The sequence below is a fragment of the Miniopterus schreibersii genome (assembly GCF_964146895.1).
Source record: "Miniopterus schreibersii genome assembly, chromosome: 13".
In the NCBI taxonomy this organism is placed as follows: Eukaryota; Metazoa; Chordata; class Mammalia; order Chiroptera; family Miniopteridae; genus Miniopterus; species Miniopterus schreibersii.
Window position 1 is genome coordinate 17,377,072 of NC_138113.1, and position 72,089 is coordinate 17,449,160.

Genomic DNA, 72,089 nt, shown 5'->3' on the forward strand with positions numbered 1-72,089 from the left:
AGACAGGTGGTTGTACAAAGGCCCCGGTGAGTAAATCTAAAGCACCTGTGAAAACTCAAAGTCAATATTTTCTTTAAAGTAAAGAAAAAGAGAACATACACAATTGTGGGTCATTTAACTCAGCTGCCATAGCAGAGATCACCTGGCTATCAATGGCTGGCTTCTTTAGCCGCTCTGGGTGTCCTTAGGGCCACTAAGTTGGGCAGTGACCTCTGCCAACTTATCATCAAGATATCCCAGTATTTTGAACAAAATTGTTATGTTTCTATTCCCACCTGGAGGAAAACAGTGGTGATATTGCTTACGTGTTTGAAATGCTAGCTGTGTTCCTGGCACCAAGCTAAATGTTTTATATGGATTATCTTGGTTCATCCTCACAACAACCCCATGAAGTAACTACTGTTACTTTCATGCAAGGATCATAAAACGGTGGCTTAGAGAGGAGAGTTAATTTGCCCACAGTCATATAGTTTGTGATTGATTCAACCCATGGCTATTCTGACTTCAAAGTCCATGCTACATTGTCTTTATCAGTTGAGTGAAACTCATCTAAGTGTTTTCTTTTTCTTTCCTGGGTGTTTCAATCATTTATCAACAATGATTTATCATTTCTTACAGTTCTGTGGGCAGTTATCCTGCTCTCAGTGGTATTAGTCATATTCAATGACATCTCAGTTCTCCCCCACATGGCCTCTTTGGTACGTGGTTTCTTGTCTTCCAGGTGCCTTTCTCTAGCAGGATAGCCTGGGCTTTCTCACAACATTGCAGCTTGAGCTTAAACACTCCAAGAGGAAGCTCTCTCAGGAAACAAACCTGACTGTGTAAGTGCTTATCTAGTCTCTGCTTGTATCATACTTGCTAATGCCCCATTGGCCAAATAAAGTCACATGATTAACATCAGCTTTCGTGTGGGCGGAGCCTTCACATGGGGACCGATAGGAGAGCTGTGTTCATTGGGGAAGCCACAGTGCAACAGCCCCCACACCAGTAGCAATAGTCATAGTAACAGTGTCTGTCACTGAGCACTGACTGGTGTGCTAGCCAATGTGACTTCTCTTTAATCATCGTAATAACACAACCTTTTGGCTCGGAACCTTTATCTTCATTTTATAGGAGAAGTAACTCAGGCCCAGAAACTCTAAGTAACTTGATGAGAAAACAAGAGCGAATCCAAACACTGGTCATTCTGTTTCTAAGGTCCCAACATAAGAGAGAGTGTGATGTGTGGGGAGTGGGGGAGGAAAGAATGTACTGTTAATGTAACAGCAGGCCGTGGAATTCGGAAGGAAAATGAAAGGTCCTAGGCGGTGGTCTTCATGATGGGCACTGTAGCGTGTTTGGGGCCTTCTTGTCTCAAGACTGACTTTCTTGCATTGGCAGTCATCCTTTCCACTCTGGCATTTCAAATGCAGAACACAGTCAGTAAACAAGATTGGGTATAATTACGCTCATCAAAATGTGGAAGACTATAACGCAACTTTTCTTTTAATCAGTCTATTGTTTTAATCCTTGGCAAAAAAAAAAAAAAAAATCCAGCCTTTCCTTTGGCTGTGTTTTCTACAAGTTCTTCCCCTAAACCATTTGGGAAGCAGAGAGTTGGAGAAAGAATGAGAGTGGAGGGAGCTATAATACCCGACAATAATGCAGATTTCAAAACATAGCTTAGATTTTTGGAAAATCCCTTCATGAGCATGAAAAGTGCAACGACTTATGCTCAGATGCTTTTGCCAGCTGAAAACCACCATGACACTTGAGCACAGTTGCAAATGTTCTCTCTCTCCCACCAGCACCCAGGCTGTGTTCCAGGCGATGAACACAGTGTTTGGCCTGTCTCAGGGCTGGGAATGTATGAAGCGTGGGCATTGTTGGGTGAGCTTGGAAGGGCAGTACTTAAAAGCAAGGGAATCATGTGGAAAGATTAACGGAAACATATTAAAATATGATACCTCCAAAAATAATTTCTTGCAAGCAGTAAGAATTAATGCATTGTGAAACAAACAGAGCTTTCACTATTAACCTCAGGGAAGAAAAAAAAATGGGGGTGGTTGGCTCAGTGGAAAATATCGGCCGTGATTTTTTTTTTTTGGCCTTTTTTGTGCTACACGGCACTAATTGATTGAAGGGGTTGGTTGTGGGGGGGCGAGGAGCAGAGTGGGAGGGATAAATGAGACCATGTGATTTTTGGTATATTGGCAGGGGCTATTTTATTTTCACTCCTGTGTCTGACTGGTTACTTCACTATTGTTTTGGTGTTAGAGGTAATTTTTAATTTTAAGTGGATTGCCTGTTTTTTTTAAATGCAGACACTTGGAGGAAAAGCTGACTAATGGGCCTGCAAAATCACTGGGGTGGGTGTTGACAGATCTGACTGGCATTTGCATGGCATTTCCCAGTGTCCTCTCCCCCCACCCTGCACCCTAATGGCAGTTGTTTAATGGTACAAAGGTCCTGGAAAATAGCATTTCTTTCAAAGTGAAACCCATAGAGAAAGGAGTCATTTTATCTTAGCAAATAACAAATTCTTACAGGAGCTTGTAATCGCTGTCAACTCTTCCCCTCCACCCCCCAAAAATAGACCTTGTGGTGTGAAATGAGGACAGCAAATGATTCATATGTAAGTGAGTTTATAATTCATTTTAGAAATAAAGCTGAACTCATAAAGTAGAGTCCAGGAAAAATAAGAAAGAATGAATAGCCTTAAGGGCACATCAGACTACTTAGGCCAAAATAAAAATATTTGGTATAACTTAAAATAAGTCTATATTTACTTTGTGAAAGGTTATGTGCAATTAAAGTTTCCTCTGTCTGTTGAACAGTCACTTGAAAGTAGTTTTGCAACATTCATATAGTGACTTCCAATTTATGGAGGGATTGTGTGCCTTGGACCCATCAATGGTTCTGTGAAGAAGGATTCTCATGTAACATTGTTGACAGATAACAAAACAGGCCAACGATTTTGACACTTTCCTAAGGTCACATGAATCATAAGTGACAGAACCAGGACTTGAACTTTCCATTAAGTTGTTCTGTATCTCACTGTACAAGGCTCTGTAATTATGGTAGCCAAGGGCCCTCTCACCTATAATCGGGGTGGTGGAAAGAGTTCTGAATATAGAATTAGGAGAGCTAGCTAGATTAGAGTATCTCCTGATATTACTTTGCTGAATGACTTGAAACGCATCACTAAAACTCTCCATGCCTCAATTTTATTGTCTGTAAATTGGGGCAGGGGGGTGGATTTATCTACAAGGTTGTTGTGAATGCAAAAATTCTTTGAAGATGGTGAAGTTCTCTACAAAGATACACTGTTATTTATTAGGCACAGACTAGATATCCAGCAATAGGCCAGGAGCTATGAGAAATCCAGAAGGTTTTTTTATAGTCTGTTCTAACATCCTGTCCTTCTTTCTTTCCCATCCATTCTAGAAGCTCCATGCCCTAGTCACAGTGAACTTTTTAGTTTTCCTATATATAACATACTTCTTCCTATCTCTATGCCTTTACATATTTTGGTCTTCCTGTCTGGAATGCCCTTTGCCTAAGAACTCTTAGGCATCCTACAGAGGCCTTTTCCAACTCTCCTGGGTAGAGTTAATTTTTCCTTTTTTGGATTCCCATACTGTGTTCACACCTCTGTTATAGCACTTCCCATAGCGTATTGGAATCCATCTGTTTATGTATCTACTTCTGCCCCTTCCTAAGCCATGAGCTCCTCAAGGGAAGCTGCTGCCACCTGTATGAAGCCTGTGTGCCTGGCACATAGGAAACACCCAAAGGCTTGGTTGCTGAATGAGTAGACATATAAGAATTACTGTTCTAACTGACAGGTACATCACCACTTAATTTAGGAGCAAGACAAAGACATGGAAGACTGGCAAGGTATGAGCCATTCATACATTGAGATGAAAAGGTGATCATTGAAAGCTAAAGTAACTAGGGAAGCAAGTGTATAGAATTAGTTAATGATAGGAATTGAGTGGGGAAAACATTAAATCCACCAGCATTATTTTAGGAGGGAATCCTATTGCTTTTGGAAGCCCTGCTGTGATAAACGCTAGAAACTGCTAGGTATTCAAGGGATCTTCTTGGGGTAGAACTGTTTGGTAAGAGGAAGGGGGTTTGTCTAGTGTCCCGGGGAGATAAGGGATGAGGCAGAGCATTAAGGATGCTGCTCGAAGGCCACAGGCCCAACCAAACCTAATGAAGTTGCCTAAATCCTGAAGAGCTTAAACTGAATAGATGTGTTTTTGGTTGGTTTGTTTTTTAATGGAAGCAACAGATAGACTTAAACCAGAGACGTTCTATGTGAATACTGGAACAGGGAGGCAGAGAGAGAAGCGAGGCACAGGCGCTCCTAGAAGGGATGAAGAGAACCCTTCTGAGGGTCCCAAGAGTTAAATTTAGGGTTTGGGCTAGATTTAACCAAATCTCTAAGGAATGGAGCTGGGGGCAGAGGGAGGGGGAAGCTGACATGTAGATGACAATATCAAAAAGATTGTTTCTACAGAGCAAAGAACTGCCATGAGTCTTAAGGAATCAATGTTAGAGCAAAATAACACATCAATCCTCTTTCTAGACATCCCTGTAGCCACTGACCCTTAGACCTATAGCCCATAAATGTCAGCCCACTGACCATGTTAGTAATAGAGGAAAAGTTCTCCTGTGTCTCTGGATAAGTGAGGAAAAACAGCATTGATGTGAGATCTTCATAATACTAAATTCATTAAAGAACTATTATTTTGAAATTATGTTCTTATACATCGTTTTGTTATAAATGTCCTTTCTTTTATGAATTGATGGTTTCTTTTTGACATCCTTACATGGCAAAATTAAAATGTGTCAATTTTATGTCCATCTCCTAAATTTCTTGGAAATTTCACTGGTCTGTAACATTCAAAAGTCTAGGAGCTGTCTCTTAATGTGACCCACAGTATCATTTTAATTAGCTGATTTGTCTTGAATGAAATGGAAGGAAGGAGACTAATTTCAGCTCCTCAGTCCACTATTGCTGGTCTTGGTTGATGTTTAAGGCAGTGCCTTTTTTATTCCCATCATCTACTGCCTCTTCAAATTAAAATTTGTGAGTGGTAGAACTGCCCCAGGGCCCCTCTTAAGACTATGTGCATATGGACAGGGTTTGGTTCTGTAATCAATATGCTATTCAGCAAAGTATATCTTGCACCTAGTATAAACAATACCTTGCATTGTGTTATTACAAAGCAGTGTTTATGTCATGATTACATATTTTCCCTTACATATTATGAAATGCACAATTATTATGCTGTACAGTAATTGACCACAAATGGCACGCATTTCATGTACATGGCTGCATTTCCTGTGACTTTCTGTATCAGGGCCAGCTTCCTGGGCATGCAACCTGTGTAGTCCCACCAGACCCCATGCTCAGGAGGGCCCGCACTTGGTTTAATGCTCTGCAGTTGCTGTCTTGAAATTGTTAATAGTTTTTAAACAAAGGGTTCCACATTTTCCCTTTCCACTGAACCCTTCAAATTATGTTGCTGGTCCCTTTTTATATCCAACTGCTCTTGTAAGGATTCAGGTCAAGCTGGGAGATAGAAATAGAGGTACTAGGAAGAGATTTGTTTTCCGCAGCTCCCTGGATTTTTCTGCCTGCTCAAGAGCTCTGCCTCCAATCCAACCATGAGAGCTTCTTCTATTACTTATAAGATCTTGGCCCTTTTATTCCATGGGAGGAAGGAGAAAGAGTTAGCTTTTCAGAAAATAACTGGTTTAAGTTAGCACAGAGTAAAGGAAGGGAGCTGTGAATGTGTGTTAATAGGAATGATTGCTGGGGGGGGGGGTGCGGAAGCAAGATGGAGGGGATCAGTGGGGAAAAAAGGGGGGATATCTGTAGTACTTTTAACAATAAAGATTATTATTATTATTTTTTTTTTTTAAAGGAAGGATTGCTGATGGAGAGGATGGGAAAACAGGAAAGATGCATTTGAAGATTTGAAAGCATGGGGCAATTTGAGAAGTCAGTGGGAGCTCCTGAGCCCCTTGTACAAAGTACAAGGAGGCCTGGGGAAGGAAGGGTGCCCAAGGAAATCCTTCTCCATATTTATCTCCCTCTGGCACAGGCCTCTGCCTTATTCTAGAGGCTGGGCTTAGTTGACTTTAAGTCCTACTGAGGATACCTAGGGGAGAGATGGGAAGAAGATTCTGGGCTGTCTGATTTTTTGCAGAAAGATTAAGGCCCCAAATATCTCCTTATGGACTAACATTCCATCTGACAGAAAGCATTTAGATTAATGCAGGCCAATCATCTTGGAAGGGTAAGGGTTAGGGCAGGGGACTCCTCTTCAGTCCCTTCTTTGGCATAAGCCTTGTGCTGGAGGTGCCTATAGCAGGAGGTGAGCTCTTCTGGGAGAAGAGCAGAGAGGATAATTCTCACTGGTAGGTGGCCAAGGAACAGCCTTCAGGGGGAACAGAAGTACTTAATGGGGTAAATTGCTGCTGTGAGATATGCAGCATAACCTACCTAACTCTCCCCCACTAGTCTAGAACACCTTCAGTAGATGTAATGTTGCTTGTTATGGTTTTGTGTTAGTGGATTTCTTTGGGGAACTAAAAAAAATGCCAAGTTCTAAATTCAAGTTGATTCAACATGAAAATATAGATTGTACGCTTGGGCTCAGGAACCAGAGACTAAAGGGACAGTGAGCAACTGGCCTCTGGATAGTGTGGCCTCTGTAAGAATTTCAGTTCTGCTGTTATCTTCCTGCTGAGAATGTGGGTATGTGGCCCTGAACTGTGGTGGGGATGGTGGGCATACTTGTAAGCAGAGTGAAGCCTGTGCAAGCTGTGAACCTGTCAGCTTTGGGGATCAGTCATCCTTGCCCAACTTTTTATAAAATTTTTGTACTTGTTAGGATGATATTTTGTTTAACTCATATAGTGGACTTCAAATATCATTGGAAATAATACTTTTGTTACTGGACAGCTGCCGATGTCTGAGGGGTCTTGGCTCTTCCCTCAGCTCTTGTCACATTCCCAAGAAAAACTTCAGATGAGTGACAGAAAGCAGTGTTGAAGCAAACAAGGGAATTTATTAAGAATACACTTGGCACAAAGCACAAGTGGGCAACTCAGCTAGTCTGAGTGCACTGCCTGGTGGGGGTTCAAGGGTTTTATGCTTTCCCCTCTATAGGTTTCAAGGTTCCCCTTTTACATTGTTGCCACTCTTCCAAGAATTTATGAGAATATCTGGCAATTTCATTTTGGCTGGTCCCCAGATGGCTGACTTCTTTGTTTAGTGGATGAGATAAACTCCCCCCCCCCTTTCCCTCCTTCCCCTCCTCCTATCCTAGCAGCTATTTATCCTGCCACATTCCCCCATCAGGTGATACCATCCAAATGCTTTTGGGTTTTTTTTGTTATTTGTCCCCCAGACTTCATCTGTCCTTGGGATTAGCTGGCACAAATGGCACTAATTGGGTCTTTATTTTCTATTTTCCCAGGAAAGGGTGATTTAAGCTACATATTTTCTGGTTAGGCAGGAGAGGTATAAACCATTTACCCTCAAATAGCCTTGGTTGGGGAAGATAAGTTCTTATGATTCACAGGCTGGCTGCAAGCTGCCCAAACTGTTTGGCCTTGTTTAATTTTCTTGTCTCAGTTTCCCCATTCCACTTGCCCAGGAATTTCCCTAGCTTCTTACTATCCTACCACACTTTTGTCATTAGTTATGTTGCCTTTTAAGTTTTTCCAGGTTTCTTCTATTTTCTCTCCTTCTCTCTCTCTTTCTCCTTTTTTTCTTTTTATTCCTGCACACTACATATAAGTACACTTAAGTTTTACTGATGCCATAAGGTTAACCTAAGACAGTGTATGTTGCCAGGCACAGGTCAGAATACTGGGTAGGCATGCAACAAAGAGATATTTTGGCAGAAATAGAGCTTAGGAAGCCAATATATACTTTTTTACCATAAGTTACAGTAAATATTTACAAATTCAGTCTCATGTGGGTATTCAGATTTTGAGCGAAAGCAATCTCATGCAGAGATATTTACTTTGAATATGTTCTCCGGTTTTCAGTAGCCATGACTAATTCCCCTTTTCACAGAGAGTAGAGAGCAAGTTGGCTCTGATTCTAGCAACACACACATACACACGCACACACACTCAAAAACACAAAACAATTTACAATGCACATGCCGGTAGCGGGCATACAGTCAGAATGCTGGGGTAAGAAAACAAATGCAAACCCTAAAATCATAGTGTAATAAATGAACTAAGTGTTGTTGCTGAAGGGGCTGAATCACTGTTCCACTGACTCTTACTCTGACTTTTGCTGGGAAGGCAAAGACTCAGTAAACTGAGTCTGATATAGTGAATGAACTGAATCAAGTAAAGACATTCATTGAGGATCATTGTCGATGGCCTGAGAGATGTGAGGATCATATGGAAGATCCTTACTTTCAAGGAACTTATATCTGTAAATAAACCACATCAACAATGCAAAGTTAAGTAACCATGAAAGATGTGAATGACCCTTGAAGGTAACAACAGAAGAGAGGCAGAGATGGTAGCTTTATAAATGGAATGTATAGAATTGTCTCAGAGAGGTAAAAGACCCTTTGAGGCTGACAGAAAAGGGAAATCTCTCTGGAGGAGGTAGATTCGAGTATTAAAAGGGGGCATTCCAGGCAGGAGAAGGCATGAGCAGAATTACGGAGGTGGTGAGAGATCCATGTGCATGAGAGTGAGATGAGTAAGCCAATCTGGCTGAAATGAAGTTTCAGGATGATGAATAATTGGAGATAGCACTGGAAATAGCTAGTGTGTTGGATTCCAGAAGGCCTTGACCCTTGGGGACAGGAGAGTCACCACACACCATAAGAGACTTGTTCTGACAAGGTAACCATCTCTGAATCCACCTTTGCCTCCGAGCCCTCTTGGCCTTTCCCTTTCTGCTTTCACCTTGCAGCCAAGGGTCCATTCCCACTGGATAGACCTGCCCTTCCTGGCTCCATTGATCCAAGTCTGACACAAGTCTAGGCCTGGCAGGTAAGTGTGCAAGGCCATGTGAGGACTTCTTGAAACTCATTACTATTCCAACTTGGACAGAGCCAGTTTTGAAAGTGGGGTGGCGAAGTCTTCTTGCCTCAGGATGTGTGGAAACACCATCTGCATGCACAATGGAAACACAGATGGCTTCTCCTATTCACTGCTCCCAGAACCCACTCACCTGGCCTCTGACCCAAGAACCTGAGAAGTAGGTGTAAGATTGGGCATTTGCTTAAAGGGCAAGGATTGCATAAAGTTTCATCTACAACCCTGAGCAAGCCTTAAGGAACACAGACCTGATAATGCATTATTATAAGAAAATGAAAAGCCCAGACTTTGTGGTGGTGCCTTCTGAGCTGCGTAATTCTGGAGAGAATGAAGCAGGAGATTGATTATACAAACTGCAGACTAAACATTTAAACCCTGTGTGGGGGGCCGGCTGACAAGCAGAGGTAATTAATAGGCAGTTACAACGTGGAAGATTCTGGAAAATAGAGTTTTGTCGTCTGAAATTCACAGTCTCTGACAGAAGAATATTAGTAAGATGAATGTAGTTGGCTCAAGGAAAATTGAGAGGAAAGGCATTCTCAAATCACTTTTGGGAAAACTCCTGGTGGTGTTGGGTTCCCTCTGTCCCCTTATGAAAGAGTGTATTCCTTGAGTGTTACAGTTGGCGAGCATATGGGTAAAGGAGATGTCACAAGCAACTGCTACAGCTGTACAAGCAAGCCACTGGGAAGATTAGACACTTGTTAGTTTTTGTAAAGTTAGGTGTCTGGTCTCTGTTTCTTTGCCTTCCAAAGGCACTTCCTGGCGGAGAGTTACAACAGTGCCTCAGAGAAAACCCCAGGTCGGCAGCGTCTGCTCCAGAGCTTGGCAGACTGCAGCTGGCCAGGAGCATGGCTTGCTAATTTTCTGGGTCACGCGTGGCGGTGGTGGTGATGGGCTTCAGCCAAACAGGACCCTCTAATTCTGCTCCCTTTCTCCTGCCCCAGAGGCCCTGATTATTAGAAGGTGTCACGGGGATTCTTGCCTTCCTTTGGGTCAAAGGAAAAAGGGAGGGAGCATAATGAATTTTTTGGAGAGCCAGGAGTCCAGTATCCAGAGCTGGTTTTTAGAACACTGTGAAGCTGAACTTAGATGACCCTCAACTTCTTTTTCTTCTATATTCTTTTGGGGCTCTTCCTCAGCACCAACCTAATCCTCACTGCTGACAGATCCCTTTGTTCTAGTCCCTAAATATCTAATTTAATCTTCCTTTAGAATACCATCAATGTCTTCTTTCCTTCCTGTAGGAGCCCTCCTTCCAAAATGATCCCAATCCCCACCTCTTCAGAATGTCCACATATGTTATCTTGTGCATTCCTGTGAAGCAGATAATCTTATTATTTCAATTTTATAAAAGAGGAAACTGAGGCTCAAAAAACTTAAGTAACCTACTTAAGTAAATAGTCCAGGCAGGGCTTGAACCCAGATCTCTGGCTCCAAGAGGCCTTGTTCATTGCCTCACACTCCGCTGCTTGAACAGCAGATGAAAATATTTGGGTAGCTGATTCTTCTCACTTTTTTAGAACAACTAATAGGCTAATCTTGAAAAAGCAACAATCTGCTAAGGCAATGCAATGGACTAAATTGTGTGTCTCCACCAAATTTATATGTTGAAGCCCTAACCAACGTAATGGCATTTGGAGGTGGGGCCTTTGAGAGAGAGTTTCAGATGAGGCCATGAGGGTGGAGCTCTCCTGATGGGATTAGTGCCCTTCTACAAAGGGACACCAGACAGCTTATTCTCTGTCTCTCTCCTCACTGTGAGAAGGCAAGCCAGGAAGAGTTCTCATGAGAATCTAACAATACTGGCACCCTGATCTCAGACTTCCAGCCCCCAAAACTATGAGAAAATAAATTTCTGTTGTTTAAGCTACGCAGTCTACAGTATTTTGTTATGGTTACCCAAGCTGTGTAATACAGGAGAATACAGAGAGAACTGGGATCATTGTGCCAGTGTGTAACCATATCTATTTACTTACCAAATGCCCGTATGATGAATCCCAAGAAACCAGGGAAGAACTAGGAAAACACCAAAAAGCAAAAACTGAACCAGGAAAGTCTGTTGCTCCTTTTTTACTACGTTTTCCTAAAATTATGTTTTAGTACAAAACCTAGAGTACAAGCCTATAAGATAGTCCATAATTTCTCTTAACCCAATAATATCAGCTTGAAGTTTTCCTCCTGCCCCAACCCACCCAAGTTGGACACAATATTCCCAACTGTATTAGTTATAAAAAAATAAATGCAGCCTTGTCTGGGTAGCTCAGTTGGTTGGAGCATCATCCTGTTCACCAAAAGGTTGTGGGTTTGATTTCCGGTCAGGGCAAATACCTAGGTAAATGGGTTCAATCCCTGGTCAGGGTGCATAGGTGAGGCATCTGATTGATGTTTCTCTCTCACATTGATGTTTTTCTCTCTCCTTCTTCCTCTCTCTCTAAAACCAATTTTTAAAAAACATATCTTTGGGCAAAGATTAAAAAAAGAAAGAAATGTAAAACTCTGCTCAGTCATTTTAAGTCAGTGTCTTCTTGACTTAGTTGGTTCCATCTGTTGTTCTGGATGAAAGAAGTACCCTTGAATGAGCTTTAGTCTTTGGAAGTTACTTTCTATGATATCAAAGCTACACATCTGGTGAGTGGCAGGCAGTAAAGTTTCTCTTGGGATAAGCCAAGTGGGATGATTCGAATCACCCAAGGGTGATGTCATAGTCCAAGATCAACAGAAATGTGCTTAGGCAAAGGAGGAATTCATTATCTCTCATAACCAAACCATAAGAGAATTTTGGGAGGTTTTTGGGGGTAATGCTGATGAAAACTCAATCATCACAAGCCTCTGTCTCCCTACCCCTGGCCTCTGCTGTTCTCTACTCAGTTCCCTTCTAGCTAACAAACGTCCTCCCAACAGCTGGAAATAAGACCAGCAGAAGCAACCAACCTTCACAGCTCACACCTGGGGTCTAGTGCTCACCCCCAAGACCAGTTGACATTGATGGTAGCAGTTTTAAACTACATGAATGGAATGGGGGAAGGGATTATCTCCCAAAGTTAAGAAAAACTATTCAGAAAAGGATTGCAGGAAAGGACAGCGTAGATTCCAAATAAACAATACCATAAATGGTTATGGGAATCACAATGGATGATGACAGAGCTGATTATTTATGCATTACATATATTCTTAAAATGTAGGTTCCAAAGAAAAAATTGATTTGCAGCATCCAAAATTCCCACTATTTTCTTAATATTACTAAAATAGAATTATGAATGAATGGAAACTTTCATCTTAAATACATAGTAAAGCTACACTTAACTGATGCCAGCTCCTTCTGACTCATACATTTCAAAGACAGTTTCAGATGAAAATTAACTCTAAAAGGGTTTTGAAAAATAATAATGAGGAAAAATTGAAGTAATGAAACATTAATTCACCCATTATTTCCCCTCAAGTATGTATACTGTAACTGCAAAATAACAATACCAAGAATTTTAAAAAGTGGCAGGCACACTAGAACCTTAAACCAACCATTTTAAAATGTAGTCATTTTGTTGGTATAATAATAATAGCTAATAGTTATTGAATATTTACTAAGTACAGGTAACTATTATAAAGCTTTTATTGGCATTTTCTGAATTAATACTCAAACAAGTTGTTGGCAAACTAATAAGGCCTGTGGCCAAATCCAGCCCACCATCTGCTTTTGTATGGAGTTTTATTGGAACACAGCAACGCCCATTCATTTATGCATTGTCTATAGCTACTTTCACACCACAGAATTAACTAGTTGCAACAGAGACTGTATGAACTGCCTAAAGAATTTATCATCTGTTCTTTGATACAAAAAGTTAGCTGATCCCTGCAAAACAATCCTATGAAATAAGTACATACTCATCTGTGCTTGATCCCAAGGTTACATAGTGGTATTGTCAGGGCGGTGAGTCAAACCTAAGTCTGTCTGAATATAAAGTCTATAATCTTTTTAGATATTTTCACAGTGGGGAACACAGACCATATGGCTTCAAATCAGACTCCACCACTTAGAAGCTGCATCTGGGACATTTTGCTTAACTGCCCCATGTCTCAGATTTCTCCACAACTCTTCCAGTTAGTAACTAATGTTGCTGGTCATCCTTGACATCAGTATAACCTTTGGACTCGAGGGTGCCTGTCCCAGGCCCTACATCTCAGGGCCTCCCACATTTTGGAGTACTTTCCTCAACATTTTCAAAGTTCCCTCAGGTACCTGGGAACAACTGGGGTGGCAGTCTTATCTGGGCGGAGTCCCAGGACCAATATCCTTGGGGACCCTGGTTCCCATTTCTCTCCTTTGGGGTGCTCTATGATTTCTACTCTTCTCTACCAGTGGGGTCAACCAGATGCCCTAAAGCACTCCAGGACTCATATCTATGAGATCATTCTGGGGCCTTTGGTCTGGCCTTGATTCCAGGAGGGTAGCCTGACAAGCAATTGCTCCCCAGTATAGCCCAGTCATTCCTTGTTGAGATTTCATGAGATTGAGCTACCGTTCAAGTGCAGACATACTGATTTTGATGACCCTCAGGTAGAAAACACAAGTTCTGGGCTCTGGAGTACCCATGGCCCACTGCCAACCCTTGGTCCATGTGCCGGCTATCACCCCTCCACATTCCATTACATGGCAGCCTCTGGTCTGTAGTGCCCCAGGGCAGCAAAAGTGGCACCATACATCTTTTACCCTGCTCACCATCTGTCACTGGCACCAGGATGGTCAATCTCCCTCCCTAAGCAGCCCTTCTCCTCAGAGAGCTTCTGAGCAGGGCCCTGTGAATGCCAGGCTGATGCCCTTCCCGACTGAGGCACTGTCCAGGGGCCTGTCTAGTGTTGGCGTTGAACCCCATGTTTAGCCATGCTGGTGAGAGACGGACATTCCTTGCATGATGGGACCTCTCTTGTTTGTTAACTCTTCTTTCCCTGATGGGGTTTGTGGAAGGCAGAGGTGCTGTCAGTGCTGAAAGAAATCACATTATAGGAGTTCAGTGACTACCTGAAGGAGTTCTAGAGAAGATATGATCGGAAAATGTGCTGTTCTATGTTTATTCTAGAAAATTTCAAACAGTGCCTTTCACATAATCAGAAAGTGAATTAACATTCGCATTACCCTCCATGCTCTGGGTAGGGCTTGCCCTTGTGATCATCTCCGAAACCACTGAGAGACTCATTGGAAGTTGGGATTCATGGTGGCAGGATGGGTAATGAGGCATCGAGAGTGATTGTATAACCAGCCTTAAATAAATAGTGTAGGTAAAAGCAGAGGCAAGGTTTATGTTGTTTCAATATACACATGTTCTGAAGAACCGCTGCGTTGTGAGTGTTAAGTACAACGTTGTTACCCTTTCTCCCAGTGGGAAAGGTGAAATTGGCACATCTAACAGCAAAGAACACAGAAGGTTCTGGCACTTGCACGGGAAACGATGGTGCCTAGACACTATGAATGATCTTCACCTACACTGACTGACAATGAACAAATGTGAAAATTCCTCTTCTCTACCCATTATTCTAAATCTTCATTGATAAATCATTTTTTCTCATGCAGACCCATGAATTTTGTAAAACATTTAAAAAATAAAATTGTTTATATAGTCAGGGACCCTGTGAAAACTATTTGCTCAGTACACACCCTAGGGACAGTGCTACTTGTGGTCGACTTGTTTTCTTTCCTATTAAGTTACTCTTACTTTCACTTGTAGCTTCTCCTCTCTTTTCTCAGGTTTGTGCTTTCTGTATGATTTCCACTCATTTAGGTTGCTCTTTCTTTGTTGTCTCCTTTTGAAAAATCAATGTACGCTTTGTAATATTGTGTACTACTCAACCGCTTTTCAAGCAGATGACTTACATGCTTTCTCTCTGTCTCTGATCACCTGTCTGTCTTAGTCCGTCAGGCATTCTTTTTTCTCTCTCTCCCTCTCACACACGGCTATGCCTGCACACACACAACTATGGACATAAAGCCTTAATATACAGGCAGCATGTTCACATAGAATTTGTTCCTTGCTTTGGGAACTATGAAACTCATGAAATAAAGAGAGCCCCACACTTAACATAGAAAAGAGAGTCCAGAACCCCTCACTGTCATTCTCAGATCTGGCATCTGGACAATCAGGTCAGAGTATGCTGAGAATGCCAAGATGCCCAAGATGGCACAAGTGGAAATTCTTTTCGATGCCCTGTTGGGTGCACTCCTGTCTGTGGTTAGAACTTGGCTCTTTAAACCTTTACTTGTCTGTGGATCAAGTGTCCTGTGACTGGTGACAGCTGCAGTGTTGGATGAGATAATGGGGTGCTATGTGCAACTCATGGCTATGTGTCTATATTTTTACCATAGAAAGCTAGTAAACTAAAATCACATTTAAAACTATTTGGATAGCCTAAAATGCAATTTTTGCTTTCAACCAGGAGCCAATATAGTCAGTTTTTATGTGTTGTTCCTCTTTGTTATTGTGAATAATTTATATGTTATTATTCTTGGTACTATTTGGCTATCCTAGAAGTGGTCAATGTCCCCATTTAGGACATAAAATCAGTTACTGCCAACATGCTGCCTTATTGTGTGTTCATGCAGCAGCGGGGTAGGGCATTTGAAACACATTTGATTTAGCTCATTTAGATAATGTATGGTGAAGGTGACAGGCTTGGGTGTTGTTGTTTTTTTGCCAACTTGTACATTAGTGTCTCTTAAGTGGCAGATTAAAAATTTCATAAAACACTAACGCTGATTAAAAGTGTTTGTTTAGGCTTGTTCAGAACTCTAAGTGCTTACAGGCTCCAAAGCACATTCCTGTCCTTTATTAAACCAACGACATTTTAAAAGCTGTAATGGCTCTGTCTTATTTAGCAAACAATAATAAGTTCCTACAGGGTTATATTCCTTTAAAAGGTAAAGCATAAAAATGTGTAAACATGGAAGGCAATCCGGATCCATGGAAATATTTGCAAGTATATGCATGAATATATTTCAAAAGCTTTTGTCCTATTAGTCAAATATTCTTTCAGTTCATTGGAGACATGCATAGCAGCTCACTTTTTTCCCCTCAAAAATGCTTTTTCAGAATTATGGCATCTCTTGCACCCAGTCAAGACTCCTGAGATGTTGTAACTTCTTGGTGCCTTAATATGTGTAGACTAATAAAAAAATTCTTCTTTGGTGAGTATTAATCTTAGTGTCTACTCTTAATCCATTGATTCCTTCATCATCCCCTTCATTCAACAACAGCTCTGTGCCTGGCTGGGAGTCGGGTCTGAGGACTGTGCTGTCACATCAGGAGGATCGATGTGGTTATGACACCATGGGACAGCTGCTGTGCAAAGTGTGATGGGGCCCAAAAGGAGATAACAACTGATTCTAACACAGGCTTCGCAGGGGAGGCAGCAGTTGGCTTGGAGCAGAGAAGCTCCTGCAAGACTTAGAAGGAACTGAGACAGGTGTAAACTACCTTGTGAAGGTTGAGAGCGGGCCAGGGCTTTGAGGCAGGGCTCTGGGTTTCAGTGGGAGGGACTGGAACACATTCTCTGCCCTGTGTTCTCTGGTAGGTGATGACACTGACAGACTGTTTTAGCCATGATGGTCAGTCACAGTTCTGCCCCTCCTGTCCGATTGAAGACTTTGGTTATTTAGATCTTTCTCAACTCTCTAGATGGCTCCTGGGACCCCAGGCTCCCTGTCCTGGGCGCATTTCCTGTCCACTGTCACAAGCAAAGGGTTTGCCCTGCCCCTGCTGCAGCCACCACGACTGCCATGTGGCAGTTGGGCCTCATCTGGTATGACACTTGGTATCCTCTCTTGGGCTACACTTTCTCCTTCACCTGTTTGTATTACATTCGTGTTGCATGACTCTGGGTCCTATAAAGAGCTCAGGGTGGTCCCATAAATAGTTAGGGGGCCAGTGAGATGACAAGTAGCCTAGGGTGGGACTTCCCACAATGCAATGGTTGGACATCAAATGCCTAACAAGGACCTTGTGGCATTGAACCCTCAGCCCCTGGGGCAGGTGGGTGGGGCCCGTGTCAGCCATAACAGATCTTTCATTTCCCCAGCTGCCCTTCAAGTATCTCCCTTTCCTTTGGCTGGGCGTCGCCTTTAAACCCTGACTGTCCCTTCACCAATCACCTTCCGGAAGGACATTTACAAGGCCCCTCACAGCACTCAGGGTCTCAGTGAACCCTCTGGCCTCTTCTTTGATTTGCCCTCTGCATACTGGGAAGGCTGATTTCACTGTGCCCGGCATTGGTGTGGGAAGGGACACTTCTGAGGCAAAAAGCAACCGAAGAATATCTTCTGAGCCACAGCCAAAGGCCCCCTGCAGTCTTCTCCGCTTTCTTTTTGTTGTTATCTGGATGACAGGGCTAATCTGGCCCCTGCCCACATCAAATGCTGTCTGGGGCTGGAAACAAGCCTCTAAACATGTTTTAAATTTTTTATTTCCCTCCATCTCCCCCAAGTTTGCCCACCATGGTCACACTTGACTTGAGTTACATCAGCAACAATCAGTTGTGAGTGACAGTGACAAGTCAGCCTGCAGGTAGCCAGCTTCGCTCCCACGGGCTAAGGTATCACGCCTGTGTCTGATTAGACACTGTGTTACCCAGTTGGAACACGAAGCACATGAAAGCAGCTCTCTCTCCTCAGCTTGTAGGGGACGCTTTTTGGAAATGCTACTGTGGGCCTGGACTTTGCTCCAGCTGATCTCCTGCCTGGAATGTCCTCTCCTTCCTCACCACCAGCGAGGGTGCCCCTGAACTAGTGTAAACTCCTAGTCTAAGAGTGGAGACTGAGGTCCAGGGGGGTGGGGTCATCCTGGTCTTATCTCCTTGAAGAGCCTAACTCTTCAAGGGGGTCTTCTTTATTCACTTTCTCTGTTAGCCTGCTTGAGCTGCCATAATAAACACTACAGACTGGATGGCTTCAACAGAAACTGATTTTCTCGGTTCTGAAGGCCGTGGACTGGCTTCTCCTGAGGCTCTCTCCTTGCCTTGCACATGACACCTTCTTGCTGTGTGCTCATGGCCTTTTCTCTGTGAATGTGCAGAGAGAAAGACAGAGATCCTTCTCTTTCTCTTCTTTTAAGGCCACTAATCCTACTGGATTAGGGCCTACTCTTATGACCTGACCTTATTTAACCTTAATTCTCTAAAGGCCCTGTCTCCAGATACAGTCACACTGGGGGTTAAGGCTTAAACATATGAATGTAAGGAGAACATCATTCAATCTACAGCATTTTCCATCCTTAAAATATTCCATTTTCCTGCTTTCTCTCCAATGCTTAGGTATTGCATTAGTTCCCTATGGCTATTTTAACAAATTACTACAAATTTGGTGGCTTAAAAAGAACAGAATTTATCTTCTCACAGTTCTAAGGCCAGAAGCCCCCAGTCAGCATCACTGGCTGCAGTCAGGCTGTCGGCAAGACGGCGCTCCGTCCAGAAGCTCTGGGCTCTCAGGGAGGATCTGCTCCTATCTCCTCCAGCTCGACTTGCGGCCACATCACACCAACCTCTGCCTCTGCAGTTTATTTCCTCCTCTTGCGTGTGTCAAATTTCCCTTTACCTCTCTCATAAGGACAACTGCGATTGCATTTAGGGACCACCCAGATAATCCAGGATAACTCCCCATCTCAAGAACCTTAACCATATCTGTAAAGATCCTTTTTTTCAAATAAGGTAACGTTCTTCGGTTCCACGGACAGGGCCTGATATCTTTAGGGACCATTATACAGCCTACGACAGGTTTATATGCTCTCATACAGTGTTATAATAGTGATGTCAACCTTTGAGAGAGCCCTTGTTGGAAGCAAGAGACGCAGAGGTGTCTTTCTTGGGCATATCCAGGTAGGATCCGACCCTCCAAACCATTCTCCAGACAGCTGGCTCCTTTCCCTCCTGTGACCTTCTCCTAGGAACTGCAGGGAGGGCTGAGGGCTGGGAAGCTGAGTCGCCTCCCTGGGGAGGAGACACTCGCACTGTCAGTGGACAGGAAGAAAGGAAAGTATCCTCTATGCAACCCCATTTTGTGGCTGGTTGGAGGGGTGGGCACCTCACTCCTGGAAGCCATTTCCCTGGCAATCCTTTGTTTATTTCTGGTTCAAGCAATCTCCAGGAGTGGGGTCTTGGGCAGGAAGGCTTGCTTCCCCCTCTCTTACACCACAGGCCTGATCCTCTCTGTGTTCTCCTATCACGACACTTCCAATTCGTTATCTCAATTACCTAGAACACCTACTCAGTTTTTAATGTGCTTCTGAAATCCAGAGCGCCAACTGTGTTGAAAATGAGAAATTTATTTATTTTTTAAAAATATATCTTTATTGATTTCAGAGAGAGGAAAATAGAAACATCAATGATGAGAGAGTTGTCATTGATCAGCTGCCTCCTGCATGCACCCCCCCCCAACTGAGCCCACAACCCGGGCATGTGCCCTGACCGGGAATCGAACCATGATCTCTTAGGATCCTAGGTCGACGCTCAACCCCTGGGCCAGGCCCGGCGGGGCGAGGATGAGCAGTTGAAATCAGCAGTGAAGCCCCACTTTAGGAAGCCGGGGTTGCGCAGAGCGAGCCTCCAGCGGCAGTGCTGTGGTCGGGGCTCGGGTCTGCCTGGAGGACGGGAGGGCGTCAGTGGCTGCTCATCTAACACCTGAGACCGTGTGCGCCGTCCTTCCTTCTTGCCGTTTATGGTGAAAAACGGGAGGCCAGGGCGGCATAAATGTTTTGCTGCTCCTCTCTAGTCCCATCCCAACTTCATTTTCATGCAATGAGAGTAGAGGTTAGAAGATAATTAGCAACGTTCCTCTCCCCTGTTACCAGCGCCTCTGCTGACTTGACAAAGATACATCACTGCTTACTCTGAAAAATCCAGTATTAACGCTGTCTCGGGCTTTTCAGAGTTTCATGTTTCTGGGACATGACTATTTACCTTAGAATGCAGAAAAACTATCAGAAAGAAGACTTCAGGATAAAATCATAATCTTTTCAAGGAAACCGTGTTCCTCAGATGCCCTTGTTAAGGGGTGGGGTGGGGGAGCTAGAGGGAAGGTTAGACAGAGATTTAAAAATATCAGCGTTTGGCAGTAAGCCATTAAAAATGCCTCGGTACCTTGTGGCCTGAAGGGAGAGTGGATTTGTCAGTCACTGAGAGTTTGGTATTAACCCTCCCCTGTGCTAATTTGTGTGGATTCAAAAGTAGATTTGATTGCAATGGTTGCATTTACTCCTTTGGCGCCAGGGAGACCAGCCAACTATAACCTTTATTATCTTCTCCGGTGATGGCCACATTTGGTGACAGGTAAATGTCTTGGAAAAGCCTCTCTCCTCACCCTTTCTTATTTTACAAAAGTCCCTGGCAAAATTTTGTGTTAAGTGAACTCGCCCTTCGTGCTTTTCCTGGTCTCTCTCACTCTCTGTGCCTCCCTCGCCTCGGCCTACTTGCTAGAGGCTGTGCCCCCGAGTAGACAGCTGGTGAGTGAGTTCGCATCCCATCCTGATGGCTTTAAGATGCTGATACTCCTCGGAGTATTCTAAGGGGACTCCATGCCTATCATGATACCTTATCCAAAGGAATCCTTCTCTAATGGAGGGATTTTTGCTACATAGAGGGGAAACTGTTCTCAGCAGTGGCGTGTGGTTTACTGTACACACGTCTCTAACGCTGGGAACCACCTGGGCAGCAGCCTGATTCCAGAGTCTTATTCCACTTGGAGTCTTCTCAGGCACAGGCCCAATTCTTCCAGGCCTGGAACCCAGCATTTTCTGCTTTGATCCCTGCTCCCCGACTGTTTTAAGTAGAAATCCTACTAGGATGCAGCGTATCCTTTTGTTTGCTCATAATCTTCTTCCCCACCAAGTATTCCTCCTTCCCTAAAAAAAAAATCTCACCAGTCCCTCGAGCCCCCTTTTGGGTCCTCCTCTTCCATGAAGCCATCCCAAGTCATTCCCTCTCTAAAACTCAAAGCTCTCCCTCCATCCTCGATCTCTTGGCAATGACTCACACGCATGCCTCATGACCCACTCCAGTAATCATCTACGGTCAGGGTAATGGCCACTTCGCCTACTGGCCTTGCTAATTCCGATGCAGGGCAGAGCTCTCTCTGCCCGGTAAGTCTCTGGAATATTCACTCGGTTCTCGATAGTGGCTTTGATTTGGGCAGATGTTTTTATCTGTCACCCATGTCAATGTTTCCCATGAGGAAATCCGGCTGGCCTTCAAAGGATGAAGATTACAGACCTCCCGTGAAAGCCAGTGGAAGTGAATTCTCTATCGGATTTTTTAAAGTCAAGATGGGAGATAATTACAGTGTACAGCAGTTGTAAAACAGATCTCGTTGTGTTCTACGCATAGTTCCCATTCTTCCATATGACTTTCTCTGTAACATTTTTGACTCCCTGATAACTCAAGAAATGTTTAGGTTAGTTCTTAACAAGCACTTGCTCTAAGAACAAGGTGGAAATTAGACCTTCTCAGATGGAAGGCTGGTTGGATGAAATGCTGTGCCGTCAGGATAAAGCACGTGACATTCCAGGTATTGTCAGATGAAACAAGCAAAAAATCTGTCAGGGAGACCCGTCTTCTTGAGAAAACAAATGCATTGCTTAGGCAGAACCAGAAGTCAGAGTGTGTGAATGCAGTTTTGAGTATTGTGATGTTCTCGAGTCCCGTACGACCAAACCAGCCAGAGGTCTACCCATCTGAGCCAGTGGCAGCTTATCGTTCAGCATCTGCGTTTTTTATTTTGCTGAATCTGACGCCGAAGTATGGGAGGAGACACAGGGCGGCACTCAATAACCCTATTTATATAGCTTATTGACTTAAGAACAAAATGACAGTCAATCATTCATATTAGTCTGGTGGACTAATTCTAAAGTCTGAGAGTTTTATTAGAAATACTACATTTGGGGCAAGGCTGGCAACATAATTTCCAAAGGAGAAGAACTCCTATTGGAGAGAAACCATCATGTTTATTCATTCTACTGTTTATGTATTTCATAGTAAAATTGATTGTCTCTAGGTTCCATAATAGGATCAGAACCATTACCTAATATGTAATTTTATTTTGTCTGTTTTAGAATGTTTATCAAGTTAATTCACAAACTCATGGACTTTCTCCAGTCCATGACTTCAAATATTTCATGGGGAAACTTGAGAAAAAAGTGGGACACTTCAGTAAATTAAAAAAGGAATAGATTGTGATACTGGAGCCCTGGGTTCTCTTTTCTGTTCAACCTGGTTAGTCCTTTGTATTGACAGTTACTTTGACTCACTGAAATGTGGTAACTGATGACCTTGTATTTGTGAAGAGTGAAGTACTCTGATGTTTCAATCTTTTTAAGCAGATAAAATTAGGCAGAAATCATATATTTTGTCCTTTGTTAAGTCTTTTCCCAGGGGGAAAAAAAATCACCCACAAGAATCCTGCCTGCTGCCAACATGAAGGGTCTCTGCTTGCACAAATTGTATGGTCTCTTTTCTGGTCGTTGGGTCACAGGTGGCTTGCCATTCTGAGTTTGCAAATTAAGTGCATCTTGATAAATTAGGTTAAAAGTAGACCAATTCAGCTCTCAGCAGGTGCCAGTCAAATGTGCCTTTTTACAGTAGAAAGCCACCAGCTCTGCATCTGCTCCCCAGAAGAGGAACCAGGTATTAGAAGGGTTGCCATAGAACTGACTCAACAAAATGGTTCATAAGCCGGATGTGGCTTTGTTTCCCCTCTAGCAGGGCATGTTTGTCGCCATCTCAACTAGACCTAACCTAACAGTAGTGACTGCACGTGAAAGGGCTCAGGGGAGCCCTACTTAATCGCCGAGTACCTGAAAGGGCGCGTTATCGCTTGGATTCTGTTGAGCAAACCCAATGCTAGCAGAAGCGTTCTCCATGTCACAGGGGGCAGAGGAAGTGCAGACATTCCTCATCATTCCACCTAATAATTTAATCTTGTCCTTGAGGTCGGCTGCAGATGAAAAGTAAAATGAGAAAGTGAATCTAATCAATGATAATTAAGATGGGGAACATGATGAGAGTCTGGCTAAAAATTATGAGGTACATCAGACTCCTCCTGATTCACAAGATTTAGAAGTGGCTGGGAAGTCTCTCTTGAAACTGTGAGCTGTGAGTGGGGTGTGGCCGACAGAAAAAGACACTGAAAATCATGGAATAGAAATAGAGCTGGGAAATGGAGGCAGGCACTCAGTGCTCTGAGTGAACAGGTTTCCTCTGCTCCTTAGTCGTCCTGACTGTGGTTCACCTGCAGCTACTCCAAACCCCATGAGAGAATCACTGAGATACTGGGGAGAGGAAGTCATTTCAGGGCTACGAATGCAAGTTATTGTGTGCAAGGGTTGGTCTTTGAGGGGGAAAGGGTGGTTAACAAGGGGACAGGAATCACTGTACATTTCCTGTTCCGGTTCCTTAACTGACACCCGCAGGGCATCTCGGCCCTCTTTAGCCTCCTAATCTTGTCTTATAAGAACACTTGTTCTATAGGGATGGGACTGGCTGGGGTTGTAGGAGTTTGCTGTAGAGTGTGTTAAAGGGAGGAGAGTCACAGAAATGAGTTGAGAGGTTGGCATCAGTGTTGACTTTAAAAAATTCTGATCTCACATGTGTGTTTTTCCTAAAATTGAGGGGATCTGTTTTGGAGGATCTCAAACTTTTGGGAAATAATAATTACTGAGTTAATGGAAATCACCTCTTACCTTATTTTAAAGACTCACGTACACTTTAGAGAAGCAATTTTTCTAGCTCTGAACTATATAGTAAGAAAATATTATTAGTCTTTGTTTTTTGTTTATTACTATAATCATGCAAGTTCATTTTTAACATTTACTCTTTATTGCGTTGTATGAAGTACCTATGTAATGCAAGTATGTACTGTACTAAAGACCCATATTTCCAAAGAACATTACATGGTGTAGCCCACAGTCTCTGCAGAAGCGTCATGAGTAACCTGTGCCTTTACACTCGACAATCCATTGCTGGCTGCTATGAAAGGTTTAACAGGGGAAGAAAAAAGAAAATAAAGCTAAAGTATGAATACACTTTTCCAAACAAACACATACACAGCTTACAATGGAAACGAGTCAGTGACAACATTCGATGTAGTATCTATAAAAGGCAGACTCTGCAATAAAAAGCCAAAGGCACATAAAAATATATTTTAACTTTAAAAATAACTTAGTTACAGTAATACTTTGCCTGTGTCTTACCAACATGTAGCTGACAGTCAAAATTCTGCAGTATCAACATAATATATAGGGATATATAAGAGCTACAAGAAAATCCCCCAAACCCATAAAGTTGTTCAGATGTGAAAACAGAGCAAAATTTTAACACTGAAGAATCTGCTATGGTGATCCCAAACAACGTAATATAGAAAAGAGTCTCGGAAAAAGGCTTAGGCGTTAAATAAATGTTGACTTCCTCTTGCTCAGAAAATGCCAGAGTATTGGCAAGGTCCTCGCGGGGCGGGTGCAGGCCTCCGTACTAGCGCCTTCCTGGCCGAGCCAGGCTCCTGTGTGTCTACAAACACGTGTGAGCTGAACATCAGCCACGCCGCTGAAACGGGTTCTCGCCGACTCACTTCCTCTCTTCCCAGGACATGTTTTTGGGTGTTTTTAACTGTTTTTTGCAAACAGGGCATAACAAGTAAAAAAATACTTTGTAGGGACATTCTTTTAGAAAACCCATCACATAACTGCAAATACAGCCCGTGAAGCTCTTCTTTTGACTGTGGTTTGTTGTTGTTGTTTTATTGTTGGTGTTTTCTGATACCTTTTATCCCAAAGGCGTTGCTGGACTGTTACTTGTTTTTATCCATGACATTCAGCACCTCATCCAGAAACGAGGGCCCCAGGTCGAGCTGCAGGGACAGCAGGGAGCCCGTGAGATCGGACAGGGACTCCTCCGACTTAGTCTTTCCCTTGACCAGCTCGCACGGGGCCGGGTGGTCAAACAGGTCCTCGGCCGGCCAGTCGGGGTACTGTTCGGAGAGGCTGGAGGAGTGGCTGTCCCGGCCCTGGCTGGACTGCGACGCGGACGCGGAGCCGCTGGAGCCCCACGAGCCGTCCCCCTGGCGGGCCGCCCCGCTCCCCAGCAGGCTGCCTTTCTCCGGGGCCTTTTCCTCCGCGACGGGCGCGCAGTTCAGCCTGGGCAGCCTGGCCGGCCCCAAGGGCTCCTGCTTGGAAGGAAACGTCACCGGGGACAGTAAGGGCAGCATGAGCGCCTGGGACCCGCCGATGGTGGGGAGGGAGATGGCGTTTTTGAGCACGGGGGAGGGCGTCTCGGTGAACACGGAGTCGGAGGTGCTGTTGGCCCTGAAGAACTCGCTGTGCCCGGGCAGCTGGCCCAGCGGCGCCTTCTCCTGGTTGCCAGGTAAAAGCTCATAGTTCCCTTGGAGAAAGGAAATGTCCCCGAACACGTCGTGCTGGCCCTCTTTGCCGATGTGGATGGTGTGGCGGAAGTCCCCGAGGGGCGGGCTGATCATGTCAGGAGACAGAATGTCCCTCAGTTTAAATTTCTTTCCTTTCTTGTTGTTGGCAGCTTTCAGGTAAATTGGGGTCTTGGCTGGCATCTTGGAATCCGAGAATGTCTCTCTTGCAAAAGGGGGAAAGGGCCACTTTCTTCCCAGAGGTCGTGTGTTGCCGACAATCCTGCCGATGGGAACTGTCACACCATTTTTCTCAGGTGGCGTCAGCAGCGGCTGTGGGAGGAGCAGGAGGTCGAAGAGGCCTTGGTGCAGTTACAGCCACGCGGGGCCTTCTGCAGAGCCGGTTACAGCCCGGGTCCCTGTCGCAGCATGGACACGCCTGAAAGAGACAGCGCAGGCTGCGATTAGCGGGCCTGCCCTTCTCGCAGGAGCCTGGCAATCGGGCCAGGACAGTTCCCACCTGAAGCCACTTTGTTTCCCTCCATGAAGCAGGACAAAAACTTAAATCTAAACGAGGATCCACTAAGCTTAGTCTTATTTCAGGGGGAAAAAGAAAGAAAAAAAAAAGAAGAGAAAGAGAGAGATTAAAAAAACCCCAAACCTATGACATCAGGACTTTTTAAACATGGCCATGGGTGGAATTTTCTAGACATGTCTAAGATTTTAGTCCTTTCACGACCAGTGACTTCAGCTCATTACAAACTGGATTTGTTTAAAAATACATTTTCTCTTTTGCTTTGGCATTCATACTAGCAATACTAATATTTTGTTATCGAGTTGAATAGTCCTAATAAGGAAAGGGGCTGGAGATATCATTCACTAAGTGACAGCGACTATTATATGCTGGTGTCCAACAAAATCCTAATGAAATGCATTTTTACACACGAGAGAACACTAAGATTCAAAGTAAAAAAGACAACAATTAAAAACACATACAAACCTTTTCTCAATAACACAGAGCCAAGAAATGAAAGAGCAGGAGCCAGAAATCAAGTTGTGGAGCAAGAACTGGGTTGGCCAGGATTTGGAGGCGTTCTGAGATGGAAGGACAAGTCTGCTTTTCAAAGAGTGTGATCATACAGAATAGGGTGGGTCTTCATTTGGAAACACCTCTGAACCCTTTACTGATAAGCTCGTATCCTCTCCCTGTGGTAGGTCCTACCACAGGGTAACCCCATGATCTGCCTCCTGGTGTTAAGGCCTTTTGTGGATGGAACCTGTGACTTGCTTCTAATCAACAGAATATGGCAAAGGTGATGGGATGTCACACCTCGAGCAGGTTACCTTATAAAAGACTCCACTTCTGCAGACTGGAGGTGGGGATTCCCTTTACTGGTTTTGAACCATGCTGAGAGAGGGCCTCTGGAGATGGATTCTGCCAACAACTTGAGGGAATCTGAAAGTGGATCTTTCCCCAGGCGAGCCTCCAGATGAGACTACAGCTCGGACGCCTGGTTCATAGCCTGAGGAGACCATGGAGCTAATCCCTGCCCACATTCCTGACTGGGGGAAACTGTGAGACATTAAATGGGTAATGTTGTAAGCTACTAAAAATTGGTGATAGTTTGAAAACGAACACAGCCTCCCTGCCCAAGGCTCCATGACGACATTAGAGGTGATGAGCTACAAGAAGGCTTGGGGGCTCTCATTTTACAAATGAGAAATCTTCACCCTTGAAAAGAACCCTCTAACCCACCCTTCAGTCACATCAGTTAACAAGGAAAAGCTACAGCCTCTCTCACTGTGGGGATTCCTGCAATGGCTCTGCTGTGACCTCTCCCTGGCTGCAGAGCAAGTAAATAAATAAATACTTGGAGGGGTGGGTTAGATGGTGGCTTGAAGGCAGCCACACTTGCTTTGCAGCAGCTGGAGGCTGGCATACATCTGCCCCATATTTCTTTCCTTTCAGCAAGTTTTAAATTCATTTGCCCGTGGCAGGTGGCGAGAACTGTGCTCCAGCACCCACTGGCAAGGTGACAATTGGCTCTGTAGGGGAAGCCGCTTGCACTTAGGCCTGAGAAGGCAGAGAATGATGAACTGGAGAGACCCATCCACACTGGGCGGCGGGAGGGCGGAGGAGGCCGAGGCAGCACAACTGGCTTTGCAACCAGTGTGGGCGAACCTGGAAGCTGCTCAGCAGAACCCTCTAGCCACCGGCTCGATTTCTCTCCAGTTCCAACTAAGGCACTGGCTCAACCTCCCCGAAGTGCAGTTTTGCAGCCACATGGACAGGCCTTGGGGGTCTGCTTTCCCACTTCAGGTTAGAAATGCATGGAGGCTGTTATTCAAAGAGAATCACAGGAAGACATTCTCTCTCACTGTTTTAACTCAAATTTGGGTCTCGCAGCAGTTACAAGTTTAAATACTGGGTCTTCCTGCTCCAACTTCAGAAGTTCCTTCCCCTGTAAGTGCACCACAGCCCAGGACCCTGCTGCCCAGGGGTGACTGGTGTTGCCCTCCTGCCCACTGGGCCCAGCACCACAGCTGCGTGCAGGAGCAGATGGGCACCTCCTGCAGAAGGTGTGGGCAGTCCTGAGGGACAGCTGCCCACTGGAGGTAGTGTCCGCCCACACACGGCTACGAGGGCAGCTTCCTTGGAAAGATAGTGTGTCCACCATCACTCAAGGGCATGCAAGGGCTGCCTGTGGTCAGCTGGGTGTGCCAGGGTTATGCAAGGCCAGAAACTGAGGCAGGCCATGCCACATTATTTAGAAAAATAAAAGGCCATAAAGTCGCAGCAGCCAGAGTGCAGTTCTCTGCCTCTCTCACATAATCACTCACATTCGTTGCCTGGCCACAGCCATGTCTATGGCCACGGGCACGGGTCTCGCAAGCCCCTGGGCAGAGACTCGCTCAGCCTGGTAGAAGCTGGGTTTTAGGTCAGTGGCATGGACCCAAAGGTGGCAGAGAAGTAACAAAATATAGAGAAAAAAGAAAAGGGTTGGTGAGTGTAGGCTCAATAAGCTGCTGGCAATGACATTCCGAAGAGTAGGAGAGGAAAGAAAATACCTTAAAAGGCATTTTTCTTTCTGCAAATATTTACATAGTATTTACTGCATAACAGGGACATAGGCTTCTAGACTTTGGAAACAGTAATTTGTATTGAACTTTTGCTCAGTGCCAGTGCTAAGAGCTCCCAAATACATTGGATTTTTTTTTTTTTAAGAAGGAATTGGGACAAAAATGTCAGTTTTACAAGTGTAGATGAGTTGATGTTTTCAATGCAATATGGGGAAATATCTGAGAGCTCTGACCCTACCCCTCTATCTTATCTGTGATCTTCCTCCTCTAGCTCAGGGCCAACCATGCTTGCCCCTCCATTCTGAATATTCTGGGCTCCCTCGCTCAGCAGCCAGTGGACATCCATGTCCTGCTTCCTTCCCAGGCTGACTGCTCTTTCATGATCTCCCCTGCCATAGCTAATGCAGAAACCCAACGGGCAGTTTCTTCACAGGTAACTAAGGGGCTGGTCCGGGAGACGGTATGTGTGCGTGTCTCCTGGGAGTCACCAGCACTGAAATATGACAGTAAACATTTATGTAGCAGGCACCAATCTTTGCCATGTACTAGCTCACTCACAGGAAACCACGAGGCTGCTACTGTTAATATCCCCATTTTACAGCTGATGTACTGAGACTCGGACGCTGAGTCACTGCCATGGCTGCACGGCAACCAGGCACTAAGCCAAGTGAAGTGGCCAGGCTCTAATATTTAAGGTCTTGACACTTAATAAGCACACTCCCTGGGAATTCAGTCAGCTCCCAAATTATGAAGGGGAGGCACTGCAAAGCCTGTTTAAGATAGAAGTGTGCAATAAGGCGCTGGGCTGATAAGGGTGGGAACAGGCCTTGCATACTATGAAGGCATAAACTCAGACAGGTCTAACCTCATTGGAAGTCAGTTTAGCAGTATCTATCAAAACCGTAAATCTCGTGCCTTTGGCCCTGGAATTTCACTTACAGACATTTCTGGAAATTTATCCAACTTACATATATGGGAAATCATATGTGTACAAAGTTATCAATCCAGCACAGTTTATAACAGCCTAGAGTTGGAAAGAACCTAAGTGTCCACCAATACATAAATTAAGGTGACTCCATAAAAGAACATTACAGAGATCTAAAAAATGAGGAGGCAGCTCTTTATATGCTGACATGGAAAGGGCTTCAAATATATATATATCTTCAAAGGAAAAAGACAGGTGCAAAGTGTGCCGATACATTTGTACTGGCCTGTACGTCTGTGAAACACCTCTGGAAGCACACACAGCTATGTGACTGCCCATAGGAGCGGGAAGGAGATGGAAGGAGATGAAGTGAGAGAGAAACCTGTCACTGCATATCATTTTTAAAAAAATCCTCACCTGAGGACATGCTTAGAGAGAGGAAGAAACAGAGAAAGACAGAAACATTGATGTGAGAGTGAAACATTGATCAGCTGCCTCCTGCGTGCCCCCTACTGGGATCGAATCTGCAACCCAGGTATGTGCCTGACCAGGAATCGAACCGGCAACCTTCTGGTGCACAGGACAGGGCTCAACCAACCGAGCCACTCTGGCTGGGCAGTATATCCTTTTATGTTTTTGGATTTGAGTGAATTTTGAAGTAGCTATTTACAAAAAAAAAAAAAGATAAACAAATGGGTTGCTTAGGGCTCTGACTGCTCTTTCCTGCAGAGCCAATTTTATACACAGGTCCCGAAAAGCCTACTGAACTTTGAGTTACGGACACTGGAGGAATGGCCACCTCAGGCTGTCCATGTTCCATGTGGAGGGAAGCACAGGCAGCCCGAGACCCTGGGGCTCGGCACACAGCTCCTTGTTTGGGAGGTGGCAGTGACAGATAGACAACATATTATGGTGGGATGGTCCTAAGTGCTACAACCCAAATCCTGTCCCTCCTTGCCATTTCAGAAAAGGAGACTTGGGCTCCAGGTTGCTGGCTGGTGATCATCGTGGCAGTAGACGGAGCGAGGGGTGAACCAGAGTGGAACAGCCTGAGTCAGAAGGACACTCCAAATCTTTGCTCTTTGCCCCCAAGGACGCAGGACGTCCTGTCATGGGCTGGTGGGGGGAGAAAAGGAAAGGAAGAGCTAAATTCTAAGGGCTTCCAGGCGGCAGTGAACTGCTGGAGCAAAACTGGTGAGCGAGCCCTCGTGGGTGTCTCGAGGCCAAACGAGGAGAATCTCCAGCCTTCGTGTTTCAGTCAGGACTCTACCCCATCAGTAACCACCAGGTCCTGAACCATCCCCAGGGCGCGGCCTGCCCACTCGGGCCTCTCCTGTTCTCCAGCTTTTTTTCATGCCAGGATTCCTCTACCCCCATTACCTTCCTCAAGTAAGAAAAAAAAAAAAAAAAAAAAGAAGGAAGCGAGGAAGGGAAGAAGGAAAGAGAGGAAGAGAGAGAGAGAGAGAAAAAAAATCTTCCAATGTGTAGCCCTTTCTCAAAAACCCTCCCTTTGACCTTGAAATGTGAACTCTCCACAATCGCTAACCCCTTTCTTGGATCACTGCTTATTCCTCTGTCCCCACTTCGATGACACTCAAGACAATATTCATCTGGGAAACCAGATTCCTCTCAAAACAAAGGTCCCAGGTTCCTGGGAGCTGGAGAGAAGAGATTCACCCACAACAGGGTTCCACTCCCCAGGCAGCTGCTGGCCACCTCCTATGAAGGTCACAGAGCACGTCGGGCAGGTGCGCGGCGAGGGGGTCCAGCTGCAAACGCACCGGCTCCCGCTTACAGGCGCCTGCGCGCAGTACCAGGGTTCCAGGCCCGACAGGCTGGAGAGGAAGCTAAGGGACAGTGCCCAGCGGTCATCCCTGCACTCCGCTAGCCAATTCCAGTTCCTTACTGGTGACTGGTATAAGCACAAGCGACAGTGTCCACTAGAGGAATCACCACGGCAATAATAATTCAGCGAAGGGAAAACCGAAGTGGCCCTCGCTTCGTTTCCTTGTCATCCTTCTTGTAAACTGTGTCGCTGGAGAGACCAGAACAGGGAGTGGCCGGGAGGCAGCGGGGAAAACAAGGGGATACGACCAAGTCACATACCAAAAAATCAGTTCCTCAGTTACTCAGAGTTGACTGTATTGGCAATTACAGGGCCCTAAAAAGGAACAAAGAGACTGAGGGTTTCTTAAAAATTCCATTTACTGTATTTTAAGAAAGGAATGTTTGGTTTGTCTGCTATTTGTTTTTAGATCAATTCTTAGTGGAGAGAGAGAATGGAAAAGTCCTTGCCTCCTGCAAAATAGGTTGCAACGTTCATTTAAAACACACGTGGGTAAGAACAGGCAGGTGGAGGGAGGGGGAACAGGCATCCTGAGGGACCCAAAGGCCTTTGCTTTCTACTCCCAGGAAGTGAGCCTGCAACGGACTTCCCCTTCTTGCTCAGTTGTCACGTCCTTCAAGGACATCCCAGCTTCTGATCCCTTTTCCCTGTCCCAGCGCTGTACAGTGCGCCCTTCTTCCTAGCACCCGGATGCAGCACCACTGCTCCATCTGGGCCCAGCAAAAAAACTCAGTTACTCCTCCAACATCCCAGCCAAGGGTGAGGCGGCGGCAAGAACCCTCCAGCACCTCCCCACCCAAAGCATCGCTGGTGTATTTCTCTCTGCTGACAGGAAGACAGTTCCATTGTGATAAGTCTCAGAAAACTGCATTTGACCCCTGGGCTCCCCACCTTAGAAGGGATAAAGACTACCTGGGACATGTTCCTGTATGTCCTGAGGGGTCCCAGCAGAAGACAAAGGGACTAGGCTGTGACACATGAGCAGCAGCTGAAGGAGTGTAGCAGCCTCAAGAAAACCCAAATATGGGGGGCCACCAAGCTTCAGGGATCTAAAGGATTCATTTCAGTGCAATGGAAAAGGCCTTAGGGTTCCAAGCAGAAGCTACAGGGAAAGAGATTTTGGCTCCTCCAACGGAGGGGTAGGTTTCTGGAAAGATGGAATGGTTTGCCACGGGGAGGGGACCTGAGTAAGGACGAGGGTCTCACAGGGGCAGCGGCCGTGACTGTGAGCTCACCCGACGGTGCACTGCACGTGTATTTACACACCCGTTCACTGTAAGCCTCCTGTGAGGGAACACTGTCACTGCTTACCTCCTTATGTCACATGCGCCTATAAAAATGCTCAGACTTTCCCTGGAGGACTTTCCATTCAAAGATAGCTGTGTTTTTACTGATATAGGGATGACCAGCCACCCTTCGGTATCAGAAACAATAAAATCCGAGTCACACTCTTCAAGGGGAAAAAAATCATAGTATTAGAAATTCATCTTGGAACTTCAATGAAAATCTAAGACAGAAATAAATGTCACTAGAGAACACCCAGTGAACAGCATCCTGAAGATGCTTTTCATAGTTTCAGTCTGTTACTCCACCCATGAGAAGATAAGAAGATGCCTTTTCTATTTTTAGATTCTTCCTCATATCATCTAAACCGAAGACAGAGCTACGTGCCCTAAGACTGTAAAACTCCATTAGCCCAGGTCCCAGCTGCCGGCCATCATGCACATGAACTTGCAGCCCGACTGGGCAGACGATACTTCATAGACCCACTCAGCAAGTCCATGACATGTCTCACCTCAATTATTCATAAATGGACTTCTCATTTATGACTCAGCTACAGCTTTATTTACTTTTCTTTCACAACCTTGATTATATAGAAACTCACAAATACCATATGGGAGACTCACTGCTAATTTGCGTACAATCTCCACATTTATGGGATCTGACTGTACTATTTGAAAGACTTTTTAAAAACAAAACTGGAAGATAGAACATCCAACCTCACAAAATACCAAGTCTGTACTTTTGAAGAGAGGCCATTAGGCCCTTTCTCTCTATTAAAATGCGTGATTGGGGAAGGACCCCATGTGGACATTGATCCCTGGCAGTTGTCACAAGGCAGGAGGACAGGTCCTCTCAACATGCCTGGTCACTCATCATGAATAGTTTTACACGGGACTCAGTCTGAAGGACCAAGGCAGGGACCCGAGTTTGGTGGATATGAATGAAATAAGGCCATGACTGTGAACTGTTCCCAGCTTCCAAAAAGAATGGATTCCACTTGATTTGTGAAGCTCCAAGGACTAGATCAATACAGGAAGAAAACCTGAAGTTTTTAGCAATATTCAGCCAGGATATTCCTTCTAAACTGCTCAAAAGAAAAGAACTTGTGAAGCTGTTTAACTGCTCACCAAAAAACCCTCATATTTAAGTCAGCAATTCTTCTCTGAAAACTCCAGCTCTAGCGACAGTAACACCAAGTGATCCAAAACAGCAGGTTTGACAGGTGTCCAGAAATTCAGGCCATGGTCACTCGGCCCATCCCACATAGAAAGTGAAGTTCCTTGTCCTCTGCTTTTATAGCACATCCTCAGATTGAGGCTCACTGGCAGCTGTCCCACTAGTTGGGTGAAGAGGCAGATCTGGGGTTTCCACGCTACTCTCCTACCCTGCTAGGCCCTCGGCCATCATCCGTGATCATCTGATGGGCTGAAACACGGCTTCTCCGCATCACACAGCATTGGGCATACTCTCAACCCACCTCCACGCAGGCTCCCCGGTATTGTTTGTACATACACATTTGTCCAGTGAGTGACTGAATGTCCCTCCAGACTAGGCTGGGAGCTCCTGTATGCGCATGAACCAGGTCTTAGGCACCTGTTTGCCTCTCTCAACAAATGGCACACAGGGAACTTCCGGTTCAGGAGTGTTTGAATCCACAGCCCCTCCTGGACCTTCCATCACGAGAGGGGAGGTGGTTTGCCCCAGGGGCCCACTCCCAGTCCAAGTCCACAGTAGGCGGCACATTGGACATGCCTGGTCCTCTGAGGAATGTACACTTGTGAGCAGCAATGGCTAATGTTTCAGTACTTGATGTGGGCCAGGCAGCAAGTGCTAGAACACACCCTTAGGGGCCGGCCTTGGATTACGTCTTCGGTCAACCAGCCCGTACATGGAGGAGGCAGAATTTCAGCCATGGCTGCCCCGTCTGTGCTCTAACGGCTGGGCCCTGGATACATGAGGACCGCCGGGGAGTGGGTTGAGGACAGAATGGCCACTCCAGACTGTCTGTCTAGAAGCCTGACCGCACGAAGAGGAAATAACAAACTATGATCTCAACAGTTATGAGAGGCAGAGGTGCTAAGTTGGCCTTGTTGGGAACCAAAAATGAGTAAAATGGTCCCAGACGCCAGCTCCTCCAACTCTCACTCACTCCATCGTTTCAGTATTTTTGCTCTTGTCAAAAAGAATCTCAAAAGGAATTTGACTTTATGGAAAAGAAAAGCCAAAAGATTAAAATTTTGAAGTAACAAAGCCCCCTGAGTCTCAAGGAGAAAAGCAAACATCCTGTTCTTAGGAAAGAGCATTAGTGGCGTTAATTCTTTGCCCAGAGGAAGCAGGTGCATTGGGCTGTGTACAACCACAGGACTTTCACAGGGGACAATAGCTCCCTTTCCTCGCCACTTCACTTCCCTCCTACCTTTCGGAAATTCAGAGCCCTGTGTTCCTTCCATGGACTGTCCTCCTGCCTTCTTACCATTGACCACTGTTCATAACATCCTCCAAGACTGCTTCAGTCACTTCCTTCCTGAAGGATTTCTCTAACTCACCTCATGAGACCCAGGCTACGTCCTGCCTTGCCTGCAGGTTTTCTCAGGGCTCCTGTAGAGATTATATTATTCTGTTATTTCCCTATTCTTGATTTTATGATTGTATATGTGATCTCTCCAGGTAGGTGGTGAGCTCAGTAAGAGTAAGCAAGCAAAGGAGCTAAACATAAGACCAGTTGGAAAAAATCCCTTAAAGAGCCTCCTCTTGGCCTGTGAACACAAGAGGCCCTCAAATTTTATTGAATAAACCCTTTTAGTTTTCCCTCTGCCCATCCCTTAGGACAAAGGTCTGCAAATTACAGTAGGTGGGCCCCAGCATACACCCCCTGTACCCCCCCCCTCTTGGTAAATGGCAGAAGCCATCCAAAGCCAACACTGGCTGTCACCACCACCTCCTTGCCCTGCCTTACTTTCCGAGTCAAGTCCCCTGGTTATGATCCTCTTCACTGTGCCGCCTCCGCCTTCTTTCTGGCCCTCGGGTCCCTCTCCTGCCCGAGGGCATTTGCTGTCCCACCTAGCTCCTGGCCTCCAACCCCATCTCCTTCCACTCCGGATCAGAGTGGGCCATCTACATTGCTCTAGAAACCCCGTCACTTTTCAAGGACAGGCCCACCCTTGCAGCTGCGAGATAAGATAGCTGATGAGGCCCACTTTAGCAATCTGGTGCCACCCACCCCTGGCCACCCCTGAGGCTCTATCTATCTCCTGCCAGTTCACCCAAAGCCTCTTAAACTTGTTTACACCTCAAACCTACCAACTATCACACTATACTGCAATCACTTCTTGTCTCCCCCACTAGACTGCCTTCATCAGGGGAGAGACATGATACTTAACTCACAGTTGGTACTGAATAAATGTTTGTTGAATGAATCAACAAGTGAGAAAGTTTGAAGGAGACTGCCTTGACTTCCTTCCTCTTCAACCCCGCCTGCCCCCCTGGAAATGCAAGAAGGAGTCCTTCTATGACTCCCACAGGCAGAAAGGAACTAAAGAAAGTCATTTAACAAGGAGTTGTAGCCTCTTTTCTTGTGGCAAAGGCTTGCTCTAATTTTTCCATCTGTAAGATACTTGACTCTTTTTCTCTATCCATGCAGGGCAAGAATTTAACAGCCCATCAATGCAAGCCACAGTAATTCTACAGGCTCTTACAGATCTTTTGTATTAAGGCAAAGAATATTTGATTTGAAAGGGAAGTAACTTCTATCCATGACTGAATGTGCAAACAGAGTCTCAGAGAGACAGGCAAGCCTCAAGAAAAATTTCACAATACATTCCCCCCTGAATGTAGACTCACTAGTTATATGTAAGTCCCTCTTAAAAAATGAGGCCCTGGAGAAACAATAAGCTTGCTCTCTTGACCTTTCCTTTCAAAAGGAAATGAGTTAAGGGGAGAATTTGAATTATTTGGCACAAGACGTACAAGGGAAACTCAAGAAACTCTAATGGCCATTCTACGGAAAAGGGTGTTCTGAATATCGATGCCTGACTAACACAGATCAGGTACTGAAAGAAAAACACCTATCCAATGAATGACTGCATGGGCAAGCAAAGCTGTAGAACTCTCACTCCCTAGGGAGGGAAGGACTGGGCCAAAACACTGACCAGCCCTCTAGGACCCTTGTAGAATGCCAGACTTGTAGGGGTGCCAGTTACCTCCTGTGTAAATGGAGATAATTACCCCAAACCTGCCTCTCACAGGTGACTGCAAGAGCTGAGAGTGAAAGTCTTCATACCAATAAAGCACTACGCAAACACAAAGCATTATCTTTATCCCAAATGAACAACCAGAACGTCTACTGAAATACAATACGAAGAAGGGGAACCATACTAACTGCCAAAATAACCACTTCCATTTTCTCCTGAAATGCTGCCTATCAATGCAATGCTTGTACATGAGGCTAAAATGGCCTGTCTGCCCTGTGAACAGTCTCCACAAAGGAAAGGAATTCCCACCCTCCAGCTTGATCAGAGGATAATTCCTTGGGTCAACAGGACTCGGGGCTAACATAGTTCTATACACATATACATATCCTTTATCTCCAGGTGAAATTCTTCCAGCCTTGAGAACAAATGGGACTTCTTTGAGTTGGGAAAGGTACAGTCAACCATTATTGGTCAGATAAAGAACATTTTAAGGGCAGATGGTTAAGGTTCATGGGGAGGCCAGGTGGGGCTAGATCTGAGAAAGAAGTCTAAAGCAACTCAGAGTTAATCAGCTTGAAGGATGGGAGAGGCCCACTGCAGGAAGCTTTCCCACTGAGGCCGAGATTGGTGTAGGGATTCTATGGGGAGGTGAAGGAGGGAGAGAAGGCAAGCAAGCATCCCTCACTAGAAGAGTTAGGGTAATAAATATCCTCTAGTCCATGTTCCTAATTTAAGGTAGCATCCCCTGGTATGTGCATGTAAGCAGCATGTACACACAGGGAGGTGATATAATCATAGACTTGTGCTTAAGATTTATTTAAACAATATTACAAAGTATTTTAGGACAGTGGTTACTCACACTGTGCTCCCTGGAACCCTAAAGGATCAAGGAAGGCACCTCTAGGACACTAGTGAAAGGCAGGGAGACTTAGAAAAGTAATGTCAACCTCTCTACCTGTCGCCTCCCTCCTCTGTAACCAAAGAAATTCTGCTAGTATCTGTTACTATATTAGGGTTAACATTTCTTTCCTTTTCCCTGGCTAAAAAATAGTAATAATAATTTGAAAGAGAACTGGGCCAAGAAGGAAAAATGCTTTCTCTCTGTGTGTGTCACTCAGACTCTTAGGGTCTCTGTTTCATCATGACAGAATGAGAGAGTGGGGCTGAGGTAAGGCCTTGTCCATCATGAAACGTTAGGGTTCTATGACTGTACATGTCTGTAGAAACATCAGCTTCCAGGGAATTTAAAGAAAAAAAATCTGGTACTTTTTAATAAAGTTAAGACTATCCTTAGAATCAAAATACTGTTTGCCACCTTTTTTCATCATCTTTGCCCCTCCTTCCTGGTATTAAATTAAGGGCACAGGGCAATGCCAGTGACTCTCCGGGAGCCTCAATTTCCTCATCTGTAGAGACAGTAATGGTGAGTGTCTTCTTAGGAGTAGATGCCACCCATAAAGTCCTGCTGGACACTGAGCTTACCATCAGGAGAAGAGCAATTATTATTAATTACTCTAAAAAACTAGAGCTGCATAACAAGACAGGCTGAAAGCCTACAGTGGGTATTTCTTCCAACCTTATTTCTTTTAGACCTTGGGATCTGAACACCTACGATGGTTTTAAATATAGTGTGAAAATCCCCTAAATGTTCTGGTTCCAAGCATAATTTCCCATTTGGAGAAAAAAAAAATGGAATTGGAAAGAAGTCACTGTTTTATTCTACATGCCACCCCTGAGATATTTGCCCGTGGAACTCCACCCAGGGGGCCCCTCAGCTTAAGGGTTTCTTTTCGAGGAAGACAGAACAAAATCCACCCATGAGCATTAACTTACACTAAACTTAAAGAAGGCCAAACATCAACATTATTTTGGAAAACACTTCACTCAAGTCACCTGAGAGCAAGAAAAGAGTCTCCAGTTGTATACTAAGGCACGCCCCCCACGGGGCATGGGGCCTGAACTGACTCACTCGGTGCCAGGCAGGCTTTGGAGACGGCCTTCCACATGCTTTCACCTGGCCCCTGGCTAGTCGCTCACATTCTGCATCTACTGAGGGCCTGCTAAGTGCCAGACAGTATTCGAGGAATTGAGGCGACAGCTATGATGTGCTTTACAGAGCTTATATCCAGTGTAGACAAATGATCAAAAAGAACACCAATAAGTGGCTCTCACAGGCATGGCCGAGGATTCCAGGCCAGCACTAGGAAACCAATGACCCTTATTCTCCTCAGCATCTGGGCTGCCCGGGCTGCGCTCTAAGTGGACACGTGGCACCAAGATGCCACAGTCAGACCTGGGCACGAGCAATGTGCTGTGGAGGCTGCAACTGCCCAGCAAAGACTGAGGAAGTTCTGGCGGTGGCCTGATTTTCAGGAAACCTTGCATGATCACTATCGGGAGTGTCAAACTCCCCCTGAATCCGAATGTTTTGTAGCACGGGAAGGAATAATTTTCCTATGACAGGACTTAAGTAAGCTACATAAGTGATGACGACTTCTGGCACCACAGCACTAAGCGAAGACGTTGCCATAGGCAGGCTCAGATAATATGGCTAGGACTGGATTGTCCGCTTTCGCATGAAATCCGACTGTAAAACAGATGAATGCCGAGATTAACTAGGTTTAGTACCTCCTCTCAAGGAGCCAGTAGTCTAACGAGGCAGCCACAAGTGTCAATAAACAATAATTTAAATGCAGTAAGTGTTAGAATAGGAGAAGGTATAAGACACTACAGAAATGCCTTGGATATAAGGCAAACAGTAATGAAATTAAAGCAGTTTAGAGCCAGGAGAAAGCCCATCCCCTTTCTCTGCCTCCCTAACCCCCCTTCTCCCCCCATTTCTTCACTGAGGAGGGCACAGAGCCTACCCAGAGAAGGGCAGGGATTTGCCTGGTGACAGAGCTGGCAGGTTAAGGTCTTAGAGCCTCAGCTCCTGCTGTGTTAAAATCACTCTTGTATGTCTGAACTGACCCTTGGCAGAAAAAGTTATAAAAAATAAATAAATAAAGAGGGAAAGAAAGCAAATATGTCCCACAATGGCAAAGCCACATTTCACCAAAAACGCCTTTGTTTAAAAAAATGAGTGTAGCTTAAGTGATTATAATGGATTTGAGCAGATCTTTTCCAACTAAACACACAGTGATCTATCACTGGCATGATGTGTCTACAAATAGGACCTTCAAGTTGTCACCAGAACATGATGGATTCCCAAATGTGTAAGCTGACTAAACAGAGGCCTGACTTTGAAGTCCCTGCCTTCCATGCTGGCTCAGACTGCTCTGCCAGAGATCGACACTGGTCTGTTTTTTCAACCCAGCGTTTTACGTTATTATTGGTAAGATTGCTATGCTCAGACGTGCCACTGATCCTGGCTCACTAAATTCTAAAGCTAGAGATTATCTGGAATCATCTCGGGTCAAATGCCTCATCACAGAAATGAGCCAGTGACCCCGAGAGGTCAGTTACAGCTTGGGTCAGACCTAAGGCCAGTCCCTCTGTGACTGTCATTTAATTCTGCATTAACTGTATCCAAGAGCAGAATGACGGGTGCTTGCTGGCATCTTCTGGCGTATTCCTGTCACTCTGCTCCTGCACACCTGGCGGTTCGCTAACATGTCCTTGGGTGCCTTCTGCTCGGTAGGGCGGACTGCAGTGTGGCTTCTGCCTCTGGCTGAGGGTTCCCGGAGTGTCTCCTGTCAGACTAGTCCTGCCAGCTGCTCTGTGGGCAAAATGACTTCAGAGACTCTGGATACTCTCTCCCGGTGACTCACTGTACACAGTGACATACTAAATGCTTGGAAAAGTCCTGCAGAAAGGGGCCTTCACCAAACTGGTTTCCCAAAGACTCCCTTCCTGATGTTTCAGGCACACATTAGGTGGTGGTGCATTAGGTAACTGCAGGTGTGTTATCTAACACAGAACCAAAGGCTAGAAGGCGACTTTCTCAAACATGCAAGCAAAACTCAAATCACTGAAAATCCGGGTGTTTTTAAATTTGCAATGTCAGGATTCTGCTATTAATTCATGACTTGGGAAATCAATAAGGGTTAAGCAAATATTAATTTGGAATTTATCAGCTTTCAAATTCATCAGTTTGTTTGGCTACTCAGAAATTATGCTTTGTATAAATTGTATGGTTTACTTTTAAAAACTGCTTTTCCACCAGAGGTACTGCCCATCATCATGAGACTGGTACAACTTGGCATTGAAGACATATATCAAGGCCAGGAAGGCTTTTTTTTTTTTTTTTGTAAGGAAAGAAACACACATGATTCCTGCTGAACTATTTGACTACTTATTTATTCTGGTTTGTGGGGTGCTGTTTCATTTTGTAGCCTTTGAAAACAGAAGGGAGGGAGATGTGTGAATGGAGGGTGGACAGCACTGAGGCTATTGCCCTCGTCTTTGAGGCACATGGGGTTATTTCAAGCCATCCTTTCCAGAACCCCAGCTTCAGTCTGAACACAGTCTCCTGAGCAGCTTCCCACAGCTAATCACAAACCCACAGTATCAAAGGCAGTGGAGGCCAGGCAGGTCCCCTGCGGGTCATCCAGAGCCTCCCTCTAGTTTCAAAGGCTTCCTTACTCTATCTCTCTCACACCAGAAGCTTATCTGGCAGGGCCTGGGGTAAGTGCAGAACTGCAATGAGGCCTGACTTCTGCCAAGGACAGAGCCTTTCTGCCCAGCTTACTTGGGGCTTCTGCCTCTTGCTTTAGCTCTTCTGAAGCAACATCATTATGAAACATATATAAAACATCACCAGAGTGTAAGGGACTGAAGGGCCATTACATGTGGAGGTGGCCATCCAGACTGCTTACTGAACGCTGCCACCCCTGACTTTCTAGAACTTTGAAGCAAGGATACAGTCTGTACTAAGCTCCACTTCAGCCCTGGCCCCTGAAATCCCTTTCTTGGCTGTGGTGGGGCTTTCTTGCATGTTCCAGAGACCTACATTTCCACCTAGTAATCCTCCTGGTACAAATGAAACTGCTCATATTAACTCTAGCAGTTTGCTGGATCCTGCAGAAGACCGTGGCTACACCCAATGGACTGAACTAGCTTCAATAATAAAATCATTCTAATGGTCCCCCGGAAGGTTGGCAATTACTGTTATCTCCCTTTGGGCCTGGTATTGTGAGATACAGAGTACTATGAAAAAAGTTCTCTGCCAGAGGCTAAAAACCTTAACATGAGTGAGATGTAATAGCTTTCTTGCCTCTCCGCCAGGTGTGGTATTTTGTACAAGCTCAAACAGACCTGAATTCAAACCTGAATCTGCTACTTACTTAGCTGTGTGACCTTGGCCAAGTTACGCAACCTTTCTGAGCCCGTGTTGTAGTCTGGAAAATAAGAACTATACTATCTACCTCAAAGTGTAGTAATGAATATTAACAATGGAACCAGTATTAAGCACCTAGGCCAACAAAAGCATCAATGAAAGAGTCCACATTTTACTGTGCCCACTCTGGGCCAAGTACTGTTCTGAGTACATTATATTTTAACTCATTCAATCCTCAGGGTAATACTATCATCTCCATTTTAGAAGTGCTGAACTGAGGTACACAGGCCCAAGGTCACATAGGTATTAAGCCCCAGCACTAGGAGTCCAGGCAGCCTGATGCAGAGAGGTTGCTTAACCTCAGAAGGTTTTCCCACCTTACCCCAAAGAGGTGCTGACTCTCATGCGGGATTAGCCACTCATATATGCACCTATTGGGCTGTTAAATTGCATATAGGGTGGGGCAAAGTAGGTTTACAGTTGTGAGTATGCAAAACAGTTTATTCCTGTATTATTATTTATTAATTATTGTATCATTTTCCATCTGAACAACTGCAAACATACTTTCGCCCCATCCTGTATATGTGTTGAGGAATATTCCTTACCCTGTACTTTTGGGCAAGTTATATGACAGGTCTGTCCTCAGTTTCCACATCTGTAAAATGCAAATATTAAGAGTTCTTCCTACAGAGCATTGTTAGAAATAAATGAGTTAATCAAGATAAAGGGATAAGAGTGCTTAGCACTTAGGACAGGCGCCATATAGGAAGGACCTTTAATGTCCACAGTCATGCACAGTGTGATTTATTAGAATTCTTGGGTGTCAGTACTTGGTAAAGGAGATTTTGTGGGTGGCTGAATCCAGTAGTTTCAAATGACACTACTTGTTCTCTGGCAAACACACTGCATTTAAAAATAGATTTAAGTTCTGATTCAGCCAATGAATAAATAGGTTCACAGGATTCCGGTTGGAAAGAAATTAGGCAAGGCCTAAGTGAAATCAGACTGAAAGCAACAATTTTAATAATTAAAATAGAACAGTCCGGGACACCTGCTGGAGGTTTTTCAGCTTATGAATAGTAGTCCACCTACTGGATGAATGTTACGGCTACTAGCCAAGGAGCTTAAAAAATTTTTTTGGCCTGGTAAAAATCTTTGGGTGACATAGGTTAAAACCATTTTCTTCCCAATGCTACTGAATACCATGGATTCTTATAAATGAAAAAGTGAAGCTTTTGTGAACATGTTGGACATAAAACACCACATTAAAGGAAAAGCTGTAGAGCAGACAGAACAAACTAGCTCATGTGAGCACTTCTGCAATAAATTTTATGGCTTTGTATTTACTACATTTAAATTTACAAAAAAATGCAAAAAAATGCAAAAAATGTGCAATATTCATTATTCTAGCTGCTTACATGTTCTGTTGAGATACAAAACAGAATTTCAGTGCTCAGATTTTAAGGGAAGGGGGAGCTCATCTTATTTCACGTCTGTAGCTGCTGCCACAGCCACAGCACCATGTTCCAATCATGGAATTCATAATATAAATCTCTTGCAGATGATACCCACTGGAAGCTGAAACTACCATGGATCCAGAATCGCTTCCAAAGTTCTTACCCGTGGAGCCCAGAGGCTGGTACTGAGTGTTTCGTTCAATGAGTAAGGACTATTGGGAAATCTACTCTTTGGGAGACTTAATCAACAACTTTCAAGCCTTCCTTGACTGTAACAGTCTTTACCACTAATTTCACATGTGACCAAGTCAAACATTTCACAACTGCCCCAACTTATGTCTCAGTATTTAAGTCTGTTCTGAAAAGGATTTGTGTCACACACATACCTGTGTAGCTTAGTCTTTTTTAAAATTTTCCCTTAGCTTTAATACTTCTTAAAAAATGTTTTTATTGAATTTTTGGAGAGAGAGAGGAAAGGAGAGGGAGAGAGAGAGGGAAACATCAATGTGAGAGAGAAACATCAATCGGTTGCCCCTTATACCCACCCTGACCAGGGATCAAACCCGCAACCTGGGGATGTGCTCTGACCAGGAATTGAACCAGTGACTTTCTGGTGCCTGGGATGACCCTCCACCCAACTTAGCCACATGGGCCAGGGCTGTGTAGCTTAGTGTTAATGCCTGTAAGGGCTCATACAAATTACAGGTGGTGTCAAAGAGAAGACCCTCTGGAACTGTCCAGAAAAGAAGTTGCATTTTCTAGTTGTTGGATGGAAGATCTTTTCAAAGTTAGAACATTAGAGGAGTCTTTTAAATTGCCTTAGGGATACCCTAGAGGCATCATCAGAATGTTGTTCCGGGAACTCTCCCAAACCGGCTTTGCTATTCGAATTGGGACAATCATCTGCTCACCTAGTTTTTGCTCTCTTTTAAAGGCAACATCCCCCCAAAACTCTAGGATACTGTGAGCCCTAAGAGCTGGGGCGTTGGGAGGAAATCTTTGTCTCCCTAACACATTCATCAGTTCCCTCCCCCTACCCAGCCCCACCCTCCCTAGCACGCCCCACACCCTCAGCAAGCACCAGGAAGACTCCCCTAAACACACCAGGCCTGGAACAATTCCCACCGCAATACCCTCCTGACATTCCTATTCCCGCCCTCATTTCAATTCACTCACTTTTTTCTATTCTTTTTTTTAAACAAAATGTAATTACTTGACTGTCAGCCTGGGCCGCACTCTGGGGCTTTTACTCCTTTCAACACAGCTGCGCTCCGCTTTGATGCCGCTGTCCACGAGCCCGCCCAGCCGCGGCCTGGCTCTCGGTAAGGCAACATTCAAGTGCATATTTATTTTTAAGCTGACCTCTCCTAGACTGCACAGTATAAAGGAGGTCCTGCCAAAAAATATGCTACTTTCTATTTATAAGATGAAACACATGCCTTCGAAAGTCGAGAGGGGGATGGAGTATAAAAATTCATAACGAAAAACTGACCGACCAGATCCACTCGGCCTCACATGTCTGTGTCAAGACACTTAGTTTCAAGAAGAAAAAACATCTTGAAAACGGTTCAGCTGTTCAAAACCCACCGGCGGGAGGGGGGGGGGAGGCTGGAAAACCCCCCAACTGCCAGACCTGCAGGTTGGAGCTCTGCTCACAATGCCCCCCCCCCCGTAAAAGTGAGGGGAGCGCCCAGCGGGCACCCCGAGGACCCGCGCGGCGCAGCGTGTGCGCCCGGCCGCGGTGGGAAGGGGGCGGGGGCCCGCGCGGCTTGTCCGCGATGGAAAAACGCGGTGCGCGCCCAGCGCGGCCGCGGGCAGCTCCAGGGGGCAGTCAACGCGCGGCCCCGCCCTGGGAAGCCGCGGGCACAAACGGTGGCTGGCAGCGCCCGGCTGCGGCGCCCGGACCCCTCGCGGTGTACTTTACGCCCCCTTTTGTCCTTCGGCCACCAGCTGGAAAGTAATGCCCTGGCGTCTTCGCTCCCTACGGATTTCCACGCCTCGCACCCCACGCGCGCCGCAAGCGGCCAAGGCCGCCGCGGGTCAGACCGACTCGCAGGCAGGCAGAGGGGAAGGGGCCGCGGGCGGGCAGCAACTCACCGGCAGACCCGAGGACCGCGGCTCCGACCCGGCGCCTCCGCCGACGCCTCCCGGCGCGCACGGTCCCGCCGGCCGCTCGCACACCCCGCGGCGGGCCCTCGCCGCGCCGTCGCTCCCCGGCGGCGCGAAGGGCCGCTCGGCCGCTGGTCCCCAGGCTCGCCCGCCGCTCGGAGCCCGCCGCTCGGCCGCCGCAGCCGCAGCCCCGGCCGGGAGCGAAGGTGCGACGGGACTGCGCGGGAGCCGCCGGCCTCGCGGACTGAACCTGCGGCGGGCGGGCGGGCGGGGCGGGGCCGCCGCTCGGGGGCGGGGCGGGCGCGCGGGGCGGAGGGCGCGGGCGGCCGGGCGCACCCACGCCCCGCGCTACCTGCGCAGCCCCTCGGGGGGCGGCCGCGCGGGGGGTCGCGGGCGCGGAGCCTGCGGGCGCACGGAGGACAATGGGCGCCCGGTTTCACCTCCCCAGCGCCACCTCCAGGGAGGTGGCTTCCCTCGGAGAAGCTGCGTTCAGCTCCCTCCGCACAAAGAGAGGTGGCGGAAAGCTCGGTTCAAAAAGGGACCCCGGGGTGCCAGCGCCTAGGTGCCCGAGGACAAAGGAACGCCGCGTGCCGCGCAGGCACCTGCACCAAACCCCACGCGCCACCGCCCTCGGCCACCCGGCCGGCCTCGCCCACCGGGGCCCCGGCGGCGGGCGAGCGGAGCAGCGGCGCCCCCGGGCCGCGCCACCCCAGCGGGGTCGGGATCGCGGGGCCGCTGACACCCCGGGCTTGGGGGAGGGTCGCGTGCTGTCAGTTCCCAGCCCGCTCCCCTCGGAGCTGTCGCCAAAACCCGGAGAGTGGATTTCACGCGCTGGAGCCCGCGGCTGCAGCCGAGCGGGTGGGCACGCACCGGCCGGCACCGCGGCTCTTCCAGCCCGCGGGGAGGTGGCCTTTTCTCCCGCGGGCGCCCGAAAGACACTCGCCCGAGGCTGGGGCGGGCGGGTGGCGACCGCTCGGGGCACGACGCGGCGCAAGGGCGCAGCTGCCGGTCGGAGCGTGAACTTGCGCCCTTCGCGACACCTGCGCCCGCGGGTCACTCCCGCGCCCGCCCAGCGCGGAGCCGGGTAATTAATCTTCTTAATCCGTCTCCGTCGCTTCCTCCTGGAGTCATTGGCCTGGGGACTGAGTAGGCGACAGGAAAGGGCGGCGTTTCCGGCGGCGAGGTGCCAGCCAGCGCCGTGGGCCGGGGCGGGGCTGGAGCCGGGGGAGCGGGCGCTGCGGGCCGGCCCGGCGGGGACCCAGGCCGGGCGGAAACCCTGCGCGCAGCGGGGGCGCCGGCGCGGGTCGGCCCCGCGACGCCCTCGGGTGGGCCTGGAGCCGTGCGGGGCGCCCGCGAGGCCGCGTCGCAAACCACCGTCAGGCCGCCGTTAAGGTGAAGCGGCGCGGAAACGGGGCGACGGCTCTGCGGGGCGAAGCGCTCGGGGGGAGCGCTCAGACCCCAAGGAAAAGAATAGCGGGCAGGCCGAGTGGCCGGGAGGCTGGAAGGCAGGTACGGGACTCGGCGGCAGTGCTGTTGGAGACCCGACGGGCAGAGCAGCCCGTGCAGACGAGAGGCCGGCACTGCTTCCCCTCCGCAAGGGGCAGTCGCTCCGAAGTTTCCTTTGGCAGATACCTGGGTTTGACTCCAGATTCCTGGGAGTTTTCCTTGAGGTTCATATTTCAAAATATATGTTCCATTTGGCACTAATGGATATATTTTATGTATGAATGTATTGGAAAATATTAAATGTTACTGGCCCACTTAAAGGTATTTTTATAAATATGCATGGCTTTCACTGCATATGGTATTTTCATAAGCACAAATAGCATGTACATATATATAAATACCACATGCAAAATTTCTTTTGCACACACAAAGACATTGATTACACATCTTGTGTGTAGAATTCTTTTCATTTGCTCTGTTAACGGCTGTTAACAATTCTTTATTTCCACATGACTGAATAATTTCTTTTACAGCTTCTGCAGCATAGAGTGGCATGTTCTTTGAGGTACTAATTTTATTCCAAAACTCTATTTTCACTTTTCTGTACCTCTCCTCACTTTCTAGAGACTTCCGCTCTCTCTCTGCCTTCCCTTTATGAGGCTTCCCAGATGGGCTCCAAACAATTTATCCAGAACCTGCCCCTTCAAGGGCCTAGTGATGCTGATTTGATATATCCTGTACTGTACTGAACACCTTTCTTGGTTCTAAACATCTCCAGCGAGGGAGAATGCCCTTATATAGTGAATCATCCTTTCAGACAAGTGCATTTCCTGTATTATGATGGCTTTTAGGTTTAATGGATTTTTATTTCAATAGGAAGAGAGAGAGAAGCTTTGCTTTGGGAAGATTTTCAGGGTTCTGCAATTCTGCTATGAATTACAAAAAGGTTTAGCCTTGAAAAATTGGTGGTAACCCTAGAAGCCTAAGTGAGACTAAGAGAGTGGAATAGAGAAGATATTTTAATTAGGTTCAATTAATGCACTAACGTCTGTAGAGCAAGCATCTGTCAGGCCTAAAGGTGGGCTATTTTTCTATTAGTTCCGACTGTGGGAGAAGTGCCAGGAAGTGTCAGCATTAAGTACCCTTGCTGTCCAGAAGCCTGCAATCTACTTACGGGGCAGAGAGAACATGCCAGTGTGTGCAAGCTAGTGCTGACTAGAAATATTCTAGCCTCTTGCCACCAAGTGTGGTCCTAGGACAAGCAGCACCAAGGCTCCCTCCAGAGCTACTGAATTGGAATCTTCGTTTTAATGAAATGTAGATGGTTTGTGTATACATTTGATATTTAAGAAGCCCTGGTCAAGAGTAGTGCTGCTCAGTCTTTTAAAATCACAGACTTATTTTAAAATCGCATGTGACTTATGAACACTCTTGTCAGGAAAACACACACAGAGAATTACACATAAATTCTTTCACATTCAATTTCAGGGTTTTCCTGAACACCAATCTATTGATGGCTAGGAAGTCCTCTGTAAAAGCCTCCGATCACAGAGCCACTTGGTGTCACTTAGAAGATTTAGGGGAGGATCCTTAGAGCCTAAATTAAGCTTGGATAAATGGGAGAAATTGAGTAGGGAGGAGTTAAGGGCAGGAGAAATGCATAGGTAAATGGGCTCGGGAGATGAAACCACAGATACCCATTTTTATCTGGAGTAAGGTGACTAGTATGACAGCAAGCTTTCCTTGCAATTCATTATCATTGTTTAAACCTCCCAAAAATGAAGCTGAACTGTGGACTCTGGTCCTTCCACTTCAGGGGCACCAGGAACCCTTTGACATATGGTTTTCTGTAAGACCTCATTTCCCACTACTAGCTTTCCCTCTCTCGTTTTGCCCTGGCCACATGGCCTTCAGGCCTTTCCAGGAACTCCAACAGTGCCTGGGGCACTCCATCTGCCTGGCCACTTCTTCCTCAGGTAACCAAAAAATCCATTGTCTTTATTCAAATGAGACTTCTTCCTTTAAAATAGCAGCCGCTCCCACAGTCCCTTTCCCTCCTTAAAGCAGGGAGAATGTAATGTACTTGACATTACATTGTATTTATTTATAAATTCATTTATGGCCTGTTTTTCTGTAAAATGTGGGCTTGGTGTACTGTTGTATCTTCCATAACTAAAATGGGGCCTGGCTCATAGTAGGTTTGCAATAAATATTTATTGAGTAAATGGACCCCTTGACTACAACTTGCAATGAGTGTAAAAGCTCTGTTCACAAACTCCATCACTACAGAATAATACTATATTAAACATTCCTGAAATATACCTCATGCATGCTGAGACTGAATTTTCAACCACTTTTCTTTAGTCTAGCTGAACAAGAAATACTAAACACATGGAACACTTTAAGTTCTAAAATTCAAACATTTTAAAGTAAGGCTTACAAAAAACTGTCTTTATAGTCCATGTATAATGCATAACTATTTCTCCTCTGGCAAAGCTGAAACACACTCCTGTGTACTCAGCTGGGGTTTTCTTCCAAAATGCCACATTCAGACTGAATTTGTGTGTGCATGTTCTCGATTATCCCCCAAAGTTAAATTTAAGGGAAAATGTAAGAGAAACTGGAAGTTTAGGACATTTTGAATGAGAATGACCTTGTAGCTGCAGGATTCCCTTCCTTGCAACCCCAATTAGGATTTCACCAGTCCTGGAAATAGAGTCAACCTATTCTAATGAATTTGGTTGAACAATTGCCAAAACCTAAGGAATTTTCTAAGCAGTCACTTCCTTATAAACAAAGGACTTCAGGTCACATCTTGGTTAGGAGATTTCAGTTTCACCTAATCAAATGCAGCAGTTAATGGTATACATGAGAAAATGTGAGCATGCGGACTGCAGGCCTACCATATAGTTCTGAGCAAGTTAGCCAGGTGCTCACAGTAACCACCAAATCCTAGGACTCTTGGCCTTTGAATTAGCTTTTGAACTTGGGCAACACCAATTTCATTCCTGCATAAGGCCTTTAAATATGGATGCATATTTGATCTTGATTGTTGACTGGAAACCAATGGCTAATAAATAGCATTACCTTATGTTTATATAACCTTCCATGCTTTAAAAACCCTTTACATTCATCTCATTTCTTGTTTCTTAGGTTGTCTGTCCCTGTTTGGTAGATAGGACTTTATTGAGTGATTCATTGTTTTCCTCTTTCCAGAAGGGAATTGAGGCAACTTTTGTGTGTAATGAGTCCTTCCTATTATATTCTTTGTGATACACTTTCCCCAGATCCCTGTATGTCTTCTTCCTCACCTTTTTATAGGCCTCTGCTTAAATGTAGCTCCCCAGAGACCTTCCCAAACAACTCTATAAAATACCACCCATGCCCCCTTTTATCTCTTTACCTCCCTTATTCTTCATAGCACTAATGACCCAACATATTGTCTATTTATTTTTTTATCATCTCCTTCACCCCACGTCACTAGAAGGTAAGCTCTGTGCGGGCAGAAACTGCCTATTTTATTCACTGCTGCATTCTAACAACTTGGTCAGTGTTTGGCATGTAGTAAGGACTTAATAAATATTTGGTGAATAAATGAATGAATGACTCCTCAGTGGTTAGTATAGATCAGCGATTTTCAACATTTTTCATCTCATGACACACACAAACTAATTACTAAAATTTTGTGGCACACCAAAAAATATATTTTTTGCCAATCTGATAAAAAATAATAGGTACAATTTTGACTCATGCACACCGGACGGCTATTGTTGTGTTGGCTGTTGTCACTTTTTATTTGACAGTGTAAGGGAGAAGAGGTCAGTGCCCCTGACTAAATAATTAGGTGTTGCATGTTCTAAAAATTCTTGCAGCACACTGGTTGAAAATCGCTGCTATAGATTCCTGGCACGTGATAAATACTGTTGAATACTGCAGTGCTTTCATGAATGAACCAGGAAAAGGTCTGATTCATTCAAGGTCACGCAGCTAGTGATAACTTGCTTTATATATATTTCAATCTCTACGACTTCTTTCTCTGAAGCTTCTTTATTTGTATACCTGGTAGCAAGTCCAGACTGTTGTATTGTCCAAGTTTTTCTGCTCATCCAACTTAGTACCTGTCGAAATGAACATAGAGCTATGCAGGAAGTATGTACTTAAGTTAATGCTCTGGGTTAGAGAAAAACATGTAAAAAAAGAGAAGAGAGAGGTCTGCAATGGCAGCCCCCCCCATGTCTCCTGCTCCCTTTCATACACTCATACACGTGTGGGAGGATACGTGCCCATATACCTGCCCCAGCCCACGCACAAAGCATACTCATACCCCGCAGGTATTTGTCTTCATTGTCTCTCTTGTGCTACCTTCCTTGTGTTGCCCAGTGTCAAAGGCCCCCGTGCACAAAGCATAGACTGCCTTCTCCGAAGTTTATTACGGGTCACTTCATTTGGACTCCCCCAGAGAAACCAGCAAACGCACAGTGGCCGACACCCAGGACTGTCCTTACAACTTCACAGAGCGCATTCCACGGGGACGGTGGAAAACCATGTCCAACGGTAGTGTCCCCAAGGTCGCCTAGGCTCAGGGCCGGGATCTCTTGCAGCCCCTCGCCCTGCTGATGTACCGCCGCTCCCAGCAGGGCAGTGGGTACTTCCAAGCCCACTACTTGCCTCCGTTGCCCGTCTCTGTAAACAATGGTGGTGGCATTTCCTCCAAGAACAATAGGTAGGTGGGCGTGTGGCTTGATAGTGCATGGAGCCGCCTGACCACTGACTGAACAGGTTGGAGCAGGAGGGGAGGGGAGCCGTTTCCCACATTCAGTACATAGTTATTGAATGCCCGTTCGGTGCCAAGGAATTGGGCCAATAATGTGGGCACTCCTCTTGGGCTGACCTAGATTTCTCTCATCTTTCCAAACCTGCTTGACTGTACGAGGCAACTGTGTTCCACGTTCAATTGTGGGCCTTCATCTTAACCCTCCGGGGACGTCTAGGTGCCCCTGACTGTGGTCTGGTCACTTGCCTGAGCAGAAGGACATGGTATGCAAATTAGGCATGCACACAAGAGTCAACGGTTGGCATCCTAAACTTCGCACCCTCGCCCAGAAATGCTGCGAGATTCACCCGAATAGACACTGAATGCTGAGCTTGTTCAAAGGTAGTTGTCTCCTCTGTGGCCCTCTATTAAAATCTCTGTTCCTAGAGTGAATCTAAGACTTCCTTTTCGGTTTGTAAAGTCCTGTCTTTAAATTGTTCCTCATTATGGGCCTGCCTAGAAAGCCAAGATAAGAATTCTGCATATTCATTCCACGATGTTGTAAATCTTAGGACCTGCTGCACAAATCTGCTTGCTAGTGAATGTGACCTAACATTCTTATTGTCATTCAGCTTATATTTGTTGAACACCACAGTGTAAAGCACTGTGAAAGGTACTCTAAAAGATGCAAAGAATATGCTTCCTACATATAAGCAGTTTAAATTTTTAGAGATCGTAAAACAAGCACAGAAGAATTATTACAAGACAGCATATGATAAATGTCATCAACTCCATGATATTTTGTAAATGTCAAATAGGAACTCATATTCTGATATGTTTCTCTGACAATGAAACATGTATCTAAATTGAGACCATCTGGATTATCTGGGATTAGAGAGTCCAGCAATAGTGATAGTTCACTATACATTAGTGGTTTTGAAGATTTTCCTCTTTTAAATGGAATTGTGCAAAGGTCCCTCGTCTATGTTAGGGGCAAAAGTACAGCTGTTCCGGCTGGGCTGTGTTGGGGAGCCCTTCCCCTCTTAGCCTTCCACCCTTTCACCAACAAGGTTCTTGAAACTCCTTTCTGACTCTCATGGGCTCCAAGAAACACAGTTAAAACCATGGCGAGATGCTCAGTAAGTGGAGAAGTTGCTTCTGGTTAGGGTGGTCAGGAAGGTGACGGAGGAAGCAGCATTTGAAGGCGGCTTTAGTGTAGGGAGGTCATTGGACCTTGTAGTGTATGGGGCTGGGGCACGTGGTCTGAGCCCACGTATTCTGGGCACAGATCTTCATAACCCGTAAACAGCCTCCACAGAGGGTGTCTGTGAGGATACAGCACTTGGTTTGTGAGTTCATGGTGGGGAAGGACCAGAGGTTTATCTCTGGTCTCCTCTGGCCTTCCTCCCCCTCCTCTTCCTCTCTACCCCACTATAAGGGACTTTCTGCTGTTCTTTTGTCAACTCAGAGCTCCAGCAATTCTGGATATTTGTCCTTTGCCAGCAGCAGCACTTACAGTGGATTCTAACATTTATTTCTTCGGCAATGGACCCCAGAAGTATACCCCTAAGTCACTGCCACAGTGGATGAGCACTGCCGTCCTCAGGGAATGCTGTGCTTTCTTCTAAGGAGGGTAGGGTTGGGAGGGAGCCATAGAACCAATGAACTAAGATCTTAGTCCTTAAGGATAGCATTTTGCCTAATCAAAGTTCTATACCACCTTGGAGTAGAGTTAACATTTTATTATTTCAGGCTAATGACCTAGTTAGCGATAAAGGAAACGAGGGTTTATGGAAAACCCAAATATGGAAGTTAATACCCAGATTTACAAATGTGTGGGGTTGTGCAGAACATCCAATTCAATTAAAAAATGTATCTGTTGAGTTTTTTCTTTATTTTTTTTTAGAGTAGTTTTAGGTTCACAACAAAATCCCCGAGAAAGTACAGAGAGTTTCCACACACCCTCAGCTGTCCTCCCCCACAACAGCCTCCCCCTCTATCAACATCCTGCCCAGTGGCACATTTGTTACAATCAATGAGTCCACACTGACACATAATCAGCCGAAGTCCGGTTTACTCTTGGTACATCCTGTGGATGCGGACAAGTGTATAACGACTTGTATCCATCACTGTAGTGTCAAACAAGTGGTTCCACTGCTCTACAAATCTCTGTGCTCGGCCTATTTATCCCTTCCTTCCCCGTTATTCCTGGTAACCCCTGGTCTTTCCCCTGTCTCTATAGTTTTGCCTTTTCCAGAATGTCATGTGGTTGAAGTCATATCATACGTAGCCTTTTCACATTGGCTTCTTTCACTTGGTAGTAAGCACTTAAGTTTTCTCTATGTGTTTTCATGGTTTGCTAGCTCATTCCCTTTAGCACTGAATAAATATTCCATTGTCTGGATGTTCCACAGTTTATTTATCTATTCACTTATTGAATATTTGTTGAGTTTTTACTCTTAATAAAGCATTAAGCTATATGCAAGTAAGGGACATAGTAATATAAGACATAGTTTATAAAAACAAGACATTTTTCAGTCATTCAAAGAACTTATACTACATTAAGGCCTTCTGTTAAGTGGTGGACTGGAGCAAAGGCATTACAAGGAGGGAGAGATTCCAGCTGGTAACATTTCAGGCTTCGTGCAGAGAAAGCATATGAGGAGGAATTAGAAGGATGGGTAGGATTCCAGCATTGGAATGGACTGAATTGCACCCTCTCAAAATTCATATGTTAATGTTTTAACCCCCAACACCACAGAATATGACTGCATTTGGAGAGAAGGCCTTTAAGGAGGCAGTAAAAGTTAAATGAGGTCACGCAGACCCTAATCCAGTATGACTGGACCCTTATAAGGCTGCCATAGAACACATCTTGAAAGTAGGTGTGAAGAGTAAGTGAAGAGTTTTTATGTATGTGACAGGTACATTATCAAACCTGAAAAGGTATGTTCAGATCATTTTCCCTGTTCCACAGGGATAGTCTTATCTGACCTAGCATCATTCCTGTCACGGTGTCTGTGTGCAACAAATGTGTGTTGAATGAATGAAGCCTCAGGAGTGGCCTAAGAGAAACAATAAAGCTGGGAGGAGAAAAAGGGAAAAAAGACAATATATGGATAACGGATAAGGGGGATCTGTAAATATTTAGATTCTCAGGCAAGCAGAAAGGCTTGAGCAATGTTAAAGGGCAGAAAAAGGAAAGAGGACTCCCCACCTCCAGGGGGTTGCATGGGACCACACAACAGGTGCGCTTGACATGCCTTGCAAAGCACGAAGTACCAGACAGGTGTGCAGGAGCTATCTGCAGCCTCATCTTACGAGGATTGGAAGAAGAAAAAGTTGCCCCAAACATCCGGAGGTGCTAACACTGCTCAGATCTCAGGAACTAGGGACGTCAAGGGGGAAGATACAGAGGACAGTCTCAGGTGGTGCCAGTGACAATAGACCAACAATAAAGGCTACACAAGGTGGAGTGCATTACGCATGTCTTTTTGTTCGGATGCTTTGACATCTCAAGGCCTTGCTGATACTGAAAGGGACTGCCTCTCCCAGGGTCAGCTAATTTCCGGAGATAGCAAAAGACTTGCCTGGGAGCCCACCTTTTATATGTAAACCTGCCAACCCAAAGCCCTTACCCCAACCACCTCCTTTATGGGTGCTCTCAGAGGGCTCTCACATGGGAACCCACTATGCCCCTGCCCTAATGCTCTGAGGCCAGACACCACACAACAAAAGGCCACCTCCCCCCCCACCAATGCCCCAGAGCCCATCAAAATTATTCAAACTAGCCAATCCTAACCTACTTACCCAGCATTACCTTTCCCATGGAAACCACAGTATAGTCTCTTGCTAGCATTGGCTTTTAACCCAAAGCATAAAATAAATATCCATGAATCCACACTGATATGATTAAATGACTGAATAAATAAATAAATGGGGACAATAGCAAATCTCCTCTGCAGAATAATCAGATGACTTATGTAACTGTTTCACTGTCAAAGACAGACTATAACTCCCACTCCTTAATCTTGGGCTGTGTAGAGTGACTTCCTTTCAAAGAATGTAATATGAAAAGGCAGGGGGAAGTGACTTTACTGTGGAGAAGCCTGACACACACTACCTGAGCCACCACAGTCAAGGTCATCAGCAGCAGTCACAGATCACGTTGATAGTACGTGGCCTCGATCCGATGTGGCGAGAAGGGCACTGCACCTGTGTGATCCTCTTTCCCAAAACTCAGTCAAGTTCTAATCATGAGGAAAATATCAGACAATTCCTAATGAGGGACAGTCTACAAAATACTTGGCAAGTACCCCTCAAAAGTGCCAAAGTCATCAAAACCAAAGAAAGCCTTAGAAAGTGCTGATTTTGGCAGAAGAATTTTGAATGGCTTTGGACAGAGCAAGCTCAGCCTCAGAGAAATGTGTTAGAGAAAAAGCTGTGTGTGAAAGCTTAGGTGGCCTAACTAGGTATAACCAATAGGCTGCCAGGTCAGCCGTGGATTCTCACTGATGGGGGTCAGGGTACACCCCAGGGGGGATATGCGGTCTGAGGACTGATGGGAAGGGCCCTGTGGGGAAGCTGACCCCAGTGAAGGGGGGGGTGTCTGCAGAGAATGGCTCTGGTGGAATGTGCGCCTCTGTTAGTCTGTGCCCTGTTTCCAACAATAGAATGGGAGGAAATCTTCACTAGAATGGGATTTGGTCCAAGAAGATAAAGAAAAGCAAGTTAAAGAGTAGCAATTAAGCTGATGGCACTGTTATTCTCAAAGATGTCATAATGGGCTCCTTGGTTGGTTGGTTGGTTGGTTTGCAAAAACCTGGGCAAGTTCTGGAAATAAAAGAATAGGAAAGGGAGATTGATATCTCTCTGTCAATAGTGTAAAACTGCCATCTCCTTTGTGACCTGGGGCCAGATCTGCAGATCATGTTGCCTTTAGGGACAAGTTTCTCTTTGAAAATGGATTGAGAGTGTATTTGTTTTGGGAGGGTTGAGTGTGCCTGTTGTTTAGATGAAAGCCCAAAGTGTTGATTCACATTGAACAACTCAGTCTTTGGGGGAAGATACTGCTGTGAGCTTTTATGTCTCAGGGATTTGCCCTAATTGGAGGTGAAGGAGCCTACTTTAGGGTAAGACCAACCCCTGTAAGTGGAAGGATAACGTTTCTTAGAGGAAGGTAGAGCTTTGCAGCACAAGGAATTGAAGAATGTTCTTTCTCCATTTCTGAGGAGGGACAGGGCAGCAAGGCTAGAAACCCGGGGACCCAATGACAGGATGCGTGTGAAAGATTTAATTTGTGCTTTAATTTTTCCACAGACCCTGGATACAGTAATGTTTAGGGTCATTGTTAATATTAAAAGTTATAGTTAACTCTATCCCCAAACACTTTGTCAAGTACAGCAGCCTTGTGTTGTTGATAGAATGGGGCGGATTTAAAGGATGTGACAGCAGAGGGAAATGTTACCTTCCGCTGAGGTCACTGTGACAGCACCAGAGTTCCAGGGAGGGGACAGTGCCCCTGGAGATCCAAGTGAAGAACTAGCAGTGAGCAGCCAGGGGCCCAAGGTGGAGCTGGTAGAGGCAAGCCATGGTGCTGGACCTCTTCAAGAGCAGAGAATTGGAGTGACCTTCAGTGGGGACGTGTCCATTGGGATGACACAATCAAAGAATGGAGGCTTTACCATCTGCCCTTTCATTAAGATGTTGGAAGAGCAGATTTCTGGGGACCCTGGGGTATTGAGCACATATGTGGCTGAGGCTTTCTTGGAAATGTTATACACGTATTCTAGAAGGGTTGACGATGAATGGAGAAGGTGAGGGCCAGGAGGGGTCCATCAGAGGGACCCTCACAGAAGTCAGTGGGGAAGCCAAGTCAGGAGATCTTTTCTCCTCACCGGTCACTATGGTGAGGTGAGGTGGAAAAAAATTTCATCTGTAAAGATGTAGAATTTCAGCAGAAATTGCCATTTCCATTCACCATTTATGGATATTATTTATTGTGTGTTGCTTCCTATTAATTAAACTTGCATTAAAATAACCTTGTGGTGAGAGAATTGGCAAGAAAAACACTTGTTCTTTATTTCATTACTAGGCAAGTTGGGGCTCTTGGCAGAATATTCCAGCAAAAGCAGTATTTTATTAAACGAATTACCTGGAGAACTTGAGGAAGGATTTACTGGGGCGGGTGTTACACATAGATGAGGAATTTTCAGTAGCTGTGGAGGTCTCGAAGGATTTATTTTTGAGCCGGGATACCTGCAGAAGTAAGAGTTAACAGCTTTGGGTGTGGGAAGAGGAAATGGAGCCTGAGATAGTGTTGTCGCTGCGAAGTTAGAAGAAGGTTTTGGCAACGCTTCCCATCGTATCATATAATTAGGCAGGAGGCTTGGGGAAGGGAAAGACTGAGAATTTGGTCTTAATTTTATTCCATTTGAAATGTTGATTGCAGTTTCTGCTGGGTTTTCTCCATCTATTCCTCTAGCCTTTGAAACTGGAGTAATTGAGCTTCACACATGAGTTCAGCTCCATCCAAATCTCCTCTTCTTATTGGGTAAGGAGACAGAACCTTAATCCAGCCTCCCAGACCCCATATCTGGGGTGATGACTCATTGCTTTGGGGAGCTTGTCCTCACCTCTAGCATCCAGTAACACCACCGTTTCAGTGGCTTTTATTTCATACCCTCTCTCTCTAATCCTACATCTCTATTTGTCTGTGGGACAATGTTATTTGAATCTCTTTATTGTATTTAATTTATTAAATAAACTCAAATAGTTCTCTTCAGATAATCACCTTTCATAGTTTTTTGCTTGTTTGTTTGTTTTTTCCATTGCTATCAAGAGAACTACTTGGCTTTTTCTGGTTCCCTGAATAAATAAGTAGCACCTTGTTGACATCCAGCATCCAAACCTTTAGCAATTTTGCTAATTCCTTTTAACATAATGTTCTGTTCTCATATCCTAGCTCAGATTTTGTAGTTCAGTCAAGCAAATGAGCTTACTGTTTACTCAGTAGAGCTTTCGTCTTCTTGCTTTTGCTCTGGTCATTTCTTTAACTGGAAATACTATTTTCCTCTCTCTTAAGCCGTTCGTGTTCACTGAGTCTCTACATTAAAGACCGACCTTAACTTCTGTAGCTAGTTCTTTTATTAAATTCACCCAGTTCTGACACTTTTCTCTCCGAGTTTTCTAGACATTTAGGTGTTCAGTTTGTTTTATTACTTTATATTTTCTGAAGGGTTTTTAAAAACTCTGCACAATGTTGCCAGATATTACAGATGTGTACAGTGAGTTCAGATTGTAGATTCCCGGGGACATGGGCCACCCTAGCTTCGCCTCTTCCTAGGTCACCTATACCAGTTATTTTGCACAAGCCAGATTCTGTAGTTCAGAGGACAGTGCTGAGTGAAACTGAATTTGAGGCATTTCAGGAAATTACAATATATCTAAGCAGCAGAGAGGTCAAGAATGCTAGGTAAATAGGATATAAATATTCAGTAGGTATTCTACTGTCGAATGAGCAAATGAATGCCTACACGCCTGAAGGCCACCAGGACTTGGCAAATCCATTTTCACTGGTCCATCAAATATTTATTAAGCGTCTAATATGTGCCTGCCGCTTTGCTAGACCCACAGATGGAAATGTGGGGGGGAAAAAAGTAAAAAATTCAGAGTCTCTGACCTCTAAGAAAATAGATACAGAGAAAGATACACACATACTCCTAAGGGCTGATACAAACCAAGCAGGGGATCCTGGGAGAGCACAGGGAGGGCCACTGGGCTTGGCATGATCCCTTAGGAAACGGTTCCTGGTGAAGAGGGCAACCAACCCAAGCTTAATGTAGAAGGGACAGCCGGGCAAAGAATGGGGAAAGGTCAGGAGGGCATTTCAGGAGAGGGGAGCTATATGAAGGGAAGCGCAGGAGTGTTTAGCATGAATTGGGCAGCGAGGGACAAGTTGTTTAAAGCATACAGTGGGAGGCGGCGGTTGGGGGAGTTGAGAATGGAGAGAGGAATACTCTTCCCCGAAGGAAGCTCAGCCAGGCTTGGGGGAGCCACGGAACCAGTGCAGGCAGAGGAGGCACGGAGGCCCCTCGGGCAGCCGGGGGGAGATGGGCTTCCGAGGGAAGCGAGAGCAGGAGGGGGGCAGGGCCTCAAGCAGGAGCGGCCCAGGCCCTGAGCTGCGCTTTAATAATAGAAACAGGGCGGAAGAAATGGGTGACAGGGCTGTTCAGCCCCTAGGACAAAGGGGCAGGGCTCGAGGGGCGACAGAATGTGGAGGACAGAGGAGAAAAATGACTCTAGGCTGACCCTCAGGCTCCTGGTTTGGGTGACTGGTAATTTCTGTGTCACTGTCTCACGGAGGCTGGGGCAAGAGAATGAATGATGCAGGGACAGGGACGGTTTCAGTTTTGTCCTTGCTGAGTTTGAGGTACCCGTGGGGATGTTCGAGTGGGTATAGGAACCTTCAACTAGAGAAGGGTGCTTGGGAGAGGAGAAGCAGTGATGGGAGATGAAGGCAAGGCATCGATGGGCCGCCTCCTGCACGCCCCGACCGGGGGTCGAGCTCGCAGCCTGGGCCCGGGCGCGGGCCCTGACCTGGAATGGGACCGCCACCTTCCCGGGGCACTGGATGACGGCCGCCAACTGAGCCACACCAGCCCGGGAAGGCTGAGATATCTGCTTTGTCACTTTGTGTCTCTCAATTAAGAAACGCCTTACCCTGACACTCCGGGGTGGCGCAAGAGGAGGTGCATGTTTTGAGCATGCAAAACATAAAGTTTATTCTTATAGTATTACTTATTAATTATTATATTATTTTCCATATGAACAGCTGTAAACCTACTTTTGGCCCACCCTGTACGTCTGCACCCAGTAGAGTTTTTTTAAGACATTAGCTCTGAGGGCAAGAGTATAATAAAGTATTCAGCTACTGCAGCTTTTCTTCAGAGAGTACTGGGGCTTTAAATGAAAGCAGTAAATTTTCCTCTTCTGCAATCATGAGAAAACCTCAAACCATTCACGTAGCATAATTCAGAAGTTACAGGACAGTTTACAATGAAGCATTTTTATGAGCAACCCAATGCAGCGGTCAAAAGATTTCTCCCTTTTCAGTTTTAAAATGCTGAGACTTCCAGCCACACCTGTGAACCAAGGACAAAAAGGAAGGGGCGCACGGGGAGGCAATGGGAAGGCCTGGGGCCTGTGCAGACTCTGCTCTGCACTAGCTCGTGGCGGGGGTGGCCACCCAGCTGCTCCCTGCCACTGCTGCTTCGTGTTTCAAGAGGAAAATTAAAGTGGGGTCTGCATTGCCTGGCCTTCTGGACACTGACAGGGTTATTTGATCTCAGTGAGTGAATAGGTAGGTACTTATATATGTATGCTGAATATTATTGGTTTCTTTGTAGAGTTATTATTATTTTAATTCCAAAAGTCATACATGAATGTAAGCTAGTTGTAAGAAGTTCAGACATAAATAAGGTAAAAAAATAAAACCTTTCTTAGATCCCAATTTTCAGCCTATCTCTCTCCCCCCCCTTGGAGGTAACCATGTTTATATTTGGTGTGTATCCTTTCAGATCATCCTCATACTTTTAAAATACATACAAGTATAGATACTTACCGTTTTTACCAGAATGGTAAAATTATTAATCTATTAATGTGGATTTTCATACGATTTGTAGACAGATTCAGAAATCAATGACATATTTTTCATGTTTCCAAATTAAAGTATTGGCTAAAAGCTTTACAACTTTATTGAGATAATTTTTGCAAATCTCATGCATATAAATTGTTTTTCTCTCTTTTATTACTTATTTGAATCATTAAAGAGCAAACCAGAGGCCCGAAATGGCGTCACTCGTGCTAAAAGCCCTTGGTACCAAACCTAGATGTAATGCATGATCTAATTGCAATTTCAACCTCTTCTTAAAATTATGGAAATATAATCTTAATCAACCAGTCTGGAATCTTCTGGTCAACACCAAGGAGGTAGCGGGCCCTCTCTACTCACCCCCACCTCCCACAGAAAGAAGAGGCAGTCTTCATGTAACAACTCTTCCCCTGTTCTCTTGCCCCCCCCCGCCCCCCTCGCCAAAGTAAGAGCTCCAGGCCCCCAGATAATCCTTTCTTTTCTTTTGTTAATAGCCCCCTTGCCCCCCCCCCCCCTTCTGCCTGGAAAACCTTCCACTTTGTACAAACTCTCTGAGGCCCTGCTAGTTGCTAGATGGGATGCTACCCGATTCATGACTCATTTAATAAAGCCAACTAGATCTTCAATAAGAATATATTTTATTTTACTGCATGGCATGCTTCTTTGTAAGAGTTCTTTAAAACCTTTGCAAACAAGAATTGAGATAGATAAAAAAACCACTTTTATCAAATATTGGTTACTTCTGCTTCCCCTTCCCTCGATTGTTTCCTTTTTCTAAACGAACTCTCCAGCTGATAGCAACAAGAGACCTCCCCTCCCCTGGCCTTCAGTATTTCTCTGGGCCATTCCAAGGTCAGAGAGTGACTTCCCTCAGACGATGCCTTTCTCATACACAAATCAGAATCTACCTTTGAATTCCTCTGACATCCTTTTATAGTTACCTCAGGGAAATCTTCACTCTTTGGTTCCTGCCCAATTCACTCACTTGGCTAAAAAATATGGCCCCGTGGATGGCCTGCTGGTCGTAAATCTGTATCAGTGACCAAGGGCACTTGCTAATGGACTCCTGTAAGATGTTTCTCGCGTGCCTGCTCTGTTCCGGACGCCAGGGAGCACCCGGCTGTGGGAGCAGGTGTCAGGGCCCCACCCAGTGTAGGGGTGATGGGCGGCTTCTCCAAAGAGCAGAGAGAAACGGAAGGGGAGGCAACTGGGTGATCAGTGTGTACTTGGGATGGGGTGGGGGGGAGATCTGATCAGATTTGCTTTTGATACAATAATTCTGATTTCAGTATAAAAACATAAGTTGGAGGGGTGCAACCATGTTGCAGGCGAGACAGGCTAGTAAGCAGGACAGGCGAACTAGAGAAAGTGAGACATGCAGTTAAGAGGCCAAGCAGCTTCCAGCCATCTAGAAAACCGCAAAATCCTATTTTCCCTAACTTAAGAGTGAATGTTTTACACTTCTCCCAAACCAGAGGGTAAATAGCTTAAATCACCCTACTCAGGGACATGGATAGCAGAAACTCAACTAGTGCCATTTGTGCCAACCACACCCAAGGATGGGTGAAGTAAAGACACTAAATCTCATTTGGGCTCGTTAGCATAAAGCGGACGAATATTCTAGCGAGATTCTCCCCTAAGACCTCCCCTAAATCCCCTAAAACCCCCAAGACAAAGGACCCAGAGCACCCCCTCCATCCCCGGAAGCATACCCACGCCTTTCTTCCCTCTGAGGCCTGCATCTTTACTTTTCTCTCCTCAGCTCTAAGGGCCCCCACGAGACTTGCAACCGGGGAGCAATGGGCAGCGGCAGCTCGTCCCACACTAACCCTCTGAACCTGTCCCCAAGGCCCCTGTTTCTCGGAGTTTTCAGTGAGCCAGTGGCCGCCCCGCCTAAGCTCCCCTGTTGCTGCTCCTGTCCTGGGCTCTTCCTTGGCTCAGTGTCTCCAGGCTAATAAACAGCCCCTCAGTCACCTGGACCTGTGTGCTGCGGAGTCTCTCCTGCACCCGCACACCGCAGGCCCCCCAAGGCAGACCCGCTCCAGGCCCTCCCGATAACACAGGGAAGCCAGTTTCAAAGGATTCAAATAGAAATAGATGGTAATTTAGGAGGATGAACAGCCTCTGAGAAGCTCCAGAGGATGCAGACATTCTCTTTCAATTCTTAAATGTTCATTTATCACCTAATCCTCTCACAGTTAAATCTATTTCAAGCTTTAAGTATAATTCCAGATAAAAATTGGATAAACCTATTTCTCAGTTATGATGATTCATATTATGACCACAACGTTTCTACTCTTTTTGGTGGAAACCTGGTGCTGCTACGGTCCTTGCTGTGGAAGGAGAAGAGGGCCAAGTGAGGCCAGGCAGGGCGGCCAGGGTACGGTCTTGGTCTTTGAGCCCCAAAACTTGGCTCATTACCTTCCTGCCCCTACTGCTCTAGTTTTTCCCAATTTCATTCAAAATCATTGATTCACGGTCCATATTTTTAATACGGTCATACTTATTAAAAAAATACTCAGGAACCATTTGTTGGGGAGGCAGTAATAAAAAAAATATATTGATGCAGTAAGAGCCAGAATCCCCAAGACATGATTTGACAATGTCAAAGGCATATAAAAATCAGGAACATATTTCATTTTTGTCTCTATCAAAAGGCTCAACAGAGCGATGTTAACTATCACCGAGATGAACAGACTCTCACAAACGCCATCAGCTATTGCCATTTAAGGACTGTTTCTGAGAAGAGGATTCCTTGTTCTAAAGATTTACTGATTCTGATTTAATCTGCACTTTAAAATACTTAAACATAAACCCCACTGAGTAATACTGAGACGGGTGCTGTAAGGAGACATTGTTAAGATAAACCTTCATTCACTTTCATTTCATGGGATACTGATTTCTATTTTATCTTACTTTTAAACTATAGTTTGATGTATCTCTACTCTTCAGCCCTCACTTTTGTTTCCTTTGCTGTTGTATTTCTGAGCATCACCTTCCAGGATGCTTCAATAGTTTGTGATGTTTTTTGTTTGTTTCTTTGTTTTAAGAAGCAGACTTCAAAAATGATGGGAAGATTTTAGGTTGGTGAATGGTTCTGCTGGGAAGCACATCCTCTACTGAGGTAGGAAAATGCTAAGAAAAAGTGAAAACACTGAGGAAGTTAAAGCAAGGACCGGAAACAAGACATTATGGATGAGTAGCAAACAGATTCATTTAGAGAAACATGGATAATTTTATGTGCTTTCTGTAGATGTGGCCAACTGGGAATTAACCCATTCCTGATCTTCCTGACCACAGATGAGACTAGTCCTAAGTAGAGGGAAAAAATTAGTTTGAAGCTATTATACACAAGAATTCATAGTCTCAGTTGAAACATGGATTCAATTCATTGAAACAGGGAACAGAAATGGAAGATGGTGGAGTTAAAAACATTGGTTTTGGAGATTAGATGAACAGGCTTAGAGTTGTGGTGTTGGACTGAATAACAACCTCCAAAGATGTCCACAATGTAATCCTTGGGACCTGTGGCTGTTACCTTAGCTGGCAAAAGGGGCTTTGCAGATGTGATCAAGCCGAAGCTTTGGAGATAGGGAGGTTATTCTGGATTACCAGGTGGGCTCCATGAAAACCAAGGGTCCTTATGAAAGGGATGCAGGAGGAGTCAGAGTCAGAGAGAAAGCCGTGTGACAACAGAGCAGAGGGACAGAGAGAAAAGAGTTGAAGGTGTGAGCTCTGAAGATTGAGGAAGGCGGCCATGAGCCAGAAGATGCAGGCTGCCTTTGGAAGCTGGACAGGGCAAGGAATCAGATTCCCTCCTGGGGCCTCCAGAAAGATCGCAGCCCGGTGGGCTCATTTTAGACTTGCGACCTCAGAACTGTGAGATAATAAATTTGTGTTGTTTTAAGCCTTTACATTTGTGGTAATTTGTTATAGCAGCAACAGGAAACTAATACAGTTGTGGTTGAAAAGGGTGTATTGGAGTTCCCCCCACAACCACCTCTCTCTGGGTGGTCCATCTGTAAGGATTCATGGCCCCAGTCCTGCAGGAGCTGGAGCTTTGAAGGGGAACCTGAAGGCACTCTGAGGAAGGCTACCCAGTGCTATGCTTGGAGACTTGCAGGCAGCTGCTTGTCTTTGACATCTCCAGTAAGCAAATTGTACCTGGCCTCGCACCTCCTTTTGAGCAGAGCTGGGATTTAGTGAGAGCTCAGAGGAGCCAAAGAAGAGAGGGAGAAGCAGGAGCCCACCCACACACATGGCAAGTGGTGGATTGCCCGCTGTGGTTTTCCTGAAAGGCTCTTAAATGGCTTTCAGAACATTCTTTGTTGGGGCCCTAAATTCTTTGGCAGGGCCGTCATGACCCAGGGGTGTGGCTAGCAACCCACATCCTCTGGGGTGTTTTGTGGGCTGCTCTGCAGCGTGGCACAGGGACCCTGGCTTGAGAGACCTGCTTCCCTCTCAACCTATTACTCAGGCCCTTTTCTGTTTATCCTTGAGATGCAGAAGTCCCTCCACTCTCTCACTGTGAAAGGCAGATTGTCCTTAAGTTTTGGAAAACTGTTATTTAGAGTTCTTACACCTGTTAAAAATATCACCCCGAGTCCCAAAAGCAGAAATAAGAGGCCACATCTCACTCTCTCCTCACGCAATGATTAGCCACCACAGTCAGACTAGAGATCACTGTCCTGTCCTGTAACATCTCGCCTGCTCCTCTGTGCTCCCACGCACAGCCCCGTCAAGAGGCGCATTAAAGCACTTATTCCAATATTTTTGAATCATTTGCACCTCCCTCCCTCGAATCTGTTCAATCTTCAGCGCTGGAACCAAGTCTAACAGAGCTTGGCATTTCCAGAGATGAGCATGGTGCTTGGCACATAATGCTTACTGATAATTTTTTGATTACCAGACTTTTCCTTCTGTAGTTGGTACCCACCAGATGTGGTTGCTTTTTTTTAAAAAATTGAAGCATAATTTAGCTACAACCCATCACAAAGGATTCAGTATTCAGTGGTTTTGACCATCAAATAAAACGTGACAATCGAATACACCAAACCACAGGCCATTACTATTCATGTGTTTTTCCTACCATGGATTAATTTTGCCTCTTTTAGGATGACATAGAAATGAAATAATACGGTTTATACTTTTTTGTCTATCTTCTTTTACTTAGCCTAAATGGAAGCCTTAAGAGTCATCCATGCTTTTGCGTCATCAGGATGTTTTTCTGACTAGTGTTCCGGTTTATGAATATTCCACAACATGTTTGTCCATTTTCCCGTGGATGAGCCTTTGAACTGGTTCCAGTTTGGGGCTATTAAGAATAAAGTTTCTCTGAATATTCTTGTACAAATCTCTTCGTGGTCCTATTTTTCATTCCTTTTGGGAAATATTGAGTATGAAATTCCCAAGTCATTAAATAGATATAGAAGTTAATTTGATAAGAAAGTGAAAAACTGTTTCCTACATTTATGTACCATTTTCCATTCCTATTAGCAATATTTGAAAGTTCCAGCTTCTCCATATCTTTATCAGCTTCTGGTATTATCGTACTTTATATTTTACCCATTTTAATGGGTATAAAAATGATATTTAATTGTGGTTTTAATTTGCATATCTGTGATTACTAATGATGTTGAAAATTTAGAAACATATTGTTTAACTTTCAAATATTTGTTGTGTTTTTTCGGATAGTACATCATTATTGATTTATATTTAATACTATTATGGTCATAAAATGTACTCTGTGATTTCAATCCTTTTAATTTTAACAAGTCTTGTTTTATAGCTCAGCACACTTCATCTATCTTGGTTAATGGTTCATGTGCAATTAAGAAGACTGTATATTTTGTTGTGGTTGGGAGTAGTGTTCTAAATGTCAATTAGGTTAAATTGATTGATAGAGTGTTCCAACCTTTTATAATTTGACTCTATTTTTTCTACTTTTTCTATCAGTTACTGAGAAAGTGCTGTTAAAATATTTAATTATGATTGGAGATTTGTTCTTTTCTCCCATTTCTCCCATTTTCTATTTGATTTTGCAGTACATATTTTGAAGTTTTTTTTTTCTTTCTCCCATCTCTTTTCATCCCTTTATTCTGCCTTTTCTGCCTTCTTTTTGGTGGTCAGTTATTTTTTTAATATTTCATTTAATTTCTTGTATTGACTTTTAAGCTCTACCTCTTTACAATACCACTGTGTGATTTTTTTGGAGTTGTTTTAGATATAACAATATACATCTTTAAATTATCATAATCTGTCTTCAAGAATATACTACTTTATAATCAATGGACATCATCCTCAGCAGCTTCTATAAATTTCCTCATGCTCCACCCCCATGTGCTCAGTCCCTACATGGAGCTGTACTATCTCAATCTCTCCATATGCTTTATTTCTCTGTTTCCTTCACATTTTGTCTAAAGTTCTTATAGTCCGTATGTCAGAGGACAGAAAGTAGTTTCCAGCAATGCTCTGAGCATCTGTGACCCAGAAAGCTGTCCACTCATGTGACCCAGGCAGTATACTGCTGCTCTTGTTTCTGTGCTGTGGAGGAGCCCTTCTCAGTCCTGATCATAGAAGATATTCTTCTCAGCAAATCGAGGGTGAGGAGTACTCAGAGCAAGAGAGCAAGCTGTAGGACAGACCACACACACTAATAGGGAAGCCAGCCCTCTGTACCCCCTAACTCGGAGAAGCATTTTATAGACACATAAGAAGGCAGCAAACTTCCTCACCAGTGTGATCAACCAATACTCTGAACTTTGAGCAAAGTTCAAATCTGACCTCAAAAGTTGAGAGTACAAATAGTAATAAAGGCCCTGATGCAAAGGTATAGTAAGACTGGTGTAAGAAAAGAAATTTGTGGAGGATTCATTAAAGTAACAGTGGGACTTAGAACATCCCAAGGAGATGCCCAAATGGAGACAGTCCTTTGTATTTCACCACCTGGAAATTGGAAGTATATACCAGGAAGCCATTAATGATTTAGTGTTCACTTACAGAAATTATGCCGTGGTGGCTTTTTCTCTCTCTTGAGCACCCTGACCCCCTTCCCTTCTCCCTTTTCTTTCCAGAGTGAGCACTCTCCCTCTGGAGCAAGCCCCCTACTTCTTTCCCTAGGCTTGTTCTCTTTGCCTTTCCTTGTCCTAAGCTCCAATGGCCCTTCTTTTGCCTCTTTAACTTGTTTCCTGAGCCCATGCAGCCCAGCTGGCTCATTTCTTCTGCGGCTCACTTCTTCTACCTCCGTGACTTTCTAAATAAACTTTGCAACAACAACAACAAAAATCATGCCTCGTTTTAACTAAATAGCATACAGTTCTCATTCTACAGTGGAGGGTGCAGCATTTTTTACTATCCCTTTCTATTGCTTTTATAAATTCCCAACTTACAGATCTTCCATGTCACAATGTACATAGACCTTTGGGCTTAGGGTGCCTGGCACAACTCTCACAGGCAGCAGTGCATTGCCCAGAGATGGAAAACCCTGCGAACAGTAGAGCCCTTACAGGAAGCTGCTTTAACAAGGCTTGTCTCTGTCAGGGCGTGGTGCTTATTAGACTTTTGCACCCCTCCTGCTCAAACGTTCCCTCATTTCTTGGTATAAGTAGTGCAACAACCCCTGTAGTAGACAATAATAAGTTTGCCTCCAACAGAGACAATCACTACATGCTCCACACCGCAGTTGCCATGGAGGCGTGTGTTATTTTGAAGCTGTGGGCAGAAACCCCCAAAGCTTGAGAACCTATTGCTCAGCAAGAGGAGCTCACAGACTACACCCAAGCGCCAAGCTGCAAGGGTAGCATTCCCTTTTCTCAGCGTGTAATACCTATGATGGAAATATTGTTGATGGCAGGTGGACCATGTTCCAGAGAAAACAGTTTTTATGAAAGCACAAAAAAGAACCAAGAGACCAAGAAGTCTTGGTACTTTGGATTTTGAGTCCAAGCAGTGGCGCAGAAACGTCACCGAATTTCACTGTCATGGAGGGTTTCTAGCTAATCTCATCTACATTGTACCAATCTATTTTTGGACACATAAAGTTGGGAGCACAGAATATTTGTGCTTAAAAGATAAGTTTAAAGTAACAAGGATAAAGGAAAACAAAATTTTAACCCCAGTATAATGGCCAACTTGGACTATAGTCTATTCCACAAATAAATTGAATTTTTACATTACTTTCACCTGCAGAGCACTGTGTACCATGTTTGTGCCTCTCACAGTTTTATGTAGGAGAGGTACAGCCTTCGCTACTCACCCGAAGTGTTTAAGACACTTCACTTCTCTTCGACGAGAGGAGTTGTTAATGTGGGAACTGCAAAAGGTGTTTGGAGTTAGCGCTGTTCCCAAGAGTTTCGAGAACAGTCACACACCCAGGCCTGTTTCCAACTCCTCAATTCAGGAGACAAAGGGAAAGCAAATCTCTGACAAAAGAGAGCAAGATGACCCTTGCCAAGTCTTCTGGATGCTTCCTTTTCCACGAACACTTCTTTTTCATTTCAGTTGGACATTAGCCCCTGATTCTCCACCTGTCATCTCTTTTTTGCTAATGTGATGGACTTGACATGATACATCCTCTACCTGACAGGCATAGGATACAAAATACACAGGCAGGCTCTCAGTGACTCTGGAGGCTTTGGGATGAGCAGCCTCCATCACCCCCTTCTTGGCAAATCCTTCTGACGCATCAGTGGAATAGGGCCAGCCTCTCCTACCCACTGTTCCCCCACCTTGGAACCCTAATGAATCCTTATGCTAGACAATGGGACCATCATGGACCCAAAGAGGTACTAACTACAGACCAAGCTCAGAGCTTTCTTGTCTGAAACAAGACTGGGTCTTGAAAAGTCATGGATTCCATGTTTTTCTGCTTGTGGTGTCATTCTCAAGCACCAGGAATAACTCTCCAAAGGCTTGTTTAACAAGCCAGTTGATGTGTTTGAGCTGTGTGCACCATGAGCCTTGAAGACTGCAATCTGAGGCTCCCATTACTTGCCTCCGCCTGTTAAAATACAGTGGATAAAAGAACATATGATTTCAACATGGCCATACAGTATTCACCTTGGGGGAAAGTAGAAGCAAGCAAAGGTCTGCAAGCATAGTTTTGAATATTCAGGGAAAAGTATACATTCAGAAATTGCCTTGCCAAATTGAGGGCACTGCTTTTTCAGATACAGTGATAGTTCACAATGAAAAAATCAAATATCTTGTAAGGAAGACATTACTTGCAAGTATTATTTTGATTCAAAACTGGACTGGGGCTCTGCAAGGCTTCTCTAGGTATCTATAGGGATGGAGGGAGGAGGCTTGAAATAATTGGCGGAGAGTCAGAGATTTGCATTCAGATGGGCTTGGGTTTGAATCCCAATTCTTTTCTTTACTTGAGGTTTGGAAATGTTGTTTCACCTCATCTGTGAAACAGAGATAATAATGTCCAGCTTATAGGGTTGTTAGAATCGTTTCTGAGGAACAAATATATTCATGTTTGTAAACACAGTGCCCGACAGGTAGTGTGTTCTTACTGAATGGTGTTTAAAAATTACCCATACATGCGTCATGGGCTCTGCACTCCCTTAAAAACAGACGACCTCCTTTCCTAGTTAGCAGAGGACAGACGATAGAATCATCCTCCTTGGAGGCTCACCATAGGGAAATGAGTGGGAGAGGGAGGGCAGAGAGTTAAAAACAGAGCAGAGCGCACAAGGCATTCTCTTCGAGTGTTCATCAAGGGTCTTTTCTCCACGATGCTGGTAGGAAGTCAGGGCACAGTAGGCTATCACTGCCCACTGAGGGGCATGTACACAACCATCGTTGACAAGCTCTCAGATGCAAACCCTTGCTTGTAATGAACTTGTTAAGAGGATGCTCTGTGAAAAAATTCTTAAGCAAAGGATGCTCTTAGGAAAGGCAAAAAGAATGGTGAACTGTTGGCCGCTGTGAGCAGGAGGTGAGGAGGTGATGCCATCTGCTTGCAAAGAAACAATGAACACAAATTTTCCAAACCACTCATCTGTTTTACATGTGTAAAACTGGCATCTGAGCATGTCCTTTGGCACATAATTGCACAGCGTTAACATTTTCATATGGATCGTGGAAGTATATAAAAACGAATTGCAACATGGGAAACCAATATTGGCTTTGGTAGCTGACCGTTACTTGTCTCTTACAAGAGTGAGAGCTGTGCCGAGGAGGGTGCCTACCTTGCTCTGATTTTCCACTCTCCAAGAGGAAACCATCACCACGCATTTTTCGCCCAGAGAAGCATCATTCTGATCAGATGTATCTTTTAAAATCACAATACTTGGCATGCCCTTGAACGATCTTTCTCTTTTAGCCCCACAACTGGGTCACTGAGACCTCTGAGACAATGCATTGTTTTCCAGGTGAGAGCCCAGAGTTGAGAATACAAGGAAAAACACAGAAATAAACCAACCACGCGCCTCCTTTGGACATCTGATCTGGTCTATGGGCTCAAAAATCTCTGGGTGCTTAATTACACATCTAAACTTAGTCCGTGAATTTGCATGTGTAAGTAATCAGGGAAATATTTGCTCAGAAATGTGTTCCATTTCCTCTGTTTGCTCTAAATCAAATTACTGAGTAGCAGATCCGATTC

At 45.2% G+C, this 72,089-nt stretch overlaps 1 protein-coding gene across 4 annotated transcripts; it reads right to left on the reverse strand.

Moving 5' to 3' along the window:
* Nucleotides 1-23,851: 23,851 nt before the first annotated feature.
* CDC42EP3 (CDC42 effector protein 3) lies at nucleotides 23,852-46,830 on the reverse strand. 4 transcript variants are annotated; one of them, XM_081157177.1, is made up of 2 exons: nucleotides 46,497-46,830; nucleotides 23,852-25,895 (listed from the first exon to the last, which is right to left on the reverse strand). In XM_081157177.1, the coding sequence occupies exon 2, from the start codon at nucleotides 25,658-25,660 to the stop codon at nucleotides 24,890-24,892; it is 771 nt and encodes a 256-aa protein (XP_081013303.1). In that variant the 5' UTR covers nucleotides 25,661-25,895; nucleotides 46,497-46,830; the 3' UTR covers nucleotides 23,852-24,889. The 4 variants fall into 4 exon arrangements, with proteins under 4 accessions (XP_081013303.1, XP_081013301.1, XP_081013304.1 ...); XM_081157175.1 differs by lacking the exon at nucleotides 46,497-46,830 and adding an exon at nucleotides 45,615-45,842; XM_081157178.1 differs by lacking the exon at nucleotides 46,497-46,830 and adding an exon at nucleotides 44,694-45,428.
* Nucleotides 46,831-72,089: the final 25,259 nt, after the last annotated feature.

Bases quoted from the DNA above. Each gene is read 5' to 3' on its own strand.
- CDC42EP3 (XM_081157177.1), bottom strand. From the start codon at position 25,660: ATGCCAGCCAAGACCCCAATTTACCTGAAAGCTGCCAACAACAAGAAA.